Below are 72,089 nucleotides of genomic sequence, written 5' to 3'. Positions count from 1 at the left end.
TCTTAACACTAACACCTTGACGCTTACTGCATCTAATCATTATGCATGCAAAAGTAAAGAATCTTGATATGCTGTTGACGGTAGCTTCACAGCTAATATTTTGACATTAGACAGATGTTGATGCTGCAGGATGTATTCGGCGCTGATTTCCCAGAAAGAACAACATGAAAGTTGTGTTGATGCCTTTTATTTTCCACATGTGTACCGGCAACCTAAATCATTTGCGAAATTGCTTCCTCTTATTTCCAAATCTTATTGAAAGAAATTACCACCTATAATGATATAACATTGTGAAAATGTTAAACCTAATCCTGGTTATTTTGGTATTTTTCAAAGCTGGATATTTACTGTTTGGTCAAATTGACCAGATGGCTATCATCTTCTTATAGTACAGCTCCTTTCCTCTGCTCTCTTACTACGGAGAGCGAGTATCAGGCCAAAGGTGTCTTCTATCAGCCATCATGTCAGCGTGCAGACCTTTTTGAGACCGGAGCAGGACATACACTGGCTCTAAAATACATCACACACACTTTAATGGGCGGAGGCGGAGGCCAGCCGTTGAAATATAGCTCTGATACCAGTTCTGTAAATGGCTGCCCTCTACGGCGTATTTCATTCTGGAGAATTAGCCCTGTTTAGCAGCTGGTGTTATATAGCAGCTGTCCTCCACTGGTCTGAGTCCGGCAAAATATGGCTGTTTGATTGACGATTCCAAGGATTTGTTATTCATTTACATCAGTTAAATCTCTAGAAGATGAAGCTGAAAATTCCAGTTGCAGAATTCAGTATTTTGTTTCTCAATGAGGTTAAATTGCGCTGCAGAGAAGTGAGGTTTAATTCAAACCACAGCGATTCACCACAAATCAGGAAGGATGGAAAGGGTTTACCTTTGTCTGTCTCTTTAATCTAGTGATTCAAGACTTTATAGTCTGATTTTCAGGACTGGTCCCGTGGGTTTGAATATGGAGAAGTGCCACAGATAAGCGATGGCATCATATTTATTTTCCATGCCACATAGTGCACTATTAGTGTGAGAGATAAACCGGGCCAAAAGAATGCTACTAATTGACCCCTTCTGCTCATATCGTGATCAATTACAGATAACAAAAGACATTTAGTGAATTTATAAATTATATATTCCAGTTTAGGCCTTTTGTTTTTGTGCTGCAACTGTGAAACTTCTCTTGTTCTGAGGAAAAGTTCAAGTGAAAACTAGGCTACTTCAGAAGAATTTTCTATGTGCCTGACAAACGGTGATAACAATTTTGAGAAACAACTTGATATTGACTCTAAGCCATGCTCTTTTAAGCTCATATTTGCTCATTTGATAAAAGTGACAGTGACTCTCACTGTCACTTGTTTAATTTGTCAACTGAGAGCTTTCCTGAGGGCGAGATCCTACTTAATTACACTTAGTGACGTTTACTCTCACTAAAAGCCCCAGTTCCCTTCATATGGTGCAGTGTTCTGTTGTGGGATGTGAAAAAAAAAAACTAGAAACTATCACACAGTGTCAGTTGTTATGCACATCATGTAGTGTCTGCTCAGATGACTGGGGTTAGATGGATATTTTGGCTATCAGCAATGGAACTGTCCTTTCATTAACAGATATCACGGTTACCTCTGATATGATTGCGCTTCCTCCATGACCACAGCTATATGATGTCTTTTAGATTTTATAGTATTTTTGTTTTTGTAATTGTCTAACAATGTGTTTTGTAAATTAGTTTCCCAGCATTAATCACTGCATTAGTGATGTGGGTCAGTCGGCTCTAAAGAGTTGTTCCCACTTAAAGGATTTAAGTAGTCTGGAGTTCAAAGGGAAATAAAAAAGTTAATGTTTAGAGGTTTGGTGATGTTGTTGCAGGGAATAAACATGGAAGTCTTCAGTAAACACCATAAACTGGCATGGAAATATCCAAATCAAAGATAGTGATTATTGCCATTGGCTATCACTGACTTCAGTGTATCGGCAGAGGTCTTTAAAAACTTGTATCAGTTGAACTCTGCAGACGATATCTGCAGTGTTTTATTACTGTTATTGCTAAGGATGATGTCTGTCTCTCCTGCAGCTACGCCAGTGAACAGATACAGGACTTAAAAACTGATCATGACAGAGAGCAATCCTGCCAGAAGTTAACACCAGTAGCAGGGATATTTGTACTTAATCCCTGTCATGAGAAAAAGAAAATAAGACCTTACATTTCCCTGCAGATCTGCTACGGCTTTATTGTTCTTCAGAGTATTAATCAGCTGGTATCTCGTCTTTTGCTTTTATTAAACGCTGTTTCTGGCCCACATCCATTCATTGGATCTTAAATATCCTCCCTCATGGGTGTGAGCTTGATTGTGCATAGGAAATGAAGTTGGAAACTTTGGAGCTCTATTTAAAGTGCAGGTCCCTGGAGCGACCCCTCTGTCTTAATAACTTGAGATCAGGATCCCCGGGCACTTCCATTTTATTTCGCCGCACTGGGGTTCCCGACTAAACTCATTCTAATGAAACGTTCTGCTGAATTGTTTGATTTTCCATCCATAAAAAGTGTTTACAGCCCTAGTGAGAACTCAAACACAATACCGGTGGTTTAACTTGATAATGCATTAATTAAAAAAAAGGTATGAGCCATCTCATTTAGGAGCTTTGAGTTACTATTAAGCTATAGGTAGGGCCAGTTTGAGGTGTTTCCCTGCAACACTGAGAATCAATGTTACTTGAATTTGCTCTGCAGATTTTCTATATAATTATAAACCACCATGTTCTTTGTGCATTTTTATTCTTCTGAACTATTTGAAGCGACCTACAGCTTGACTCAACAATTAAATTCCTGCGTGGAAAACAGGCAGTGATAAGATCCAGAAAACAAGTTATGAACATATCCATGTAGCTAGAAAAACCTAATGGGATTTACTTTGGAATAATTAAATATTCACATAAGTTTCCCCTGAAGAAAGTCATGACGACTTAAGCGACGTCACTCCACACCTTCCATGTACATGTAGTGTTGCTCAGATTTTCTTTCCTCTCAATTCTCACAAGGTTCGATTGAACTAGCAAATCAATACAGGTATTGATGGGCCTCAGATAAAAACCATTATGGCAACCAGCTCTAAATCTTCAGCTGAATTGATTTCATTTTAAATGATCCATGTACATCCAGTGAAGCACACCACCACTGTGAGTGTGTTTTACCTTGACTTCATGCGAGAGAGACGTTATTCATCACCAAGAGAATGTCCCTTCTTCACACCCCAATAAAAAGCAGAGTAATGAAGCTTCGGTGGGTGCTGTCACCCCAACACTGCTTTATAAAGGATGACACAATTATATTTTACCAGCTCACCAAAAATGCTGACAAGCCCTGGTTCAATAAAATTCAATCTGTACCGAGAGAATCATGCTGGTTTCTCTGCTCTGGAGTCGTAGCTCATGAACTACAGGGTGTCGTTGCCTTGGGATGCTACTCAGAGAACAGTTTCTTCTCGCAATCAAGCCAGAAAAAAAGTGTCTGTGTTGATATTAGGAGTAAAGAATGATGCATCAGTTTTGTTTTAGGGAGGTTCAGTCTTGTCATGCTCTCTTGTATCATGTGCAACATTCTTTCATGCAGGCGAAATAGCTTCACAGGTCTTTTCACCGGCTAATTTGAACTCCACATTTTCCCCGCTCCGAAATGCATAAACAGGCATGACATTTGCCTCTGAGCAAACAGACGCTAATGCTGCATTACCGTCAATCAGTCAACTTGGTAAATGTTTGTCTAAGTATGATGGAGGATGTGTTGACAACATTAAAAGGCGACCGCTTCCTAAACCTTAAATCGTGCATATTCAGAGACAGCCAGCGTGATGCTCCAGACAGCCGACGCCCTGCTGCTAGATGCTTACCAGCTGCAGGATATGGCTGCTTCTTAGAGGACGGCACGTTTTTTTTATTCCTTGGAGAGAGACACATCTGGCCTTGGATAATCTCTCCTTAGTCTTCCACTATGTAATACATGCAAAGCTCTGCTCCATGTAATTCCCCAACTACTCTTTTTCCCCCCCTGACAAGGGTAAAAGGAACGGTATGTAGTATATTGCATGTTTTCAAACCTTATCCTTGCAAGTGACTTAAACATAAATGTAAAAGAGAACAAGAACTACAAAAGACAATTCCTACTTAATAACGTTTTTTTTAGAGATTTTTTTTAAACATTTCCCCATGCTTGAAAAGCTAAAGAAAAACAAATGGGCCCTCAAATGCAACCATCAATGACAGCTCAACATGTGTTCTTACAGTATAGTTATTAATTTGCATTGTTGATAGCATGCGAGCAATCCATAAAAATATAATTATGCTTAGTGAAAAGAAATCAGGACAAAATTGAGATTGAGCATCATGCAATGTTAATGGTAATGAAATGTGCAACACATAGCTGGACACCTTAAGCCTTAGGAATGTAATATGTACTAGCAATGTCTCACTTGTTTATTTATTAACTGAGAAATTGTCTGCTTCACTTGCTATCACTGAGGCTTGACAGCTGCAGAGTCCAGGTGATGCATGAGCCAATATGTGGACTGGAGAGGGCTCAACGTCGCACATCAATATGAAAATCAGTTTCTGGCAGAAATAGCCCAAGGCAGTACATCCAGCTCCAAAAAGTGACTAATCTTAGGGTCATAAACCCTGCACAAGACGCCTACGGTCTTTTTAGAGAGACAGAATTCAGAAATGCCATCATTTTCCATTCCACAGGCCAAGGACCTCGCTCCTTGCATTAGCAGATTTCTTTTAATAGTGTGTGAAATAGCGGGGTTGCCAGAACTAAGCTAGAGCAAATAAAAGAGAGAGAGAGGCGGATAGTGAAAGGTGACCTTAGTCTCTGGAGCGCCAGATTAAAAACTTCAAATGCTCAGCCAGAGGCTCTCCTAAAGAAACAAAAAGACCACAAGCACAATGTGACTATAGATGGAGGTGGCTGCCAAATATCATCTTCTTACAGAGAGGGATTATGAATTTCACAAGGCAATGGTGGTCCCATTGGTGAGAATATTAGTTCACGTATTGTTCTCTAGATCTGCATACATTTCTGTTTATTTTGTTCCTTTCCTGACTTTCAGCACGTCTTAGCAGTGGTTGGATTTTGAAACAGACCACATTGTGCAGACATTTTTAATCCCTATACAATACAAGACCTTTATGTTTTATAACTTGTTTAATAAGAGTTACATAAGGAACCTACTAGGTTACTGGGAGAAAAAACGATGGCTATGTTTTCATGGTGGCAGAATGAACAAAACTATCACAATGCAGCTACGGAACATGGTATATGTTTATGGCTATGCCTTCTTCTCTTTAACAACACCAATATAGCTACAAGTCACAAAATGCTTACTTGTAAAGAATCATCCTTGTGAGCAGCTTTATTTTGAGAGACAATATAATCCCTGCGGAATGAAACAATTTAACAGGCTTTATTTTGGACACGTGGAAGAATATAAGGACAGCCACACTGTCTTCAGCATACTGCCGCTCATTTGAATGAGTGGACATTGCACAATATAGGTGAACAGGCAGCACTTCTCCATTCCCTCCAGTGGTTTGATAATAACTCAGCTTTCTTAATTACAGAGTTGGCTTCCCAGAAAAAGAAGGGGAAAAAAAGCAAGAAAATGATTGTACTCATGAGGAAAGTGAAACAATGGCTCTCCAAATCCTTGAATGGATTTCTATCTCAAAGCTCGTGGTGGGGATAGTTTGAACTGTATAGAATCGGCGGGTGCTTTAATTACTGTTCAATGACTTTACTCTGAGTCCTTGACCTAGTTTAGATTCCTTATCAGAATGCAGCCGTGCTCAGAGAAAAGATTACTTTTTAAACTTTGGGAAGAGGGGAGGGCAGACAGAAAACAGGCTAATGATATTGCACAAATACATGGAAGGGGACACAGCCCAGAGCCATTTGGAAAGCAATAGCCCATTCCAAGATGTGGCATCGAGCTGGCATCCACACAGCTCTTAAATTCCTTTACTCCGGCCAGATGGCTATGGAATTACACATTTTTTAATCTAAAGCACGAACCTCTCTCGGCTTGGGGAAATCTTCTTGGGATAGCCATTTTGGATTTATTTGCAGAGAAGACAGCCTCTTGCCCTGGGGGTAACATTTGATGGTAAATATGAAGTTGACAATGATTGTCCTCAGTCTCCTTGGATACACTCTGAGAGATAAGACAAACTTACAAACTTCCACATCACACTATAAATGGGGTCTGGCGATTTGAACAAATAAACACAATATATTTATTTAGTTTCAGATAAACTGAATAGCGTATACATTTTGGATCTATAAATATGAATAGGTTGTTGAACACTTAAAAGATTAGCTTGATATTTTAGGCAATACACTTATTCACTTTCTGCCAGAATAGATGAGACATTTGATAACACTCTCAGCTATAAGAGAGGCATCAATCTTCTCATGTCTCCACCAGAAAGAGAATACGTGAATTTCCTAAAATGTTGAACTACTCCTTTCAGCTTTGTTTGAAAAGCAACATATTTTAATCCCTGTTGGTTTTACATCTGGCAGATTTTATCACCACACATTAATAATTCCTTTGTTAATAACTTGTTGTTGAGTGGAGAGTTATTTTCCCTCTTAGTGTTTTGAAGCTGCTGTTCAAATGATGAAGTGTCTGCTCCGTGAAGTGAATGTGTGAACGACTCTGATGGGTGTGGACATTTAGACGCATTGGCCGGGTTTTTATTGTCACACTCTCAATTAAATAACACCGACAATCTAGATTTGTGATATTGTTGTCCCTGAAAATATACTGGAACAATACTCCATTGTTTCTGTTCGTGGGGGCGAAACCAAGAGGACATGTTGCAGTGGGCACATAGAGTAGCCTTTGTTCATCGAGGCCCACACAGGCCTGACCTACAGTGGCCAAGACATACAGTTCAAGATCTAGTCTTCGAAGACATTTCCAATTTCCTAAACACGCAGGACTAAAAGAAAAGTCCAGCAGGTGCTCTGTGTTTTCCACACTGTGAATGCAACATCAAGCAATGCATTTAAAGGTTAATTAGAAAAATTATCTGTTAAGCTGAAAACAAATGGTACAACGGAGTCCCCCTGCTGGCAGACGAGTTAATCTATGGCAGTTCTCCTCGCTGGTCCACCTGCGATCCGTCTCCGTCACTCTGCTGACAGTCCCTGCGGGCCGCTGAGAGGATACGCTCCATCGCACCGCTGTGACTAGCCTGCTAATGAATACAGAGGAGCCCAGGACGTCCAGACGCCCACAAAACGGCTGGGAAGACTCCTCTGGCTGCTCAGATCATTCTCTGGCCGGATGTCGGCTCAAATGAAGCGGAACATGGCTGCTAGACTGAGAGAGCAGAGAGAAATGCCACTCAGCATGGGCAGTGATTGCTTTGATGTTTGAGATTCATTCAATGAACCCCAATAGATCCCTAAGGGTGAGAGAATAGATTGCAGTTTATGGTGGATCTGATAGACAGGGTTTAATATGTATGAAGATCGTGCAGTAAGAAAGGTAATGGCCTACGAAATAAACGGTGAAAAAACAACTTTCAATAGTGACATGGCCGGCATGTCAATACAAATGATAAAATGTTGCCTGGTACATTAAAAGTTCATATGGTTTAGAAACTGAAAAGGCTATTAAGATGAATAGAAAGGCATTTCCAGTTCTGCCGGATTTCACAGGTAGCATTTCAGCACTGTCTTGGGCTATTGCATCAGCCTGTGTACAGACACATACGCTGCTCATAATGGACTATCTTGTCAAACAGCTCCATGAAAGGTGTGCGTTTCTCAAGAATAGCTTCATGGCAAGGCCCGGCAATAATGCTGAGAACGGAATATTCCAAGCATCAATGAGTTAATGTGTACAAATTACAACAATACTGTTAAATGATTCCCGTTGTATTGGAACGCATGCCTGCCTGGGTCAGAATGCTAAGTCCCAGCTTAATTCATTGTCCCTGCTGACATTCACAACAAGCCATTAGAGAACTTGCTGCGCTCATCCTTTCATTAGCAAGCTAAGTAACACCAGCGTTCAAATGTGAACTTTACCGCAGACACAGGAAGAGGAGGGAAGGTGAAGTGGAGGAAGGTTGTAAGTCAACGCAACATCATTTAGATGTGTGCAGTTAAACTTGGTTATTTAAAAACATGCAGTTCAGTTGTTGATTTCCCTCGCACTGGTGTATGTCTTATTCTAGGAGTACAATATGATCATATCACAACTGCTTTAGTAATGGTTTTGAAGCCATTTAGTCCTTGGAGAGGTACGTCATCTTGCTGGTGCAGTATTTACCTTTTTTTTATTATGTTAGGCTGTCTTCAATCAACCCAATATACTCCAGATCAAACTGTTGGACTCTTCCAGTTCAGCATTTAACTAATACCGATTCTCACCAACATTGGCAATGACTTACTCAAAATGTAAACTGCTGCAGTTATATTCAAGATTCATTAGCAGATCTCCTTACCAATCCAAGTGAGACTTGAATCCCGGGGGATGAGGCCATATGTTGGCAGAGACAGCCAGTGAAGTGACCAGGGGGGCCTCTACCTGCAGGCGCTAAGGCACTCTGCTGTCACACCACAGACACACTCATGGCTAATATTTGCTTTTTGTTAAATATAAGGAAATGTCATCGTCTGCCTCTTATATGATGAACGTGACACAAATTTGCTGGCAAACATTGTAAAATTGGTAAATACTGCAGCGGTTGTTTATGGTAAGCCCTTCACCTGGTTTAATGGATTCTGATTATCTGTATGTATACAGTGTCTGTTGCTTATTGTTTTACTTGTCAGCATTATTATGAATTAAAATGCTTTGTTTCTACTCAACTCTGGCAGAAACATTGAAAACTAATACAAAGAAATATTTAAATTGTTCTAATATTATGGTAGTGAAGTTTAGATGTGTTACTTATTTGTTAATGGTCTGTAACAGCACATGCTGGCTTTATGCTGCTTATTAGCATTATATTTCATTTGAGTCGAGGGAGCTATGCAAATCAGGATTTAATAAACTAGAATTATCCAACATCATAGTTAAAGCTAAAACTGCTTAAATAAACTACAACACAAAGAAGGAGTGACATTGTATTGAATCACTGTTTACATGTAGGTAGAAGCAAACAGCACTTTGATACGTGAGTTTTTAAAGCAACATCAGTAAAATAACTGGAAAATGTTCAAATGCCATTTACAGACAAACTTTAAAGACAAAGGTTAAAAGCAGTTACAAGTTGAAACTAAGGAAAATGGAAATGACCAATAAATCTTCAGAATTAGTCATAGAACAGAAGAATGCTTAATGTCCTATGATCAATATTGTTTATGGTTTTGTCTTTAAAATCAATAATACAATACTTCAAATAATTGATGTCACAAGTCCTTAGATGCAGTTAAGTTGAGTTATTTACATATAACTCAGTATGCAGTGCAGTGGGGTGATGGTATTTATTATTAGGTTGATTTCTACAACCTGTACCAAAAAAAGGTATGTAATTATGATTTTAAAAAAAAAGTCTGATTTTCTGAAATCACTGATTTATTAGTGAATCAGCTTAAAGCTGTTTTAGTCACCTCATCCCTTCTGGGCTCTGAGCTACAATTTATAAAAAAGCACAACCTGCAAACTTTGACCAATGTTAAGTGCATGTGTAATACCAGCAAGGTCTGAGTCGCAAACTGCCTGTGGAAGACCCTGATCATTGTCCTTTGAGTGATAACAGCCACTTCGTTTAGTTCTACATGGACTATGATAGGCCTCATTCACTGTGCTCCTCAAAAGACATTATATTATGAGGAACACGGGCATGTCTTCAGTGTGACAGCATAGGGGTGTAAAATCATGTCCCCTTTCATCAAAAGAGTTATGATCAGTCAAGTTGGGCCCATAACAAATAGCCGGCTTTGCGCTTTTATCAGCAATGCCGTGACCCTCAACGCTGTGACCTCATCATTAATATGGGAAGGCCGGATGATAGATCAAAGCATGGTTCAGTGGAGCATCCCTGGGCCAGAGCTGGCCTTGAATCGTTCATCACACCATCCCTGTGGGGACTTTACGAGGGTCCAGGGAGAAAGTACGCTCTCGAGGCTGTCACATTTGTTTTACCGCTTTTGATAATGGCTCCCTTTTTAAAAGATGATATGCACGGAAATTTCTCATTAACACACGGCTGTGATTTTAGCAGTGATGACATCCTCTAATGTTAAGAAAAAACCAGACTGTCACAGAGTGGTTTTGACAATCTGTTTCATTCTTTTGTTAGTTCATTTTTGTTCAGGCTTGAGCCTTTATCAGATATATACAATAGACTCATAAGTCATATGAAAAAATACTCAATGAGCCAATAATGAGTAGGTTCAGCTAACTTGAGACCATAGTTATAGTGGCAGAGCTGGTAGTGCTGAGACAACGTGAAGGAGTTTCTTAGTTGTTTTGTTCAATGTTACAGTGACATCAAAATAATTCGGAATAGCCACAGAAACAGGGGGAATGCTGCCCATTGGGGCCAAAATATATCTCTATTTAAAGTAATAAGTGTGACTTTGCATACCAAGCATATGTGTGTGTGTGTGTGTGTGTGTGTGTGTGTGTGCGTGTGTGTGTGTGTGTGTGTTCAGTCACACAATTGTATTCAAACACTCCTGAATACTGTTTTCCTTATCTATTAATTGTAGATTCCAGTGTGTGTGTGTGTCCGTGTGTGTGTGCGTGTGCGCGTGCACGTGTGTGCAATTATGCCTCTTGGAAGTAAAACAGTGTGAGAAGGCTGATAAGGTTAAAATGCACCTATGTGTATTAAGATGACTTGACAACAGATCTCCAGAAAATGGGGCCTCTTTCATTGTAGGAATTGAATAAATGGGAAACAGTGGTGCATCCTGGGGTCAAGTCACATGGTTTGGTGATGTGCTGATGTAGGAAAATCACCAGGGAAACTATCCTGTCTCAATTTGCATGCTTGTGTGGCTAGTTTTTCAGAATGATTTAGGCACTATGAGTGGATTAACAAAGCTTCCAAAATAAATAATATTATCATATGGTATAATGATACAATGTATTTCAGTATTTTATATTACACATTGTCTACTGCAGTGGTTCTCGACCTTTTTTCAGTGATCATCTGATCATCATTTTTGATTGACAAAAAGTTGTAATACACAGCGCTATGCCATTAGTGTCTGATTTAATATAAAATATATCAAATGCAGTTCATTATTATTTTTAGCTTATATTTTATTGAATATTTATTAAATAACATTTTTGAAAGGTTTTTGAATGGATGCTAATTTTAAATGGGTTTAAAAATATCTCACGTACCCCCAGGGTAAAATATCTCACATACCCTCATTTGAGAACTGGTCTACTGTATATATGGTGTATGCACACCCCTTGTAAACATGGAGGGGATTTCCATTATTTTGGTTTTATCAGACCACTTCTCAGGATTGTGTGGGTGTGTACCGACTCTGCTTGATTGACACTTCCTTGACTGACTGAGTTGTTGGCTTTGTTGAACCTCTTAGGGAGGGAAAGTTGCACCTTTAGCGTTCTCCCATGAAGTCCAGTGACCTCATGTATTCCTGAACACAGCTCCACCCACCGTCTAACTGAGCAGAGGTCTAATCAGCCACAACTGAGAGCACATGTGTGGGTGTGCAGGTAAAAAAAAAATCTGGCAAAGCAAAAACTCATACTGTTTTTAAACAATCTGTTTGAACATTAAAGTACATTGAAGATGATTATTATCTAAAATTGTATATACAATACTTGGGTTTAAGTTATATTTTAAACTAATAAAATATGTGTTTGTGTTAAGTGATATAATGCACAATAATCCGATGAACAAATAAATAGTCCTGTGAGCCAATTCATTGTTGTACATAATACTATAAAGCCTAATACACTCGGCTCGATGGTGTACTATTTATGCACTTTGAGAAGTTATATGTCGTCACATGTAAGAGCTGCTGTATAAAGCAGAGCAGATAAGGCAAAAGCTGAATTCACATACTTTATATGTCTTTATAATACAATGTTTTTAACTATTTTGTCACTGCAGCACTTCGATCTGTCAAAAACAGGACAAAGGCTCTAACGGTCATGACATGTCCTGAGTATTTGATGGATAAAACGTTACAGAATTAGGGGAATTATTGGGAAAAACAGTGTATGAGTTTTTGCCCTGGAAAATGTTGTACCAAAAAGAAATAATGCAAGGTAAAGAGTTGTAGAGAGATCAGAGTGTACGTCTAATTTGACAGTGTCATAAATGGGGCGCTGTCAAACTTACTCAAAGGATATATCACATTGTGTTTCTTGTTTCCCGAGCTGTTGCCGGAGATGTCACATCTCCCTTTTAGCCTTGAGGGGTTGCGAGTTCCACAGTATGACTATGGCAGATCAACAACAGACAATCAACTTATTTGAATAGACACATTAGCACTGTTAAACCTGCATCCATCTGCCTTTTTCGATTAATAAGTGAAAGGAGTCAGTGATACCAGAATGATGGAGAATTCAACACTGCAGCTCTGGAGCATTTTAGCCTCGTTGAGCTAATTGTTTTAGGGCATGCACACTTTCTGTATGTTTGAGTCTTAAAAGCTCTCATTGGCAACAACTGTTTTTAGTATAAGGACTTCAGTAATCCTGTAAAATGACTTACTTATCTCTTAAACACCCCTTTCCCCTTAAATCCCTTCCTTTAGTAAAGTTTAAATTAAACTTTCTCAAACTTGTGGTTGCTTATTTTTTTAGGCCTATTTACCGATCTGGTTCTTCACTGAACCTGTGTGATGCTTAAAATGACATTACAACATTACAATCCAAGATGTGATCATCTTCAAACCTGCATAATTACATGGAATGTAAATACTGTAAGTCTCTTTTGAATCATTTCATGTAAACTGATGACTTTGTATGCTAAGAGAGAAAGCTCAATCCCCAGTATTCTCCACACTGAATCTTCTCTTAAAGAAATCTCTGTATAATACGGTGTGTGATAAAGTGGGCTGTACACTTCCTTGTAATGAGGGACAGTGGAGTTGAAGAAGATAAACTACAGCAGATTTGTGTTTACCGATTTGTCTACATTATACTGTAAGATGTGGAATGAACATCGCGTTGCCTTTTGTGGCTGTGAGTTGTTTTGGGATTTAAAATTATACCTCAGCAACAGCAGGAAGTCAGTTTTGCAAATATGGTGAATTTACTCTGAGAACGGTCTCAATTTATTTTTGCTAAATGTGTTCCAAGAGGATATATAATAAATAATTGTGAAAATAAATTTAGTAAAGATTCCCCGTACAAGCATACATGACACAAACACATTCCCTAAAACAAGTTTTGAAATCAGTTCTAAAAGTCACCCAACATTTCTTCTCATTGGCTTACACGACTTTATGTTTTGTTAAAGTCCAGCCAGCCAAATCCCTCAGGCTGCTTTTCACCTACAATAAGAGGGACAGTTTCTTTCAGCACAGACAGACATAGCTCAACTCCTACAGGTAACAGCTGACATGACTATTAGTCTTTCTTCTGGTACTTGCAGGTGTCAGACTTGCCGGTGCTCACTTGTCAGAGCTGCTCTGTGTGCTGTCTGAGGTGATTCATCTTCTTGCCAGCATCATTAACTTCCTTGTGAAGGGACTGGTGGAAGGAGACTACAAGCAGGGCTCCAAAGAGTTTATGTGCATGTCAGGAGCTACTTTCCCTCCTCTGTAATCAGATCAAAACTTCTCCTTCTGCAAGTTACTTTTACTGCATTTAATTGCTGTTTTCAATCTTTTCTGTGTTAGTCAGTGTCCTGAAAGCCATTTTCTGAAATCGAGGAAATGCAATATTTTGTTCATGATTTAAAATGTTAAATTAATGAATTAATTTCATCCAGGCAGCATTCAATAACATAACCAATGTTGCAATTGTGATTACAGAGTTAAAAACAATGTTATAAATACAAAGAAGAAATGTGGTCACATTATTAATGCAGCCAAATTTATCATCAGTAAAAACAAACAAATGGACAATGGTATAAAAACACCCTAGGCACTACTCTATTTCGTAATTTCCCCATTAAACTAATGTGTTTCTGTCTTTCACCATTAATTGCTTCATTTCAGTTCTGCTGCAGATGTTTTATTTCTGCAATAGCATGGCATATATTGCTATATATAGGCTTCTAAATGAAACCACTTAATTAGTGATTGAAATGTAAAGACCTGTCAAATTAACCCCTTTTTCCAGTACATTACATTTCTGCATTAAACCAAAATGAATACTTACATTGACACAAGATATCTGTATATAGGTCACACTTGAAACAAATGATAAATCTAAAGCTTGATGAAGCTCTCAAAGAGAATATAATGTGCAAAGATGTCATCACGTGTGCCTGTGCACAATGATATATACATTGCATATCTCTCTCAGCAGTTTATGTGAATTACGGAGACTATTCTATTTTACGCTTGTATTATTGTTGCAAACAGTTGAGTGTTGTTGTTTTTTTGTCGAGGTTCTATGTATCTTAAAACCTCTACTAAACGTCTTTTGAATTAACAGCAAAATGAGATTTCTGAGACTGTTTTCTTCAGGGAGAAAATAAAAGGGAGCTCACCCCCCTGACCTTTTTCTCAGAAACCTACCTCTTTTTCAGCTGCTTGATAACAAGTTATTATCCAATATGGCAGTCTTTTGAGAGCTAGAGAAAAGTGGCAAAGGGTCTGTGCCAGAGTGTTATTAAGCTAGAGTATGGACTCTTAAGGACTGCAATAGACTGTCCTTCAACCCCAAAGTGTTTTATTATGAAACCACACAGCTTCAAATTCACTTTGGGTCTTGTCTCTTTACAGTAGGTTATTTTACCGGAGAAATCTTTCCCCATGTTACTTGTCTGCGAGGAGGTATACATCCGAATTCTATGAATATATTACTGTCAGACACGTTCATTTCATTTTGTCCATTATTGCCGATGGCTTTATTTGTGTTATTACTATTTAATAATACTAGAAAGTACATCCTTTTGATCTGATGCAACTGCAGATGTAACTACTAGTTGTTACAGAACTAAATACATCCTGTTTTAATGGAGCTGTCACCAATAAAAGCTAAAAGCACATTAAATGGAATAGAATACGGATGCTACACAGTATTATGAGTCTAGTGCGAGAGGATGATGGTGAAATTGTTGTTCCCAGTCGTTAAGCACTGCAGATGCAAAAAAATCCCAAGACGATTCTCGCTCCTTGTTCAATAATGCAGCTCATGGCGAATACACGCCCATTTGTTTAGGATCATTGTTTGCTCTATATATGTTGCAGACAATTGAGCCAGCGAACCTCCTTCTTGAATTTACAGTGTTTGTTAATAGGGTTATAGGAGGGGAGCAAGAGAGGAGAGAGAGAGAGAGAGAGAGAGAGAAGGAGAGCGCTAATAGGAAAAACACTGAATACGGGGGGAGTTTCATCTCTTGTGTCTCCACTTGATTAGTTTAACAACTCCTTTGATCTTTTGCTGTGATTGAAGTGTTTAAGTGGAACATGAGGGGCAATGGCACAGCCAGAGAGCAGGGGCCTAGTAATGTGCCACCAAATGCCTAAGAGGCACAACACCTTAATGTCAGGGGGAAATTAAAACACTTTTCCATTACAGAGGCCCTTGAATCTTAATTCATTTGTCCACACACAATACAAAGTAGGTGACAAGGTCAGTAAATACTCATTGAATAAGACGTAAATGTTGACCTTTGAGAGCAGGTAGAAATGAGAATAATTTCAAAATACAGTGTTCGAGAGGGAGTTCACATATTTCAGTTTTGGAAGAGAATGAAGCATTTGCAGTGAGGGGCCGTTTCCTTTGAATGAAGCTACACTCTGCAACGTTGTGTACTTTCACATCTACAAATGGCAGTGAGGCGGAACTTTCCAAATCGTTTAAGCTTAGATTTCAGAAATCCTGGTGACAGCACGCTCATGTAATAATCTGTCTGCTCTATGCTAAAGGAGTGATGTCTTCTTGCAACCCACATGTCAATGGGTTATCATCAGATTTTTTGTTATTATTATTATTAATTTGACTAGTTTTTAGATGCCTAAATACATCAAATCATGCAGTTGTATATTTTGAAACAGTACAACATATATGCTTTTTTCTTGCTGTTGTACTGTGAACAAATGTATATCATTTGTATAAACTATTTTAAGTAATGTCAGTCTGAGATGTATTTGTTTTTCTTCATATAACTCTTTCAAAAGTTACTTTTAAGCTATTGCCAAAATATTGACACCTTAAAGGCACACAAAAACATTACATACACATAAAACACACACACACACATAGGCATACAGTACATACATACAGTTGTATTCACACATATATACTAAAATAGAAACAAACATTGTCTGCACATGTGCACGGTCAAATCCAGTTCTGCCAAAACATATTTGTCTGCCAGTCAAACATCAGCCATCAACTCTTGGAAATCCTGACACTTTCAGAGTCATAAGCTTGAGGTATCTTTGAGACACACTTCACAACACAAACAATTTTGTACCTGTAATGTTATGTCAATACCGCTGAACACAAGACAGATGTTGTTATTATTTTGTCATTTCAAAATTCCGCAGCAGTTGGAGAACCTCAGAGATCCTGTTGCCCTGCACCAGAATGTCAACTAATGACCGGACAGTCGGAAAAGAGCAGCAAATTTGTTACCACTGACAGAGAGTAGTGATAGATTCCAGAGCTGGTGAACATCCACAAAGCAGCAGGCTGCAGACAGTCCTAAAGGTCTGGTGGCACAGTCCATGCACGAGCTGTTACTGCACATGTGAAAATAACAATCATTGAAATAAATCATGAATAAATTCAGACATTGTGAAGAAGAAAACATTTTGGATTATTGCAAAACTGTTATACTCTCTTTGAAATTTGGAATTAATATTATCCAGTTTTACAACAAACTTGCATTTTCACTTGTACTGTAATAATGGTCCTTAATAATATTAAATCCAGTAATTCTTCAAAAGTTGACAATTTACAGACACCTTCACATGGAGTCAGTCTTTAACGTTTAAATTGAATTACAAATGAAGAAATACATTGAAAAAAAATATTGAACTAAACAATTTGGCATTTGTCTTACAAGGGTAGTTTGTTTATTTTTACAATCAACACTTGACATTATGTTTCTCTTGTGACTCTTTCATTCTGAGAGGCAGACAACATGTTTTTTAATTATTCGTTTATTCACCTGTGTTCAAATAGATACAGGTTTATAACAAATATGTAGCAGCATGATTTACATTGGTGGACTTTATTTTAAAGATTTTAAAGCGATGTATTATTTGTTTGAAATAGTTTGATTTCTGTCCTGATAAAGCATGTCACCTTTACCTTTAGAGTGCCATACAATGTACACTCTCCTTGTCCTCTTGACCCCAGACAGTATGAAGCAGGGGGTGTCAGACTTTTGTGAATATCTACAATAGCCGATGCTGTGCTGCGGCTTGTTGAGCTTGTTGTCTGCATTAGCAAAAGCTTAAAGCAGGAGATATCATCCACTGACTCCTGTTAGAACTCCAATCACTCCAATTACATTTACTCCAAAGTGACTTTTCCCAGTCATCCAGCCAGGGATTTCTTTAGCCATCAATTAGAAACGTCGCTTCTAATCTGAGTCGGCTTCCCAGACACTGGTCATTTCCCATTAGAGTCATTTTCCCCAGGATCCCGTGGAGCGATAGACATCTCCGCGGCTCAATAGAGGAGACGTGGAGGAGACCATAATTAAAGAGGTGGCATTTACTCTCAGTCAGGCTCTCTCAGAGATCTGAATCTGCAATTACCTTCCAGAAAATAGCATTGTCAGGACAGGAGCCACGTTAATAATGGCCCCCCATCTCTGGGGCAGGGTACAGAATGCAATCATTTCCACTGAAGCCGCACTTTGATTGTTTATCGCTTTACCCAGGGTTATCAGCCACTCTACTGTAGCGAATGTACACAGAAGGAAATAATCCTGTGGGCCACTAGCTGGGCCATTCAAGTATTTTGCTGAGTGGTGAATCATAAACGGTAACGTTAACACCATACTCATAAAGGTTGTAATATCATGGATAGGATTCACCAACCAGCCACTAAGTCTCACTATCTAATTACCAGAATCGCTCTCTCTTTCTCTCTCTCTCTCTCCCTATATCTCACACTCATTTTCTTTCGCGCTCACATTTACTGCAAGTGCACAGACTCCCCTAAGACTCTACCAACCCGTGCCTGACTTTCCAGATACTTTATCAAGTGCATAAGGACCATTTGCACAGAAGGCAATTAAAAGCTTTACTGGTTCCTGCAGGCAGAGGGGTAGTTTGGGGGCCCCAGTCGACACATGAGCCAGCACCTTATTGGAGAGGGCTGGCTTTGTGCAGAAAAATGGCTTTGGTAATTTACACCAAATAGACTGCAGGTATGGTATGAGAGCCAAGAGGAACGCATCTGCATTAATCAATATGAAATTATCCTGGACGTAATTTGTGGAGGGCAGCCATGCACCTGCCGAGTAATGTGATTGGGGGAAGACTGCAGATAAATAAGTGACTGCACACTGTTGAAAATCTGGAAGCTAGAAAAAGGAAAGAGATCCTAAACCAGATCCAATTGTCTGCTAAATCACAAGAAAATGAGCTGACAGAGGACTGAATGTAAAATTATTTTGAAAATAACGACCCGCTGGGTGCTTCTGACAAAAGGTTGTCAAGCTTTACAGGAGCTCTGCAAACAAGTGTATTTCAGTAAATGTGACTTTTAAGCGTGCATCCCCAAACAAATGCAAATGTGAGGCACCCGATTGTCAAGGGATGTAAGGAAATAAATCTATTCGTATGGTAAATTCTGGCGGCAGAGATAAGCAAGTGCTTAAAATGACCATATGCAAAGGTAGCGATAGTGAGGATGTCCAGCGGATTATCGTGTTTGCATATCTTCTAATCAATCCACTTGCAGTGTCCATGTGTAAAGGCCAAGATCACCTTGTTGTGTTTTTGAATCAGTCCTGAGTTTATGTAGAGTTGTTGTTTTTTGCGGTTAATTTGTGTCAGTCTGCAGTTCTCTTTGTCCTAAACATACTTTCTCCTTTGTCCTATGCTCCAGCACCGCAGGTTCCCAATGTTGTAAGTGTCAGTAAATAGAGGAGAAGCCGAGGGCATTCTGGAGATTGTCTGGCCCTTCTTTGGCAGCTGGTGACCTTCCTGGTCTATATGCTCCATGGCTCTCTCCAGTCTCTTTTTTCAGGTTCCAGACAGCCCGGCTCTCTTTATCACTCCCCAAGATCAGCAATTGCTCACCGACAGTCTCTCAGTAATGCATCCATGCTGGGTATCTCTTAGAGCACGCCTATGTGCTTTGCAAATGCAATATACAAGAAGTGAATACAAGAGAGTAGAAGTGGAGGGAGATCAGAGCATTCCAAGTACCATCCCGAAGAGGAATACTTCTTTAAAATGTTAGTTAAAGCAAATGGCATTTCAGATTCATTTGATTGTTATTAGACGAGAGATACAGGATAATACAATGTAAGTGAGATGGTTGAAATCAAGGACATCAGGGCTACATGCATCCTTTAGAAGGCTGATCCACCGTGATATGCCTGATTTGTTATGTAATGATTCATCTGTCAGCCTCATTAACAAAGTCAGGCAAGAGACAAATATGTCCTTGTACGAAAGATTACGCCTGTTGAAAAATATATATATACTGGTGTTAACATTTTAGGAGCAATTTATAGAAAATAAATAAATAATCTACCGTGCAGTAATAAGTGAGCTCTTCTATTATATTAGACAATAATAATAAAACAGACTATAATCATACTATCACGAATCAAGATAAACATTTACATACAAACAACTGGTTGTGTTAAATTTTACCATTTGAGTCTTCGGTGAGTCAAAAGAGGTTTGCCAATTATGCAGAGTGAAATTGTGAAAAACGTTCCTGTGGTGCGTGTTTCATAAGCATAGTAACACAGGCTTAATTGGTTGAATTTGTCTCCTGGCAGACAAGGAACGGTACCCCGAAGGCAAAGATAAAAAAGACTTCTAAACTCTCTTTTGTGGAGCGGGTAGATGAAAGGGCAGAGAAGACAGGAGCTTGTCAGGAAGAAGCCGGTCCCAGCAGCCAGTGAGTGTGCAAGTGTAGCAGACCAGAAGAACGACAGGTTATCATCAGCTCCCTGCTTGAGGAATGAGACGCCTCGTCATCGAGTCGTAATGTTTTATTCCTCCCTCAACTCTCGTACCCAATCCTCCTCACTTCATACGTGACAGACGGCATCGTTGTTTACAAATATGAGACGCCGACTGTTACAGCTCAGATTTAACGTCCACATCTTGCCACGCTTACTGTCGATGCAAATATTTTAAAAAGCAGTCTAGATTTTTTTAAACCCCTTTTGCAAATAATTTGACTACAATTTTGTGACCCTTTTAATATCCAGCTTTTCTTCAAAAAATAATTAATTGTAATTAAATGTAACGTTAAATATAATTGTTAAATTGAACATATTAAATAGGTACATACACATTAGATAGCTCAGCAAGTCAGTACTTGAAGTAGCAGGAGGCATGCAAAAAATAAATTAAAATGTTTATTTATATTGAAATATAATATGTAGTTAATGTTAAATAAGTAGGTGTGTTGCTTACTGTACATACATAAGTTAAAGCTGCTAAATTAAATATTCAGAGCATTATTATAGCAACAACAATTTTCTATGTAAAGATATAGTGGACTAATGTCTTCTTGAATAAAGTTGCTCTCCCTCTGTGTTTGTTGTTCACCACACTTCTTCCTGCTTTGTTATGTCTACATTTAAACTGCTCTCATACATCGTATTTTTGCACTCTCTTTATTGTTTAATTTCCTAAATGAATGCGCTCTGCTGTTTTGTTGTATATATTGAATATTTTTCGTTCCTGATATTTTTGTGTCTTCTATGTAACTTTGCTTGCTACTGTTACAAACAAATTTCCTCTTGGGGATGAATAAAGTATCTATCTATCTATCTATCTATCTATCTATCTATCTATCTATCTATCTATCTATCTATCTATCTATACGGCAGTTTAAACTTTTAAACTTCAATCACTAATAATTAGGGGTTAAAAGAAGGTATGCAGCTACTATACTGTTCATCTGAGGTGCTTGTTTATAGCCTCATATTGAATCTGTGATTTGACAATTTGTTATCATTGTTTGATTTAAAGCCAGCGAGCAAACAGAGCCAATCCAACATGTGTCACCAAGGAGGCCTCTTGTGTGAACTGCTGTGTAAAAGCATAATATGAAAAGAATAATACATCTTTTTGTATGATATTTACTGTTCTGGACTCAAGGTTGTGAGCTCAGACTGCTCTAACTTTCCATCCACGTGGATTAAACTTTGAGTTTAGAACATTTTGATTTCAAGCTTTAACATCTAGTTCAATTTACATCTCTACTTTTATATTCAATTGAATTATCTTTTATGAGAAAAGCATGCACAAAAGTTAGTTTAATGGGCAAATGGGCGTTTTAAATGTTAAAGTGTTAAACAGAGCTATTCATTTAAACTAATTCAATCCCCAGTCACCAGATGTCCTTATATTCTGCTGTTGGAGCCTTACTGACTCACAAACAAGCATCCAACTGGTTCAAGATCAGCTTGTCGAATGCACAAAGAATCATGGACAATTGATCGCATTCTATTCATTCTCTTTAATCAAGTGAAATATGCAAAAATGTGTTCATCTCAAAACTAATAACTATAATAACATTTTTCAAGAATGTCATAGTTCATTTGATAATCACAGCGGAATAAAAATGGCACATTTTGATTAAATTAGTGTCTCATTTCCATACAAACCACTACTATTAATAAACATGGAGCCAGTGTGCAATTCCTCTCACTGCTAAGTGGGAAATGAGCAATGAAGAATAGCAACAGTTGATAACGGACGTCTCGGCAGCAAAGCATCTGCTCCATGCCACGTAATCAGCCCTGTCAAAATCTTGAAGAGACTCAGATTGTTGGGAAGGAAAACATGGAATGAACGAAAGCTGAAAAAGAAAAACCTTTGATTTTATTTAATTATTCCTCCTGAACTCCTTTCACATCTTATTTCCTGTCAACTGTGGTGTTGAACCCCAGTGTTATAACCCTCGACATATTTGTCACAAAACGTGTAAGTTTTGAATTGTCACATTTTTAAACAGGTATAGAAACACTCATCTAAATCTAAACAACTCACCGAATGAGGAAACATCTCTTTTGGTCACAAGAGGGGGAAAAAAGAGGAAAAAAGAGTTTCAAAGCTTTTTCAGTGATTACATCTGAGGAGTCCTGGTCCAGTGCCCAGGCTCAATGGAGCTGCACATTTCAAATATGGGCATTTAGAGTGGCGTTGTGGATTTCACTTTTTCAATGATCCGAATAAAATTGTCAATGACATGCAACAAGAATTAATTAATTTATTATATTTACTGGATAGAAGTGACCTTCTGTCAGACTACATTTATTTAGAAACTTAACATTTGGGCTTTTTAGGGCTAGATTATTAACATACTTCATAAAGCTTGATGTATAACCATTGTATCAACATTGTTTGTTGTTACTATCATCAAAAGAGCTTGGTGTGTGTGTGCGTGTGTGTGTGTGTGTGTGTGTGTGTGTGTGTGTGTGTGTGTGTGTGTGTGTGTTGAGGGGGTCGGCGGGATTACACAGGATCAAACTCATTATGTGTGAAGTTATTCAGAAATATCTCTTTGGACTATGAGCACTCTTGACTGGCAGCCCATGTGTGAAATCGACAGTACTGCAAGACATAGAAGTGCTGCTTCATGGCTGCTTTGTGCATCAAAAGACCCCAATTTCATGAAGATGATCGTAAAGCCTGGGCGTACCTGAGGCAGTTTGCTGTTTGACATTTTTTTCAATTTTTCCCTGTAACACAAGCAATATGTAGAAGGAAAACTGAGTAATGAAAAAGCAATAAACAGCAAAGCAGAACAGACAAACACTGACTGGAAGTCGCAGCTAGTGCATAAACACCACGGCAATGAGTGTTGAGCACTAAAGAGCTACAATCACGACAGAAGTGGCATCTCTCAAATTACCACGCTAAACCTGGCAGCAACGCCAAGCTCTTTAGGACACCACATGATAAAGATGAATATGTCACATATATATTTCAGACTGTGTCAACACACAATTCTGATGCGCACTAAAATGTGGTAAAGGACACACTGGATGTCACAGAGATGAAAAAATAGATCCTCTCTTTGAAAGGAAAGACTGATTTCCACTTTGCATATTTTTCATGAAATATCTCATACATTCTCCGCACACCAGTGATATTAGTTTGGCAAGGGGATTCAAGGTGATACAGGAGACAATGTTAATGACCGCCTACAGAACTATTGGCATCTCATGTAGTTGGGATTAGATTATTCATGTTTCAGGGCCATATTCAAATGAAAACTCTCACTACTACATGTCAACGCGACTTGCAGTACACGCTGTTATTCAGGGATTATTTTGTTCTTTGATGGTGTCCTTATTTCCGTAGATGAAACACACACAATATTACGATTCATTGTTATCTCAAAAATCAACAGTCGATCAATCACAGAGGGATAGATTTCCCTACTGAGAGTAGAAAATAGGCCAAAATGCAAATCCTTCCAGTTGTGTTTTACCTAAAATGTTAAATGGATTAATTTACAGACAGGTATCTCTTTATAAGTGAGTGAAGTCTTTCGTATGAATGTAGATACGGCAACAAAAACTGTCTCCATCACAAAATACTCATTCACTAACTCCAAAGAAAAAGATGTATTTGTCATTCGTATGGGATTTTCATTGGAAATTATAGTGAATAATGAACTTTCTTCAGGGCATATGATCAACTAAAAGCTATGTTTCCACATCCATCTACTCAATAGTTGGGTATTACCATATATCTTATTGCTTAGATTTAATCAAATTAGATGAAATTTGAATAGTTGGGGCTTTTCAACGATCTCCTTTGTTCAGTTTTATGACTTTGTTTCCAAGACACTGGAAAAAAAGGGCGTGATAACGTCAGACTCAATTTTTCTCTCAACATCTGTTTTACCGTGTTCTGATAAGGTCAACGGGGCTCGCCTTGTCACTGCAGCCTTTTTCTTCCTGCTCACCAGTTCTGTCTGTGTCAGTCTTCATCACTGAATGCACTGAATACTTGTCAGGAATAATATCCATAGTATTTTGAGGGCCTCCTAATTAGAACAGTATTGTAAGTTGGAGGTAGAAGAATGTCACAGTCATTATTTAAGGAGATATTGCTGGGGGCTATTCTTGATGAACATATCAAATAGGACAAAGACACAAAACAGGCATTCAGTGCTATTCATGCTGAAGCCAAACATGCAACAAGAATACAATTGTGGCAATCAAAATGAGATGAAACTAAACAAAAAAGCTTAGTATTACAGGGCTCATACTTAATAATACCGACGTTTTTTATAGAATAGCAGATAAATTAAATGAAATGATTATCCCGGAGGCTACCTATCTTTGATTTGTTGGATGATGTTGTCTGTAGACACATTCAGCACAGCCTGTTTCCCTGCCCTTAAATTAAACAGATTTAAATTCCCGATAAGCTTACCTGTATCTCTTTAACTGTGATCTTATCATCCATCCCTTCTACTTCAAGATGGGTCATAGTGGCATCACTATGATATCAAAGACATTTGATGTGGGCTTCAGTATCGGAATGTGACATTTTGCAGCTGTGTTTACAATATATTTGAGCAAACCCAAACTGACTTACACAGGTGTTTTGGGGTTTGTCGTCGCTAAAGAACACAAATATTCACAGACTGTACTGTACTTGCACAATAATTGGTGCAGAGGACCCATTTATCGTTCATTCTGCAGAACAGTGTCCATCCATCTGAAAGGGAATTAGTTATCACAGGCCTACAGGGAGCCATTATAGACTATTGTTTCAGAGAGTGGCTTACTCCAAGCTGCTTTGTGTTTTCTAGACGAGAAACATCAGAAGCAGGAGAGACAGTATGAAGGAAGGCTGAGGACGAGATGCAGTTTGGGGTTTCATCTGTCGTAAAAGCTACATTATAACAAGTCTCCTTTCTATATTTACCTTTTATCTGTGTCTCTAGTCTATGACGATGAGCTATTATACACATATAATAGGCAGACACAAACACATTGTTTGCATTTCTCTCCATGTGAGGACCCCATGTGACATGTGAATGACTAAATTCATTCAGACTCAGACCATGTCTATCTCAATCTTTCCCAACAAGCAATATAATCCGGATTCTTAACCCCAAAAGCAATCAATATTCCCAAAATATAATTATAAGCAACAACCACTTCATAAAACATCTTCATTTTGAGGCTCAAAAACTAACATACAAAAAAAAGTATAAACTCAATCTCATAATCATCATCATCATCATCATCATCATCATCATCATCATCATCATTTATTTACAGAATATATACTATACATAATATAATATAATATGTGGAATACAGCCTACAGTTGTAAAATTACATGTTCAACTAATGTACTCCGTTGATTTTCTTGTACTATTATTATTATCATTATTTTTTTATTATTAGTATTGTTATTTTGTTGATTTAATTGTCTGGATCAGGCATCAATGATAACATGAGATGAAGCAGGATGTTATCCAAATTTCGCGCATGCGCAATACATATATTTTCTAGCCTGTTAAGCTACCAGGCAGCTAGACAGATGTAAGCTAGCACAGATATAAATTAGACAAAGAAACCTTGTGAAGAGACTGAGTGAAAAAGAGTTTAAAGTAACGGAGGGTGAAAGGAGCGACTGTGACACAAAGCTATATGTGTTATTCGATATATATGGAAGTATGAAATTGAAAGGTACGCCGTCACTATGTCTTTTTAAACTTTTTGTGAGCAGTCAGTGCAGAGATTAGCTTTGGCTAGCTGCTAGTTAGCCGCTGTTGTTTTCCCACCAGCAGATTGTACCAAAACGTGAAGGTCCGAGTGTTAGCTCGGTTAGTTAGCATCCTGTCACAGGGATCAGGAGAGGCCCTTTGTTTTACACCGGGTAATGCGGGGTCTAAACAGTACATTGCCAATTTAACTTGAGGGGTCCTCAGCTAGTTCGTGTCGTAACAATGAATAACGTAGCTACTGTAAGTCAGCTTGGTAATATGCCGACAGATTTCATGGTGACATGTTTTGTGCTAAGATAGCTGATCGGTGCTAGCTGCATTTGCGGTGCAACGTTATAGTGAAGTTAACATTAATCTAGCTAGTGGGGATGTTCATGTTAGCTTGGGTTAGCCAAATGCGTATTGCACAATAACTGGCAGATTGGCAGGATATAATTGTTTTCCTTTTTCAAATGAACGCCACTCTTCTTGGGCAACGTTAGCTAAGCTAGCTAACGTTGTATTGGACGAGTGAAGTGATAGCGTTCAGCGATAATAATAATAATGATTGTTTGGAAATAAGTGTTGACAATGTAGCTGATGTTTACGCTAACATTGAGCTGTTGCTTTCCACTGATATCGATGGTTTTTGTAGTCATATCCGCGCACATCTCAAATAGCATACAGGCTAAAGTAAGCCGAGACGTTCATTTAAGATATGATCGTTTTAACTTTGAACTAAGTTGATGCAAACTAGCCAGATGCTTCCTCGGAAAGCGTCATGTCTGTTGTGTTAAAGGCGAGGTTGCACGGCTCTAGCTAACTAGTCTGTTAGCCAAACAAAGTTGCAGGTGATTCTTGAGTTGGCTAATTTAACAGACAGGCCGACAATCATCTATTACGTCCTGGACCAAAGCATACACCATGTACCATCCATAAAGAGTACACTACCAATGCTAGTTATTAATCAACTATCTGTATGTTAACTGTTGCCCTCATTTGTACATTAACGTGGCATTGACGTTTTTTGTCAATTGTCTAGGGATGTCACTTTGTTGTCACATGGATAATTTATGTCCCTAGATAGATATGACATTGTGAGAACTGTTGCTTTATTGCCAGATGCTCCAGTGAGGTTGGTTGATAACTTGAATTGCTTTTAGAAAGGTTGAGCGAGTACCTTTTCTATGTCTAATATATGTTGTTGTTTTTGTTCTTCCCAGAGTGGAACATGAAGATGGGGCCATGAAGGATCCTGTGATAACTTAGAAAAGCTGCATCTCTGTACATTTCAACCATTCGAGAGGTGATTAGAAGGTTTCATTTCCTTGCTGAGGCTGCATGATTTAGCTGTGATAGTTATGCTTATTGCTAAAGGTGATTCAGTTGCTGCAGTGTGCTGCAAAACAAGTTGTTCAACTTGTTATTGCAAGCACATATTTCTATGCGCTTGCAATAATAATCTAGGTCTGTTCATTCCATCAATGATACGTCATGTGATTTATAATCAAATACACTAAATGTCCTTAATATAATCCCTGATTACATGTTTATAATTGCACATCTCACAATTTAAAATATGTATAGCCTCAAGCAGGAGCAAATGAGATATTTTACTTGAACAAATTCAAAAGTTGTAAAACAGATAAAAACAAACAGTAATTACATGATAGTTGATTGTCACTCTGAGAACCAGGGATTCTGCAATGTATATTGTAAATCACATGGTGGGACACTCGCACAGACACAAAGTGAACTCTGGGGAAGCGAGATGGTGGAAGAGCAGTAGTTTCATAACTTCTCTGCCTTCATATCCTCTTGCCATGGAGACACATTTTTGTGTGATTCTTGCATCATGCAAGTCATTTGTGTCTGTGTGCAGTATGTTAAAACTGTGTAACGTATAATATATTTATCAGAAGTAAAGATACAATTGTTTGACACTTGTAGTTTTTTGCCATTATCCTCATTTACCAGTTGTCAAAACATTTCTCGACCAAGTTTATACCTTTTTTTTTTTTCTTTTTTTTTTTTTTTTAAGTACAAATTGAAATACCTGACTGAGATGGATGACAGGGGTTTATAGGCTTTGATACAAACTTCACTTTTTTGAGAAAAGTGAATTGAAATTTGCTCACAAAAGGGGGTGTGTCCCCTTCGTATCAAGGGATGAGGGATCATGAAATACTTGCAAATGTGATTCTGATATTTCAGCACACATGTCTGAACATAGCAGATGTTGTGTGTTTGCTTTGGCATGCTGCTGGCTTAGGAGTTGGGGCTGCTTAAATAAAAAATGGCTGCTATGACAAAATCGAGATGTTTTATTTCCTTAAATAATCGCAGGCTTATTAGCCGTAGCCTAGCCTGTAACTGACTACTCACCTATCTAGAGGTTGCTGAACATCACGGTCTAGTAACTATCAAATTCACTTCAATATGTCAGTGTTGTGACATGAGATGTTGTTTTTCAACAGTATGTTTCCAGTTAAACTACCAAGACACTAGTCCCTGTGTATCTTTCTTCCTCTGCTCATTAACAAAATCAATCGGTGGAAAATCCGTGTGTTGTTATCAAAGCTTTCTATTGCTTTGTTGACATACCCTGGGCCGGCCAAGCGTGCTTTTACTGCATGTGTGTGCATGTGAGCGTGCCACACTATTTGGGTCACAGCCACGGCTCTGCACTGCGCTCATACGGCGGTTACAGCTGATAACTTTAGAAGTGTAGCGCCCACCCGTAGGTTCGCTCTCAGGTAAACCCAGTTCGCTCTGTTGGCACTATCGTCGTAGTTTGCACTGTTCGCATCGTTAGCATTGTTGGCTATGGGCCTAAGTTAAAGTCTTGTTAGTACAAAATTATCTTTTTATTATTATTGTTTTGCGTCTGTCCTTTTTTTCTGAATATAGCAAGAAATAACTCTTTCAATGTCTTTATGGGCACCTGACTATTATTTTAAGACTTTCCTTTTAACACACATTTTGTTATCGAGGACATGAAAGTTGGCTACAGCTGTCGGATGTTAGTTTCTTGTCAGGGTTTTTTCCGACGACCCTGACTGCCCAAACACATCCTTGTATGCAATATGTCATTGCTGTCTTCTGATTGATTGATTGATTGATTGATTGATTGATTGATTGATTGATTGATTGATTGATTGATTGATTGATTGATTGATTGATTTGGTTGGTTGAGAATAGCTTTGCTTCAGATGTGAGGATGATGGCCGTTTATATGGCCACATAGCCACATAGTCTGGCAATGTGAAATGACTGAAGCCATCTTGTTTATTCATTCAACATTTAAGTAAGCACTGGTTTTTACATCATCACAGAGCATCTCATTTCCCATGTAGCATGGATACATTTCCAATACTAATCACTAAACATACTAAAACCTGCTGTTGAAGGAATTTACATTACATTTACATGTTTCCTCCTATCCCATAGTCAAACATATTTCCAAACGTTGGTCTCAGGTTTCACCAAAGTACAATATTTCAGGATACAGTGAGAATGCAGACTTTTTTTTTCTCCATCACAATTAATAGTAGTAAGAATGCCAGCAGATTCAAATCATGTGAAGGTTATAAATAATATTTTTTTCTGTCGGGCTTTTTCTGACCATGTAATTTATTTGGGGAATGAATTCCCTATGTGTATTTTATGCTACTAATTTCTGCAGAATAAATGTAACATTTTGTTTCCTATGAATGATTAGTGCTTAAAGGACGAACGTGAGTGGTACTCAGAAGCCAGTGATGTCACGGGTTCCCACCCCTCCTCCTCCTGGGGAGATGTCAAGTGGACCTGTGGCAGAGAGCTGGTGTTACACACAGGTATGGACATATGAACTAAACTCATCGAATCATGTTCTATACACAAAAGTGATAGAGTTGATCATGGTTTACATGGCTTATTAAATAGTTTCAAGTCATATCACGCTACTGATATTTCATTACCAGCTTTTTATGTTTCCCTCTTTTATGTTTATGAGTATTTTTTTGCAGCAGGTAATTAGACCTGTTTGACTTGATCAGGCACAGGTGTGAATAATAACTTTAACAAGGGCTCAGTTCCAACATGAACAATACTAGGACCCTTAAACAAAAGCAGACAAATGGAATTCCGCCATCATTAATAATGTGTGAAGATGCTATTTAATTCAAATTACTGTAATTTAGAGTGGCCAGCCCCCTCTAAGTTGTTGACTGTATTTCAAAAATGGATAAAAAGCCTAACGTTCTGCATATTCTTTCCTTCCTAGGTCAAAGTTGTGAAGTTTTCATACATGTGGACCATAAACAACTTTAGTTTTTGCAGAGAAGAAATGGGGGAGGTTTTGAAGAGCTCAACCTTCTCCTCTGGCCCTAATGACAAGATGAAATGGTTAGTACATTCATGCTTACAAATGTCTTGAGCTTTTTGCATTAATCTATCTATCCCATTTTATCTCCTCCAGTTTCATCTCCTTTTATTAGTGCGACTGTTATTGAAAAGTCTGCATGTTTGTATTGTACTGTGGGAACTCTGTACACAAGTGATAATTACAGTCTCTCAAAGGAAGAGAGAATCACCCCTAAAGGCTCATCAAAGTCTTGTGTTATCACAAAAGTGATAAAAGCAGTTATGCCTGTCTTCATTCTAGTTTGTGCTGTTGCTGATCTGCGGTGTTCTCTTTTCTTTTTCTTGCCAGGTGTCTGCGAGTCAATCCAAAGGGACTTGATGATGAAAGCAAAGATTATCTTTCATTGTATTTACTTCTTGTTAGTTGTCCAAAAAGTGAAGTCAGAGCAAAGTTCAAGTTTTCTTTGTTGAACGCTAAAAGAGAAGAAACAAAAGCGATGGGTGAGTAAAAGGGGTCAGAACCTCGCCACCTCTGTTTTACTGAATATTTACTATTCCTTTTACCCCAACACTTATATTTATTTCTAAAAATGTTCAAGCAAAAGAAAGACATTATCAAGACTGCATCATTCTATTTTTCTCTTGTCACAGAAAGCCAAAGAGCATATAGATTTGTCCAAGGCAAAGACTGGGGCTTCAAAAAATTCATAAGGAGAGATTTCCTCCTTGATGAAGCCAATGGACTCTTACCAGATGACAAGCTCACTCTGTTCTGTGAGGTAATTCTATTTTTGCTTTCTTTTTATTCTTCAATTAATAAAGGGTGTAGCCTTTCTGTCTATGTATGCTGCAATTTGACCAAAATAGCAAATGATGTCGCCACACTTTCCCCATTTCTACTTGCAATGATGGTGTATAATGGCGTATTCAGCAACACTTTTATTTGATGGGAGAAGATATATTTTACTGTCTTGGTGAATCCTTCTGAAAGAGTATCGATTGGGCTGGCACACATTCCCCTTCTCATCCATAATCCAAATCTGTCCTCGGAACATAGCCACCTCTCAATTCTGAATTATATTTCAGGTTTTCCTGATTTTCCATCATTGCATACCGGAGCCATGTTAAAGGGGTTCTGTTGTGTTTGATGTGGCATTCAAAATGACTGAATAATTGCATTGTTTCTTCAACGAAAGCATCCAAATCACATCACTGTTTGATTGAAACAGTATACCCCTAGTGTAACCTTATTTAAATTAAGGCTTAAGTCTCTTCATTCAGTCATTGTTATGACCAGTTCACCCCTGAGTGTAAGCTGTTGTGCCATTTATCTACAAACATACTGTTGGCATTTGCTTCAAATGACATTACGCTCTGAGGAAGTGAAATGCTTCCTCCACCTTACTTGTTTTTCAAAATAATTGAATTCAGTTTGTCAAGAAGAATGAACGTCTCCTAATATGTTCTTTCAATGGACAAGTTAAATGAAGTGTCAATGGATTTTGATGTAAATGCATTTGGCCAAATACTGCCAGGACCAGACAGTGTGCCAAACAGCACTTGCAGAGATTCAACAATATCAGGGAGATTGCCACTTTGATAAACAAATTGCTTACAAATTAAAGACAAAATGCCTTTCCTCAGCAATTAGGTGTTTCAGCAAAGTTAATTAATTTGAGTTTCAAGTGTTCAGAGTCCCTCCCATTGTAGCATCCTCAATCTTGAAAATGTGCTCAAAATGGAGCAAATTAAATATAAATTAGGCAGTTCTCCAATGCAATAAAACACATTTGCTGTTGGATTTGTCGGAATGTTTAGCTTTGTTGAGACTGCTTCAGCCTGTAGTCCTCTCAGTGATGTTTCTCGTGTTCAGGTGAGCGTTGTCCAGGACTCGGTTAACATTTCGGGCCAGTCCAACATGAACATGCTGAAGGTACCAGAGTGTCAGCTGTCTGATGACCTGGGGAACCTGTGGGAGTGTTCACGCTTCACAGACTGCAGTCTCTACGTGGGAGGGCAGGAGTTCAAAGCCCACAAATCCATCCTTGCAGGTAAGACCGTCCCCAGCCACTCAACACTTTAGCAAGTAGCAACCAGTAGAGAAGCCCTCAAAATGGCCATAGCAAGACAAGCCCATGTCCCTTCTCAATGGCCTCTTGTGGAGAGCTGGAAGTGCCTCAAAAGGCTACTGTGGGCCTGTATTCCTGACTTGATTTGTATCGGCCCAAGTATGCAGTGGTGCAGTGGCAGTGGGCTCTAATCCCCACTACCTCTGCGTGACCCTTCTTGACCCAGATGACTGTAGAATCCAAGAGAAGGAGACGCTGACTCTTTCTCCAGCTTGTCTCCATTGGACATAGTGACAGCTGCACTGGTCAGAGAGAAATGCTGACAAAGTGGAGCTGTGTGGATTTAGCAAGATGTTAAGACTGTCAGAGTTCAAAACTGTTGATTTGGTGTGCTAACATGCTTAATACGATGTTGACTCCTCGCTATATTTATAACTGTTCTATTTATTTCTTTGACAGCGAGGTCACCAGTCTTTAATGCCATGTTTGAACATGAAATGGAGGAGAGTAAAAAGGTAAGAATAACTAGTTAGAACTGTGTGTTGTTATGAGTTGTGTTACTCTTTCCTTAAACTAGAACTACCGCGACACAATGCTACACAAGTTGAAATGAGTCGTACAGAAACCTCTTGTCTTGTCTTCTCTTCTCTTGCAGAACCGTGTTGACATCAGTGATGTAGACCCAGATGTCTTTAAGGAAATGATGGGCTTCATTTATACAGGAAAAGCCCCGAACCTGGAGAAGATGGCAGACAATTTGCTGGCAGCTGCAGATAAAGTAAGTAGTAATTAAAACTTTTGCTAATATTTTTACAAGCATCTGCCTTCCACTTCTTTTCGATGGCGGAGGAAAAGCTTCCTTTTATTTTTGCTTGGTTTGGCCAATCATTTTTCTTCAATTTTACGCATTGCTTCAGTTTGTGTGGTCAAAGCAAAGCAAATATTGTTACCTGATAAATCCTGTGTTGAGCTCCAGCCAACCAGCCTATCCTGAAATTGTCTTTGCACACAACTCTGATTTTAACAAATAAACAGCGAGCTTTTTCTTTTCTCACTGTTTAGCATCATGTGTTTGTATTTTACACAAACATTGCACTCTTATATTTAATTTTTTTGGCAGTTTTAAGACTTGCGTATCACCACAAGGTATTATGTTCATCAGGTAACTAAAACACAGAAACAGTGATGCTGACAATCAGATGTGATGTGGTCATACCAATGGTTCTCATTGGCATGTTTGGAGCCTCCAATGAGTTGAGAGGCCAGCATTGTATGCAAGTCAATGAGGCTAAAAGGGTGATGTGGTCAGTTGTGTAATTACACCGCTGTTTAGGCTCCATCTTATCTGACATAATTTCAGTATTGATAACCTATTATAAAATATAGTCTGCTTCAGTCCGCAGCCAGCTTAGAGCATGATGGTACAGGGTGTGAAAAATGTAGAATCCAATACAGCACAGTCGCTCTTCAACACTGTTTGTGAGGCTTGTAATTCAGCATCTGTGGAGACTGTCAAGTAAGTGCTGATTCAAGTTAACAGAAATGATTGAGGACGTAATAAGTGATGTGGTTTCTGTCGGCCTGCATCAATAATGGAAATTTCCATCGTCCATTGGTAACATCATGTTACTGAAAGCGATGACATTCTTGGCAGTATGGAAACCTACTTTATGACAGGAGAAAACCCTTCACTCAATGCAGTGTTTTGTTATAACGTTGCAACAGAAGATGGCACAGTACGACGTCGCTTATGAAACCACGCCGTGAATTGCTGTTCAGTCCCTGTTTGGATTTTCATGTTGCCACTAGATGTACACATTTTGCATTTCAAATATTGCTTATGCAAAGCAATATTTCTTGGGACTGTAACATGAAGCTCCCTATGATCTCCCAAATCCTTTCCAGACAATATCATTTTCTCTCATCGGTTCACAGATGAGTTCCCCTATTTTAGGCAAGGCAAGGCAAGTTTATTTGTATAGCACATTTCAACAACAAGGCGATTCAAAGTGCTTCACATAAAACCATTAAAAGCATCAAAAACATAATGCAGATTTAAAAACAGTTAAGAAAACAGTCAAAAATAAAAGTAGAAAAAGCAACATAAAAAATAAAAGTTGCAGGGTTAGTTATCAATATAGTGCTTTGAATTTGATGTATTGGCGTTTACTGAATTGTAAACCATATATATATATATAAATATATATATATATATGAGAGACCATGTGGTGAAATTGGGCCATTCCTGTTTTTTTTTTAAGATTGCAGTTTATATTTTCTTCCGAGTAGAGTTGTAACATTGACTTGATAATTGAACTGATTGCAGCTGTAGCTTTAATGTGTGTTCAGAATAGTTGAGACGGAACCTCAAATCATGGGCATCCACTTTGCATCCAGGGTATAACGAAAGCTTTTTGTCTGCCCCTCCATCCCTCCCCCCATCCCAGTACGCTCTGGAGCGTTTAAAGGTCATGTGTGAAGAGGCCTTGTGCAACAGCCTTTCAGTGGAGAATGTGGCCGACACCCTCATCCTAGCAGACTTGCACAGTGCCGAGCAGCTCAAAGCACAAGCCATAGATTTTATCAACAGGCAAGTATTGCAAAAAAACCTCCAGTGATAAATTCCTGCTGCCATTTCTGTTTACCAGCCCTGAATGCTTACCTTTTTATCTCCTTGCCATAGGTGCAGTGTCCTGAGACAGCTGGGCTGTAAAGATGGAAAGAACTGGAATAGCAAGTATGTAATTAGCTGATATATGTGACACAAGATTAATAACACCCTCTTATCTCGTCCCCCAACCAGATGCATTGGAATTCATTGTTTTAGCCCAGGCAGATAGAGTGCTATTTGCCTTTTCAGTTTGAAGCTCCATATCTTTGTATCCAAGTTATTAATAGACTCATACCTGGATAAACCCTGGAAATGGAATATTTGTAGAATTTATTAAAAAAAGAAGGAAGGTGGTCGCTATAGGATTTATTTCAGATGATATAGTGTGTTTTTAGAGGACACCTTGAAATGTTGAACTTTGTTGTATTCAACACGTTCTAATTCTACATTAATTCAAACGTATGCACAGAAAGCACTAATGGCCCTTTTTTTAAGTTTGCCATGCAACTCCCAAATCAAGTGCCCCTTATTTGCTGTGTCATTACGATCTCATTTATGTTTATTGATTTTTAATGTGCACATTTTCACGTTGTCTTAGTGTTAACTTCATTTTGCCTGTGCTTACAGTCATGCTACAGACATAATGGAGACTGCAGGCTGGAAGTCAATGATCCAATCCCATCCTCACTTGGTAGCCGAGGCCTTTCGTGCCCTGGCTTCAGCACAGTGCCCACCCTTTGGTCTTCCCAGGAAGCGTCTAAAACAGTCCTGACTGCCTGACTGTGTGCCCCAGGACTTTACTGGAGGTGTGAAGCATGGGTTTACAAAGGAAGGACTAGTGAGGATACCACTCTTTATTTCCACCAAAACTGAACACACTTGAATAAAGAAGAGTGGAGCTTTCTGGCCACGGATTTGGGGAGGCTGGCACGTGGACATCAAAGGATTTGGAAAGAAAAATGGTAAAATTGGTGTCGCTTGCTTGCTTTGCTGCCCCAACTGGATTCTGTTCAGCCCGGGTAGCAAGTCAAGCTGTCTGCTACTGTTTTTTTTCCTGTAATTTTAAAAATGGCCTTAATATATATCTGCCATTGCTCCGGAGCTGCTCCAGAGTACTTTGTCTATTTTACTCTGTGCCTGCCTTGTCACAAAGACCAGGCCTCCTCCAGGTTGCACTAGTTCCCATGAATAGTCATTTTGATATGGAGTTCTATAGGAACGTAACAAAGGTTTAACTAAATGGGAAATATTATATATTTGTAATGTTTAGCCCGTTTTGTGACTAGACATTAAAAAGCATGAACACTTTCAGTGCAAGGTCAGTTCTTTACACTTTTTAAAATATGTGTATGCCCCATATTGATGGCACCATTTCTATGTAAATGACAGTTGAACCATCTTCAGAAGACCAGTGTACAAGAAAGTCTGTTCTATTGCATATTTGTGGGGGGGAAATTGTAATCTGCCATTTTTGAAGACCCAGTGTCAATCCTTATAACACACTTAAGACGGAAAAATGTCTATACTTTGGCCCTACTATATTAAAACATTGGAAGTATTTACTCAGTCTCCCATTTGAATGGCATATTCCAGATCATACGTCTGTGAACTGTTCTAGATTAAATTGAGAATTTCTGTCTTTAGTATTGCCAACTTGCAAATATTATATATTCTCAATATACTGTGGTAACTAAAAGTGGAGAGACTAATGCATGGTCATGTTATTGTCAAAAGAAAGTGTCCAAGTATCAATTTTGTTTTTAACAATTTATTTTCTGCAATTATCTGACATTTGTGCAGGATGACATGAATTGAGTCTGTGCAAAACAAATCCTCTAACATGCTTGGACATTTGTAGGATGCTGAGCATCACTTCTACTGGCAATGTTATTCTGTGTTTGAATGGGGGGGTTGTCATGTTTATTCAGTCCGTCTCGTATGTAGTGTGGTGTGACCGACACTTCAGAGGATTTTGTAAATTAAAAGAGTAGCATCGTTTTTACATGATATTACTCATCATTCAGAGTCATGTTGAGATGTTGAAACTTCTTTTGTTTGGAAGCAGAAAAGACAAAGTTGTGGTCTGCAAGAATGCCTGCATTAACCCATTAAACCATTTTCCAGCAGTCTGAAGAAGCCCAGGTTTTTTTGTTGTTTAAATCAATGTGACAAGACCTGTCAGTTGAAGGGAGGGTGATTATAATCCATACGGTTTCTTTTTAATGGTCATGTTTATGGATGAGTGTCAAGCGGAGGTGATCGCTTTTTTTCCTTTTTTTTTCTGTCTCCACTGCTTTTCTTTTAATTATAAGATTAGAAAATAACACTGTGATAATCAAAAGAAAATGTTCTTCAACTGGTGCATAGTAACATGTTTAATGTCGAACCTTTTACGCCACATGAAAGCATTTCTTCCTCTTGTTTTATGTGTGAATGCTCGGCACACGCTCTAATTAAAGTGAACACGAGGCTGCTCCTTCCCGCTGGAACAGAGACTTCTTCATCAGCAGCTCGCTGTTCCTCGCCCGCCCCTCTCAGCACAGATCCTAGAAAAAGACCCGATACCATCGATGCTTTAGGACGCCTTTCCAACCTTTTATCGTCCTCTCTCGCTTTCCTCCACTAGCTGTTCCACTTGAAAGACAAGCTGCCCGCAGTGGCATTGTCACAATTGAAAATGTGTCATTTGCATCGTAGGAAATGAGATTGTTAAAAAAGGCAGTAGACAATGACAATGTCCATTTTTATGTGTGTCGTGAGTCCAAATAATGTGAAGCTGCAGCAGACAGCCCATGGACACAACCACTGCCGCCATAAACAAGTCAGAGTAATCTATGAAATCTCAATGCATCCCAGGAGGTGTTTTGCAATTAACTCTTAAGATACTTCTAACGAATGTCTTTCCCCAGACTCGTCCTCATAAGTACGTTTCCGTTGTTTCCCAGAATGCATTTTGACAAACCCAGCAAAGAGTCAGAAACTTGTCAAAGTTCCTGTGAACATGTGATCTTTAGCTGGAGGAATCATTCATGGACTGTGAGCTTTAGCAGAATGAGTCATTGACATCTTCAAATGCAACATGTCTTGTTTGTGTGTTCCAGTCTGTTGAAACATAATAAGCATTATTGCCATTCCAATAAATGTTCTCTTCTTGATGACTGTCAGTCCGGAGACGCAGCAAAACCTGATATTTACCGCTGATGAATTTTAAATAGTAAATTGTAACCCTGCAGCACTAAAATATGTATGTGACTTGACACAGTATTATTGGTTACAATGGATATTTTTCAAGAGGTAAATGCAGATTTTCCTCTTCGTAAATTATGAGAATATCTTTTCATTTTTTATTATAGGGGTGAATTGTCAACATGGGCAGCTAACACATTTAAAGTATTTTTTTTTATTTGCGTGTTAAACTGAACCCCGTGAAATATATACGTTAACATTCCTTAGTTTTAGGATCTGGATGCGTGCAGCAGGAAAAGCTGCTGTGACTCGATGCCTAAGGAGTCGGTGCCTTTCACCCTGATCAGATAAGAGTAATGGAAGTGATGAAAAGACCCCTGTCACTGATGGCCACAGCAAAATGGATGTGCTCCCTGAGGTGTACCTCTGGTATCATCCACGCCCGTGGACACAGATTTATTGCCCATTAAAAAGCTACACTGAAATGTACCTCTTAGAATGGTGTGTTTATCCTGTTGAGAAGTCCTTGTAGGAATGAAACGAGACAACCGTGAGCGCCGACAGACTGGAGCTGACTCGGTGTGACAACGTGCTGTGAGCCAAGTTCAAATGAGGTTTAATGCCATACAAACCTAAATTGATCTTTACAATTTCATTTCAACAAAATAAACCTCCCCCTATGAAATCAATTATTCCCAAATGAACATTTGTACTTACACTATGCACACAGCAATGCTCTTTTTTGTTCTTCTTATTTTACAGGGGAAACTGCTAAAACAAGATTTAAGCAAGCAGGAAATCAAAATAGACACAATCTGCAAGGATTACAAAAATGGAAATCAAAGCAATCTATAACTACAAGCAATTAATATGACATAAATCTACATGATATTGCTTAACACACACCAAAAGTAAGGAACAATATACTTATTGATATATTTCTCTGGAAAACTTAGAATAAATTGACATTGTTTACTCTGAAGCCATAAATAAACAGGTTTAGTTTTAGAGTTAATACACGTTAATACACATCATTTTCACAAAGGAGTAGAACCAAAACATCGACATAGATCAACTCTGATTTAGTTACATCCTTATCATACACCTCTCCTCATGTGTAGAATGTGACAGGATCATTTACAGCTGACGGGGAAAGACGTGAGATACAGCAAATAAAGGAACATTGACAGAAATAACCGCCGTGTGATTAGTCAGTGGCACATGCCCTAGTCTAAAAACCCTGGATATACACCATTAAAGAAATGTTCCTGTGTTGATGGTTTTCAACAGAAACTGTTTGAACCATTTGCTAAGTCAAAGCACATTTCATCATTTACAAGACTGGATGGTACCCACTTGTACACAAAAGTCAATCAACTTAAGCCCGCTGTACAATTGGGAAATGTATGACATTTTTAAATGTAGCTCCCACTTCTCATTAAAACTCCAGACGGATTTTGTGTTTTCACCTTCTTTTTTTTTTGCTTTTGGTTTTCTCCACTCTTGGTCTTGGGTAAATGAAATTTCCCAGGCTAATTAAAGCCTATTAAAGACAGGTAATGTCAGGGCTGGTGGCAGGACCATGACAAAGTGCTGATAATTGTCTGCCAGACTCGCTAAATCCACCTGTCCTGCAATTATCGCTCCCCCCCTCCTGACACATTAATCCACTCGGCAGACTGATGCCTTAAAGTGCATCCTGCAAACACAGATGTTGGATTTCAGACCAGTTTAGCATACACATGCCTTTTGATGATCGCAGCAGAAAACCAACACATCTTAAGGAGTACACAAGGCAGCAGCCAGGTTATACATGGATGGAGACATATATATATATATATATATATATATATATATTAATGTATGTATGTGTAAGGATTTATGATTATGCCCTCTGTGCGGGATCAATTCATTTTATCATGGGTATTGGGCACATAATCAATCAATTCACTAATCCAGTCCTTATGAAGATAAAGAGATAAAGATATAGATATAGGTTGTAAATCCATATGAATTATTCAGAACTACTTGAAGAAATACCAATTGATCAAGCTGGAACAATAGACTCTGTCCTCTCTGTGTTCTGTTAACACGTACAAATGGATATTAGGTCTACATTAAAGGCAATGAACCGATCAGTCAAAATGGAGCAATGTTTCAAATGTGAAATATCTAATTTAATTTTCTATTTCTATTTCATCCCATTAAATGAGGTGAGGATATTGTTTGACAATGTTGGCGTTGATGTAGCACTGGCACAGAAGCCAGCTCTGCACTCCAACGGGGAGGCTCCTTGCCTAGCCTTGAACAAAACATCTGGACAACATGCTAATTACACCAGTGGTTTACGGAGAACATGTGCCGCTGTGAAGGGGAGGAGTCACACAGGGTTGGTAGCTAGCTCTGAATCCCAAGTCAACCCCTAAAACCAAGTCCCTGGACACCTAACTATCTCAAGTGTTAGATCTGTACGATATATACATTTATTTTTGTTTCTTTTGTTTTATCAATGCATCAAATCCTTCCAGAGTGTGTCCCATAATAAATGACACTTCCTGCAACATGTTTCAGGTACTTAGGTGCTGCGGGACAAGGAGCTTAGAGGTTGACATTTACATTATTTGAAGATTAGACAGAAGGTAGATGCACACTAAAAGCTAGATCATCCTGTAGAGGAGTATGGTGTGTCACTATGATAGTTATAGTCAGGGCATACCTTCTGCACCAGTTTATAGTCTACACTGTAAAAGGCTATATAGATGCATATGACTTTGAAAGGTTTCGAGCACAGCCAGGACACATGGCTCTGCGTCTGCTCCTGATAGCACACCTTGGCCGGCTCAAAGCTGCACATGGCAGTCTTCTTGTTGCGGTCCGTCTTCTCGTACTCAATGCGACAGTTGAATGATTTGGTGTCTTTGGTCTCCAGCGTCGACTGCTGGGCGATCTCAAACTCCACCACCCTGGAGGGAGGCACCAGGCTGACGGACACGTTCCCCATGCCCGTGGAGTTGTGGCGGAAGTAAACGCTAAAAGTGCCGTTCCCATGGTCCACGATCTTCCCCGTGATCAGCAGGTTGAGTTTAACGGTCTTGATGTTGGAATGGAAGTCCCCCCAACCAAACATCTTTTTGAACTTGCCAGTCTTGACGATGGGCCTGCGTTTAGTTCTGGCCTGTGCACCCTGAGCATCTGTCTGGTTAGATAACCAGTCCCAGAAGTCCTCCATGTTCTGTAAATATGTAATTTCCCTCATGTTGCTCTTGAACCCGGGGGACCCCTTGGCAAACAAACGCAGGGGGTTGAGGATGCGTGGACTGGCCCCCGTGGGAGAAATCTTCTGTTCGTTATCAGTGTCGCCCCACTCGATGAGCTCTGTGGCTCCTCCATGCTCTTTCCTGCATGTGACCTTCAGAAAAGCAAAGCAAAGGTAGAGAGGAAAACAACGTTAAGGGACATAATACAACGCTGATAACCAGACAAATATGTATTTAATGTTCCTCGAGTACAATGACGTTCACATGGGCAGTGATACGTTTCACAGGAGAGACATATAACAGAAAATCAGAGTGTATTCACCACTGATTGACAACTTATCTGTGTTGATTGAGCTGTAAAAATGAAACAGCGGCAGTTCAGCACTGAGGATAAAGAAAACAGCACTTTAGCACTAAAGAGGGGAAAGCCAAAGAATCTCAGAATGAGCATGGAGCCAACCATTTGTCACACAAGTTAAGATTTATTTTAGGAAATGCTGAACTACAAAAAAAGGTACCCTTGGGAAACATTTTGTTTGGAAAAACTAACTGTTTACAACAGCTTCAAACAGATGCTGGCACTTCAATAAGACAGGAGCAGTGCTCACTCCTTGAAGAAAAATGGCATTTTGTTGAAAAAAAAGAAAGATTTCTTGGCACAATAAAATATATTGCCTTGCTGAACTTCTTGTACTTAAACTTAAGCAAAATAGCATTATTCCATCATTGTATTTCACTCATTGTCAACCGTGTTTATATGCCGTGTCAATCCTTTAGACTCCTGTAAATGGCAATACATGTGATTACTCACTTAACTCAGTAATGATAACAAGATAATTCATATGTATATATTACCAATATGTATAACTGCTTTCAACACAAATACAATTTTGTTTTGTTTTACTAATACATATACAGAATATTATGAACAAAGCAATCTTTGAAAAAGGAAAACAAATGTAAGCGGTTAAATTAATTGTTTGACATTTTGGGAAAAACGCTTATTCACTTTCTTGCAGTGAGTTCAATGATCGAGATTGATAATAGTGTCCACGTGGTAAATTTGAAGCTTGAGATCTTCGCAATGTACGGCACATTAAACAATGTTTAAACGACAAATTATACACAATGAGCCTCACTTTTCAGTTTTGTAACATCTGACATTAATCAAATACACAACTTTAACAATTTTCCATTTAAGAAAGTGGATTAGCTACACTAATCAGACCAAAAGGCTTGTTGTCTTCGATGTCAGGAGGCAATTGCCTTGATTATACGATGTTAAGGATGCTTTAGACAGAGAGGTATTCATTAAACCGCATTGTTTTGCAAGTATGACCCCAAACTATCACAGTTCCAGTTACTAAGCAGACTAAAATGGTATTAAGAATTCACACTAGTAGCACCAATAATTGTGTAAAAAAATGTAAGAAATGCACAACAGTGTGAGGGAATCATGTTGGATGCAGCGATAAACTTCAGCTTGGCTCATATTTGCATAAAGCTTCTAACATTTTAGGACGACTTGTCGGGATTACATGACAATGCAAATCCCCTGGACTGTGAGCAGGTCTCACGTCAGCGGTGCTATTCTTAGACGCCCCGTGCCTCTGAACTTTGTCTTGTAATGGTTCCCAACAATAACACAGGCTATGGTAAAGTACGTGCTAAGTGCTAATCCAGACGCAGCAATGAACTGTGATCCCTCCTCTTGCCCAGAAGCCTTTTAGCTTCAGGAGCAATTCCTGGTCCACTTCAGATAAAGCTTAAATAATTCACGGCAATAAGCTTAGCTAGTTTTATTAGTAATTAGTAGTGCCGGCTTTCCCCAGGCCCCGTTGTAGGGATCACTGAGAGAAGCAGATGTTGAAAGCACTGAGCAGCGGCTGTTTGAATTCTCACTGTGCTGCTGCACACTACTTCCAGACTAATTATAATTTTGCTGCAAGCCTAACTGAGGCACATGTGTACAATACTAACAAACTAGGTCTGTCTCCGACAATCAGTTTTTGTCACACTCACATTCCTGTGCAACTTCCTGTTCGACATGTAAAGACACTATATGCTTCTCATGGTGTGCAACTGTGAATCTTATAATGAGAGCTCTTCTTTACGTCCCAGACCGGAGTAACACCTTAATGTACTAGCAAGCAGGGCCTAATGGCTCAACCATCTGGATATGTAATGTGAAATCAATGCGTCTCCCACGGACAGTGAGCCTGACCCATCTATCAGCCCTCACAAAGCTTAATTAAGACACTTGCTCCCTGTAAACATGGATGAATGAGGCAACGCTGTAAGAATGTCCCTCTGTGTAGCTCATCACCTGCACAGTCATTTAATCAACCAATTCCAGTGGCAATATTTCCTCACTGATACTGCCACTTAGTAATACCTCATGTGAGCTCAGCTTTTAATTTGATTTGACTCTTCCCGCATCACAACAACAGGCGACGCAGTACATAAAATCTGTGGGACTGTGGGTTCCCGACAGGAACATGTCTTCACTGCTGTGATCAAGGAGGACGTAGCGCTCGTCTCCCCACCAGCCCAAACTACATATTGGGTGTCATGCTGTGCAGCTTATTAAGAGGTGAAACCACGTTTTTTCTTTCAGTGTAAATCTCAGGTGAGCTTTGTATAGGATGATTATAATGGAAATGAGAGAGGAGTTTAAGTATGATGAGCAACTGGGGAAATTGCTGTGACAACAAGGGGATCAACAGAGGGATATCTAATACTTATATGCCCCGGCAGAGATGAAGCACTGGGAACTTGAAAGCTCACACTGACACATAGCCTTTGGTTTCTTTCTCCCTGCACACACACACACACGCAGTATCGCCACACACACACACACACACACACACACACACACACACACACACACACACACACACACACACACACCTCGTTCATTTAGGCAGAAGTGGAGTCTCTTAAAAACAGACTAAAGGAATCCGAGTTTTTGTACGTTCACCAAGACGCTGTGGGAAAAAGGAAAAAAGAGGCAAGGTCTGATGAAGGAGAATCTACAAAAGCTTAATTAAGATTTCTTAATCGGTGCTGCTGTGCTGGAGGCGTTTCGGGGCGACTTGAAACAAGACATTATTATGATAATAACTGCAGACTTATGGAGCTGAAAACACCAGACCTCATTTCAACAGCACTCGGCAAAGTGACTCGTGGCAAACGTTGCGGATATCTGTCTGTGTGGTTTAGCGTCTTCCTTTTCCTGTACATTCGCAGCAAAAAACGCAAAGAGGTGCACAAACTTTACACCCCCCCAGGCACAGATATTATATATTACATCTATATACCACAGCAGTCAAAGGTTATATGTGGCTTGTAAAGTAGTAATACAGCATCAAACATAAAGGTGGGTGAAATATAAATTAGGTGAGTAATTTTAATCCACCTTTATATAATCCACCTTTTATGACCAAACATATTTAAGTCGGGCTGACACAAGTTGTTATTATACTGAAGATGAGAATGGCAGATGTTTGATGTTATTTATTTCTTACATTCCTTTAGCATCACCACTGACAGGGAGAGGGTTGTTGTGCTGCAATTTACACTCTGTAATCTCAGGAGCACAGATTTATTTTAGTCCAATTTATGCATTTTACACCTTCAGTTAAATTTAGAGGCTGGAGGTGAATATTGTGGACTAATGAGCAAAAAAGGAGATCTTTGACACAAAATCCTCAACGTTTAAGTTGTCTTAGTTCTTTTTTGATTATCAGATGGCAGACTGACTCACCAAACCTAAAACATATAAAAAAGAAACTTCAAGAAACACTTAGGCTAGAGTTTTGATCCGTGTCTGTGCTGTGAATATTAGATCAGGCCATATATAATGATCTGTAATATATATATATATATATATATATATATATATATATATATATATATATATATATATATATATATATATATATTACAGAAGGGCTGATAGCATCTGTCAGTGTCAACTCATCACAGATTTATTGGTCTGATAAGTAACACTAACTTGTAGTTGGGCAATACCAAGCATATGTTTGAGGTAAATTAAGAACAGTTTAAACAATACATTATTTACCTGTTTCAACTGTAAAATGACTTTGTTTTATAACCAAATTGAAATAATATATATTAGAAATGATTGTTTTGTTATGCATTCATAGTAAAAAATTATTACGGCGACTACAAAGTGAAGTAAACCAATAGTGCATAAACTTCAGCCTTCAAGTATTTTAAAGCTATTAAATAGTATGGGCTCTATGATTCTCATTTAAAATATGATTGTCTTCTTGCTTTCATGAGCATGTTGTATTTCTACATTTGTATCCATGTAAAACTGACTGGCTTTTATTTTCTCAACATTCTTCATCTTTTTTTTATGCTATTTTTGTGCACAAATGCCCCAAGTATAGTTCAATGATCATTTGTAAAGGTCCGTTTTGACGCCACATGTACTGTATATTTCATTCAATGTTGTGTCGATCAATACTATTCAGAGGCATTAGTGGAACTTAAAAAACTGACAGTGGTCTGGGCGGCAGCGGGCCACACACAGAGTCAAGATGAATCAGCCTCCACATTCATCTGTAATGAGCATTATGGTGCTGGCTGTCTGCTTGTCCCGTGGGTAGACATATCTTTTAGAGACCTGACATAAAGGTAATTGCCACAGTGACCAGAACTAGCCTCTAGAAAGTTATTAAGAAGCAGTGACATCTGGCTTCTGGATCATCTGAAGAGACGTCATTAAAATGCATTTGCAGCGAGCAGTCGGCGACATTGTGCTCGGCTGTGAAGGGGTTGTGATGGTATCTCTCTATACCTGGCATCGTTGACAATGTGGCCCCCATTCATGCTCTGGGATCTGCTTTCTTCACGAGAGCCTCTGTGGCATCCTCATTACCAAGTTCCTTGTATCAGTCAGCTAAAATAATCTTTTTTTTGAGTTTTCCATAGTTGATCTTTTTCCAGCTCATAAGATTGGGATATGCGTCTGGGGGAAATGGGTTTCAGGCATCTTCCTCACAATAAACAAAATGGGCAATTAACCTGCTCATCAGTGCAAGCAGAGCTGTTCCAATGATTCACTCCACTGTTCTTCATGGATTTATCTGTGCAAATTGACCTCACTTTGGTGGTGCAATTCATTTATTTGCTAATTTTCTGTGTCTGAAGCTTCATTAACTTGATGCGCTTCCGCGTAGTAAAAATCTGGACCGCCTGTGGAAATTACACCGGCTTCACCGGCGCCTTCTGTAATACTTTCCCAACACAACACCTGCCCCACTCGATCTGCCCCGCCGCTACTGCTATAAGACCCCGGATTGACTGCAGCCTCTTGCTTTCTAGCATCCAACATGACAAGCGGCTCCACTCACATTAAACCCGTTCTCAACCTGCAATCCCCTGCCCCGCGTCCTTCCCCAGCCATCTTCCTACTGATGTTACAGGGCATATCATTTGTAATGATTCACACCCAGAGCCGGTTCCAGGAGAGAAGGCCCTGGAGGCGCTTAGGCAGTCCAGAGCCCAAAGTCTACACGCTGCTGAAGAATAGATTGGTGCTCTGATCGCTGGAACAGCCTCACGCTCCAGAGCCATCACTTTTAATCAGAGGCCGTCCAGGGAAACACATGACAGGTGCTTCTGCACTGTGGTGGATCGCAACAGCGAATCCACACCGGGGGCACCTTACCAATCACAGCAGGCTACGGTTAGTGTGCGTGTGTGTGTGTGTGTGTGTGTGTGTGTGTGTGTGTGTGTGTGTGTGACATATCTACCCCCCTACAGTATAATCCTTCAGGCCATCACCACCTGGCCTTTGTGAGAATGAGACAGACCACAGCCTTAATATCCTAACACTCTTGCTTAAGATGTTATAGATCCAATATTGAATCGGTGGCTGAATTCATCATCCACATACTTGGAATAATTTGTGGTGAATATTAAGAGCGGCCAGTATCTAATGTATAATTACATTTGGAGCCCATTAAGGGTGAGATGTAATTCTTTTTTCATTCCATTTTTAGACAGAATACATTATATATAAAATACTGATCATGTATGAGTTCATTTAAAGGTCGTGGACCTTCGAAGGCCTTAGAACTCCTCCTGTCAACACCTAATATTTAAGTGTTGAAGGTGAGAGGAGAGGGAGCGCCGAGCCCAAAGGAAAGTGACGCTGATGTTTTCATTACTGTAATAACATCAGTATCATCATTGATGTATCACCATAGTACATTAATTCCATCTCTTACCGTTGACAGAAAAGAGCGTGCATCACATTGTTGGTCAAATATCGGAGTGAGTGAAATGATCAAACTTTGATCTATTGCCACACACTGAATAATTGTGCAACTGTGGTTTCTTGCTTCACATTAAATGTATGATGAAAACTGTCACCAAAACGGCAAATGCAAAGAAACAGAGAATAGCCGGAGACATGGTACAATTAAAGAACAACAAACTTGTTCATACCGCTGGCCCAGCATGAACACAAACAGACAAACATTAAAAGGAAACACAAAGGGAAAAACACGAGGGGGAAGAATTTGAACAGAAACATGCAAAAATGCGTACTGAGCTAATTAAGCTCAATCTACTCCAATGCATTTTATTGCTGCTCAAGAAATGTTCAAGAAATATTCAGACCACTTGAGTTCTCAATGAAGATTCACTGTCCATAGTCCACAGTCCTTTTTAATTCTGACACAAATAAAGCTCAACAAATGGAGCTCATAAAGTTATGATGCCCGGGGACCTCACATATTAAACGGAAATGAACTATGTTTTGGAGCCTGTTGTGGCAACATATTATCTGACTGCTCATGTCACTCTGAGCCGCTCCCTCCTATGATTAGCATAAATTACCGCACATATCATAACCTTCCTGTGGCTATCATTAATTTCTACGTTGTGAGTTATTAGTCATGTTTATAGTGTCAGTGTGTTTCTATATTCTTGTTCAGTCTCACAGTCCTCCTCGTGAAAGATTTGGTATCATTAATGTGCATTTTGTTACAGGAAGCACAACACTAAATTGCACAAATCAGACACCTCTCCTGCAGTGTGGAAGCTGCCAAGACAGAATTGTATAACCGTGCTTTAGTGTGCTAATAAACGGGACAAATTGCAGGAAATTATACCGCATATAGCTCAGACCTCGCTGACATTTGTAGGAGCATCTCCTGTTACAGCTTTCATACCGAGAGCGCTCAAAGTATTACATCAACTTGGTGGTCTGTCCTTTTATGCATGCAACATAGCAACTACTCTTTTGGTCAAAACTATTTGCAACAGAAATCTGTGACATGCAAAAATTCCGTAAAGTGCTGTAATGCAGAGAAGCAAACCAGTGTCAATATCGCACTGGCCTTGTCTTATTGCTTCAGTGTTAATGCCAAAATCCTCCTCACTTTCAGGTGGCAGGAAGTGAACGCTGATTGGAGTGGTTCAATATAGTGCAATTGCTGTATATTTGCTGCCATATTTGTGTTTAACATAAAACGTTGCCGCCTTCTTTTGTTCAGGGACAAATATTTCCGAAGGCTGATACTAATCTTAGAGTTCTTATATTGACCCTGTCGATTGCTGCTTTGCTATACTGTGAATATTCATGAGGCTACATCCACACTAATCCACTGATCTCCGTCCATACGGGCGTTTCAGCATCGTTATCGAACTCGGCAAATGAAGACGGCTGGTCGGTGGCCCCCCCGGCGTCTGATACCGATGCACCTGGCTTTCAACTAACTCCAATGCAAACGCACTTGTGTCCTTCTCAGTGCGTCAGAGCAACTAACGTAGTATACAGAGCAAGATAGTCGACACGGGACTTAAATCCAAGAGACTTCTGTTCGTGTACTGTTCAAAACGAAATGTAGGGAGTCGTTAGATACGTGACTCACTATCACGTGACTCAACCATGATCGTTTGCTAAACCTAACAAAGTGGTTTTCAAGCTTAAACCTAACTGTCCCTGCCACGTCCAAAACTAACACCATGGAATACCTAGAGCGTCATAGTTTGAAGCTTTGGCAAGTTATCTTTCTGCATTCAAAATCAGACCGTTAATTAAAGGTTTTACGTATTACCAGCAAAATGTACTAAAGTAAACAGTAAAGTAAAGCAAAACTTTATTTCATTTTGTGAATATTTACTATGTATCCAACGCTTTTCCTTTCATTGAAGTCAATTAAAAGTCGCAATTTGCAATAACGCGCCTCCTTTGTGAATAAACGGCAGGACATCATCGTCATTTTATTTTTTATTTTTTTTAAACCTGCATTAGGGGCACGGCTGTTGGTGAGAGTGTCTAGGTGTGGGAAATCTAAATGCAGCAATGATGACAGGTGTTCAGAAAGCGTTAGCGAAGATCCCACTAGGAGAGAAGAAGGGGGTGGGGCTCTGGGACGAGAGCCGTCAGGTAATCTGGATACTTGTGTTATCTCTGCACCTGCCACATGTGACAGCAGCAAAGCCCTGAACACTTCACTTTTGGGCAGACGTTACCTTTCAACGCATCATCAGTTTCATAATCCCCTTACATGGTCAAAGCTCCAACTGCTGTTCTGGCTCCTGACACCTGCAGCACACCTCCGTATGTCTGATAGCAGGGATTCAGGAGGATAATACCACAAAGCATGTTGGACTCAGTGTAATTATCATTCTCTTGACCAGTTTTTAACACCTTCTACTTTGTACAACAATGCTAGCATGCTTGTAAAAGTCCTCAGCTAATACTTGAGGCATGGAATGCTCCTCTGACGGGAACACTTGTGTGTTCCAGTTTCAGTCTTTTCTCTTTCATCTCAGGGGGACGTAATCTAAATGTTTCTCTCACTGAGCTTTTTTCTACGCATGTGACAACTTCAATTTAGTATTTTCCTCCCTTCAAATCCATGCTGCAAATGATACAAATGTTTTATTCAGAAATGTTTTCGCTTGATTGGCTCAAACGTGCGTCCACCAAATTTGACATAGCGAATGTTTCTGTTTTCAAAGCAGATTGCGCCTCGGCTGATTTCACAGAAACAGCTCCCTTTGAAGAAGAAACAGGAGCGGGGAAGACGTTACTTCCTTTCTCTCAGAGTAGCTCTGAAGACAGGTACTTCACAAGAAATATACAAAGACAGAGGGGAGCTGACAGTGCTTTGTTAGGGCTGGAAATAACAAGCTGAAAAGAAAGGCCTCAAAGCCTGGAGGCAGAGGAGGAAATGTAAAAGTGAGAATAATCAAAAAGGAGATTTATTGTACTTATTCTAAAGCTGTCACACCTTGCCTTTTACAGGAAAGCAACACAGTTTTAATTAAATAGGTCAATCATTTTCCAGGACTCTGACATGCAGTATGATTGCCTTCTCCAAAGTACCAAACAAGGTAGTAATTAAGAACTTTACATGTCAAAGTGTTTGGGAAGTGACAGAAACTTTGCTTCTGTGCCTATATAGACGTGGTTTGATGTGATGACGCAGCCGATTCTGAGTCTGGTATTTCAAACATGAATGCAGAACTCACGGCTGTAAAGCAACAACACAACTCTTGCAATATTTGATATATTAAAAGAAAAAGTGACACCCCCCGATTCCTCAAACGATAATCCATCATCCACACACGATTCAGACAAAACACCTGCTGTATCTGAACTGCTCACCACCTTTTGTTGCAGCACAGCATGCAGTGGAAAGCGATGCAGACAGTAAAAGAGCAGCTTAACAGCGAGGTTGTGCTTTAGAGAGCGCTGGATGTTTCCGACCCTGCAGAGCGGTAATGACAACGCTATAAGGTAGCGGAGCCTCCAGATCTAACACCGCCTCGGGCTGCACATTGCCCATAAAAATTCATAGCTGTGGACCAAGATCGGAAAACTCAAAACCATATTAAACCTAGCGTTTCCTGCACCAGAGCCGACACAGTGGGTGCGACTGCTCGGAACTTCACTTCATCCAAACAGTTCACATCATAAGAGAAGCTGAGGGGGGAGTAATCAAGCTGCTCATAATTGTGTGCGTTAAGTCTTTAATGGTCCATCCAGAAGCCAGATTATGGTTATTGTCAATGCAAAGGGCAATTGCTTCACATCTATCAATCATTTGGAGCTTCTTTCTTTCCATTTCAGGACCTTTATCATGGATTTTTTTGCCAGTGCACACACAATTATGATTGATGATTGGAAAAGAAATAGGTTGCAAGGCTCGACCTAGTCAATACAACCTGTAGTGTCTGCAAGATACATTTGAGGGATTTAACGCGCGGCAATGGCAACCTTTCCTTTAGAGGTCTGAGACAACATACAGGCTGAGGACTGCAAATGCCACCGACAGTATTGTTTATGAGGGATTATCTAGTCAAGCCTGCTGGCTAGGAAGATTGTGACCCCAATATGAGCACAGATACACATCAGCACCATGTAAGGCCTAAAATGATTCCTGGAAGGCACCACATGCATGCAAGGCCCTTTCACTCCGTCAATCCATGTTTAATCACTTCTACAGAAATTTCTACTGGCCTGCCTGACATTTTCTCTCATATTTTTCTCCCTCACCACCCAATTTCTTCTGGTGGGTTTTTGAAGACTTAAGTTCCACTCTTTTTTTCTCTCACTTTCTTACAAGGCAAATCCTGGGAGAGGTTGATGTGAGGACCAGGCAGAGCAGGGATGTGAAGAATATAAACACATTTTTTTTATTGTCCAGAGGGAAGGGAAGGGGTTGGGCGGTGGGGTCTGTAAAAGAGACGAGGACCTTATCACAGCCCAGCAGCTCTGTAATTCGCCGCCATGATAAAGTGGCAGCACGGAAAACCTTACAAGGCTGGCACAATCCAAAGACGGATTAGGTTTTTCTGACATAAGCTTCCTGAAAAACTAATCAATCAGCCCATGCAGTATTATCAGAAGCGTGAGATTAAAGAGCTGCTCCTAATCCCCCCACTGTACATTTTATTACTCTTCCCAGTGTTAGTTGCCTTTAAATATACAATAAATAAATAATAAAACCAAACCTAATTGAGCATGAGGAAGGGGAAAGGGTTAAAGAGCCCTTAGAGAGGGAATTTATGTAGAATTTGTGTTTTGTTATGAAGACAGGGATAAAACTGTTGTCCTTGTCAGAGCCTCTTCTGACTTTGAATAGAGCCTCGATGTTTTGCTTAAGCACTGCAGAGAAAAAACACAACCGGGGGAAAAAAAGAGTCCGCTGGCAGATTTTTACAATAATATTAGCGGCTAAAACTGACCTAAATCGACTTCACATTCTGACTTTCTTGTTCTAATGATTTTACACTTGCATGGAGGGATGAACAGATAAATAACCGAGCGATTAATAAATGAATAAATAACAGTTGAAATGAATGCTAAATCCTGTGGGAAATGACTTGTAATCCCTTAAATCAGTCCACATCAAAGTTGCAGGGATGAACTCCAAGCATGTGGCGGATCCAGAGGACAAGACATGTTCAGCTTACGAGGAACCAGCTAAGCTTTGTCTCTTTAATGCGTCACACTCTTCCATCAGGATGCTCGCTCCAGCCCCGCTCAGTCCAACCCTGGGCACCGTTTACGGGAACAGAGGAGGTAGATATACATTTAACACCGCCGCTGATCCTCTTGGCACGAGCCCCATAGATGCTTTGTCATGACATAACATTACCGAAGAGCTCTCACCCCGGCAATAAGATACAAAGGCATAATAGACTTTGTCAACGTCTTCTCACACTTAATCCCGAATAGCGTCGAAAACCCTACTTTCCCTGCATGCAATCTGCAGGGCAGGACAGAGGGAGATGGCAGAGAGCAGCTCTCAAGTATGTTTTTATCTCCATCTACATTGTTCTGCTGTCAGTGCACACAGGATAACTGCGCCAGATGTCATGGGGAAGAATGGATTCTCCCAGGATGGCTTTGACCCTCTTATTTGTCCCTAGGGTATGGCACAGATGCTCAGGCCGGGGTTACATTTTCCCTATTTGACTGATGTTCTGGGTGTTTTCTGTGCGAGTGTGTATGAGAAATGAGAAAGAAAATGAGAAAAATGTGTGTGTGTGTGTGTGTTGGTTTCTTGTTTTGGACAATGCGGCCACATATGTGAGGCTAAAGGCTGCTTCAGACACTAAAATCTACTTCAGGGAAAGCGTGTAACTGAGTGTCCTGGTGGTTCAGTTGTTTGAGATGCGTCCTGTAGTGCCATGGGTTAAAAGCAAGCATTGCAACTTTGTCACATGTCACCCGCATCACATCCTTACAGTCCTTATAGTAAACTATATCCTATAATCCTACGAAGCAGACATACAAAGAAAAAAAGTTGTTTGCCGCTCAAGAAGTTTGGTGCATATTCCATTCATTCAGTGAGCGTCAGCCTGGTATTTAAACGTGTTCTATCTCTCGGAAGGTGGGGGAATATTGATAAGGGCCAGTATGTCCCCAGTCAGACAGTGGTGGGTCTACTGGGAGGGAAGCCACCGAAGCATATGAAGAGAGCCTCTCCAGGGATGCGGCCATGCTCTCTCTCTCTCTCTCTCTCTCTCTCTCTCTCTCTGGAGGCAGAGCTCCCAATAGGCACAAGGCTGATTACAACAGCAGCCGGAGCAGACAGCACTTTGCCGCTGCATCTGCACAGTTCAAGGCTATCTTTAAAGAAGCCCTCTTTGAGGATAGCGCAGATGTGAGGAACTTCTTCAATCACATGGCATTTTCTGTCCAGGTCTGATCACGGCAAGAGTCCGTAAAGCAAGGATGACCACGATAATACCCACATTTTATTCAACTGCCATCAACAGCCATTGAACAACAAAAGAAGAAGAGGGAAAAGACCTTTATATTTCCCTACGCCTTATGATCTTCCTTTGGATAGCTTATTCCTGCAACAATAAGAGAATTAGACTACAGAAAGATTCCAATCTCTGGTAAATACTATTCATTTCACAGAAGGATGTGGGATTTCATCACATTGTTTAAGTGATGAAGTAGGAACAGTGCAGGATTTGAAAACATGTGGGTTGTGCAATTTACACCTATTGTTCTTAATTGTCTTTTTTCTTAAAAATATTAGAATACGGCAAAGACACCGTACGGGTGTCGAGGGTTCAGCACAGAGGTCAAACCTTGTTCAAGCCTGGAAGCAAAATAAATGAAAATGATTGCTAATCACAAATATCCCCGCGATGTAGCTGAATAATGAATAGGCAGTTTTTTTTTGTCATTTTGTTAAGCCATAAATGACAGAGACAGGATACTAAGGTGATAATTCAATAAATAAAAACTGACCACAATGATGAAACAATAAAAACTATACACTCTCCAAACAGACACATCAGTAAATGCTACTTTATATTCAGTTAACTACATAAACTCCCCAATTAATACTACATCTAATATAATACTGCAGAATTGTTCATTATAATATAATAAGCAATATGGTCACTTTAAATAATGTAATGTACATTTTCTGTATTATTGTACAAATAGACTGCCACAAAAAATGTGTTAAATATCTGAATGTTTCCTAATAAAATTCACAATTACAAATATGAACAATAAGTTAATTCAGATGCTATTATGAAAATTAATTGAATATTATAATATAAATTATGGCTATTGATAAAGTCGCAGTCTGCTCTGCCAAATTCAATCCAATCAACTTGACTAGCAATGTTTTTGAAATATGTATTTAGCACAGGCTGCAGAAATTATATGTCACCATATTTGTAAAGGTGACGTGATATCCTCGGACTTAATACATGATTATAACAAACGTTATCATTGAAATATGATTTTTTATATTTGATTGAATATGGCTAAATAACACCATTGAAGTGCATCCCTTGTAAGACTTTGTGTGTTCACGCCGACCAACACATTTGCTGCTGATGACTGTTATACTAAATCTGATCTGAATTTATGGAAAAATAAATCTTACATTGATTGAGCTATATGATGCAGATCTACAATAAATGGAGAAAAAAACAACAAAATACATAAATATAAACAATATGATATGAATATATACAACGTTGAGTGAAACAAATACATGTTTTGTAGGGGGCCTACAATAATAATACATAAAAAAATAATAATAATATATTAACATTTAGAAACACAGATAGCACATAAGTGACTTACTGTCTCTAACTTTCTTTTTAAAACCTTCCTGGTCACAAATATATTTCTACATATTCTATTCTCATTCAAACACGTCACACCTCACCTGGTGCAGGAGGAAAAGAAACAGGAACGTTTGCAGAGCTCTCATCTTCGATGACTTCTCGACTTATTCAAAATGAGCGGCGCTTAAATCCTCTCTGGAAGATTTGGAGAGGGACAGACGCGCATGCTGTTGAAGCATTGCTGTGATCACCTGCGAGAAAAGTGGCAACATTCACCATGTGAAATCACTTTAAAACCCTTTGGACTACAAAGGTTGTCCATTTGAATCGTATATTTGGAAGAAGACATAAACTTGTCCTTACCTTTTTGTTATGTAATACCTCACTTAGTTGCAATCACCCTTGTTCAATCCACTCCCGGGAAAGAGTCCTAAAATCCTCACAAACGTCTCCTCTTCAGGATGTTGAGTGAATGTCCCCTGAGCAGCTGGGACACTTGTAGTTCTCTACAAACAAGATGGAACGGCTACATTCAGTGGCTCAGCTGAAACAACACTCCTCTAAATTGCGAATCAAGCCAAACCGAAATAATCTGAAGACTATATAGACCCCTACTTCCCGGGCTATGGTGTTTCAGAAATGACGATGTGCGCGGTCAACTACAGCAAAGTGAGCCCGGATCCGAGTGACAGGACTGCAGTGAGTCGACAGCAGTCCGCGCGCTGTGCGCTCTCTTCAGCTCGACTTGAAGTCAGTGCGCAAAATCCTCCACTGTGCGTCTGGAGACTCCAACAAGGTCGGCGCGCATTCGTGCAGCGAGTCAGACCAAAGATGTACCTCTGAAGTCTCACTCTCTCCGTCCAGGAGTCAAGTAAGAGGCTTGGTGTCACTGTTATCGGGTTTTGTTCGGCAACACGTTCACGTGTTTAACCCTTTAAACGTTTGGACATGTCGTCTCGCTTCACTGCTAGTTTCTCACTGTGTTTTGTTGTTGTTGGTGGACAGTCACAGTGGAGTAAAGAGCGGAGCCATGTACGTCTGGAGATGTTCTTGACTGTCTGCAGAATCCATACAAAACTTTTTGTTTTTGTTTATTGCAATTCCAAAGAATTCCAAACTTGCAAAACAATAATTTGAATGGTGCCAGTGAAAAACACACTGGAATTAAGATCACTATCTCAATTCGTTTGAGAACTGATGCTGATGCAGCATTCCTGACCACACAGTGCACACAGCAAAAGGTCGAACGTTATGCTCATGGCCATTTTCTACTGTGGACAAGACATTTAAGGATCCATGGGACTTTGGCACCACCACGTGGTTACAACCAAACGCCTCACTTTCAGTATGCATTGTGCAGACGAAATGTTAAATCAGTTATTAAACCTCTCGGTTACATTCTGCAGTATAAATGATCAGATTTGTATATTCTGTTTTGATCGTTCGCAAGACAAATGTATCGTACACGTTCTCAACATGGAAGCTTTAATGGCTGTGGGGCAAAAGTACAGGGATTGTAGATGTGTGTTCGAGGCAATATAGGCCAAATATATAGGGGAGGCAATGAAACACAAGAAGAACAAAATGTTGCTGATCACAGCACAGTATCAATTCAGTGTTGTTGTTTTTTTCCTACCAGATCCCCACAATAGAGTTTTGATTAATTGCAGTGCCTTACACCCTTTCTGTGGGAACAGTTGCCGGGTACAATCAAAGCATCACCGACAAATGTAAAATCTTTATTTTGAATTGCAGACTAATTGAGAGGTTTGAGTGCCTTTACTCATACACAATACATACAGAGGAGTTGTTGTGTTTTTTCGCCATGTAGAGTAGGGGAAGGTTTGCAAGAGTGTGAGATTAAATATTGCTTGTAATAAGACAAAAACATGCAATGTGTCATTTTAAAGCCTGGATACTTCGTACTAAATATAATTTTAAATGACCGACTCATACCACACTGTTTACTTTCATTTGCCATTTATTGAAGGTAGAATTACATACAGGCAAACCGAAGCTGATCATTTTAGTAGAAAGACTATTGTGCTAAAATGAGCCGTCTGTTTCAAACTGGAATCCCAACAAAATCTCATCTGAGCCTTGCTCTCATTTTATCTGATTTAATTGAGTAAAAGCAAGAAAAGAAGGAACGAGAGGAAGTGCACACAAGACCACACCATCTGCAAACTACCAACACAGCACTCAGTTGGCATGAATATGATATTTGGACACTTCTTGTTAAAGGTTTAGGTGCAAATAGTCTCATAAATGACACCATGGAAGAATCCCAACTGTCCTGAACTTTGACCACTGATATCAGACTCCAAATTAATGTTATAAACTGGATCACACCGCCATAAAGATGAATATCATGCAATGACTGAATATGCTTAAAACCAATGGCCCTCTGGAGACATAAGTTAAGTTAAAGTTTGGTTGTCAACTGGAAAGCTTTCCAAATGTGTCAGCATTTTGTAGGATTGGTCAATTATGCTTTAAGTGATGAGAACACATGTAGCTGGCTAGTTATTAGCGAAATAGTTATTAGCTAACTAGTTGGTGCAGAGTTTGGTGATTTAATGTTTTGTGGAATTACGACACAGGAAGTTCACCCATGGATTGAAGATGAATGATGCAGTAAACCAACAGAAAACATCCAGTCGGAGGTGCTTTGATGGCTTTGGCACCACCATCTGGTTAAATACAAGCACAAGAGTTTCTCATGAAAGGCTATTTTTTTGTTTATGTCTTCAAAGCAGTCAGATGTTTATGTTGTTTGAACATATTAATTAAAATTGTAGCGTAAATGAAAACGCGTCTGCCATAAAATGCTCAACATATGAACGCAACCCATACAAATTGTGCAAGTAAATAGACAAAATCCCTAAAAGAAGTTTGTATTGCTCTGAAATTAATTATGTTTGTTATTTAGTTGTGCAGCCAGATATAATTGACAGGCAGCAGCTTGGCTGCTAACTGATAAATAATGTATTTTTATTTCCCAAATTGGCACATTTAATCAGGTTGTCAACATGTTCTTGCTCATTTTAGAACTGGATTCTCAGGTTGTTTGAGCATGTTGGAATTCAATTTGTATGAAGCTTTGTTCCACTTTTATGGCATCCTGTCCATGAGCTCCACGTGATAATATGTTGTTTGAAGCTGAAAATGTGAATTACATGAGAACTGTCATACAGTGATGACATGAAAAGTTGAAATAGTGCATCTTGGGTCTCAAGAAGGTTTTTAAAGTATTCCTCAGTCCAAAGTAACACACAGCCTATCTCAACACACTGGGTAGCAATACAATGGCCTTCTAACTAAAGCAGACCACTCTGCCATATGTAACTACCATTGATGGAGGACTCTAGCTGCCGCAGTCGAACTACTAACTACGCTATTACCTTCACTACATGTACGTCCTAGGCTTAGGAGTGATGCCCAATGGTGGCATCCCCTGCCATGACAACAATGCAACATGACAATGGACATGAACCCAGACATGTATTATAAAAAAGCCTTCCTCCAAAACTAGCAAACTGACCCCACCAGAGCCAAAGCATCAACAACTTTCCCCTGCAGCGCATCAGCTGCATCTGTAGAGTTGGTCATAATGATCGGGTCGTTCCTGTTTAAGACTCCCGAACACGACAGGGACTGGAACACCTCATCCACCGTTGCAGGTGGCAGGAGAGTTGTCAAATTGCATTAAGCTGTATTACAACATGTGTTTTGAGGTTCCTGCCACTGGACGTCATGCAATGCAACGTGACACTAGTATCTTTCATGTTGTATAGCAAACTATATCAACCCAAATGCAGCCCTTTTTCATGGCAGAACTGTTACTCCTGGAGTTCCTTTGTGGAGACGGATCTGAGCCAAAAGGGGGGAACACAAAATAAACTGGAGTCTTGCTACAATCACGAGGTGAATAGAAAGTGTGGAGCTCAAACCAGAAAAGAAATGTATGGATTGCTCTGCTGTCAAACTGCCCCAGTCTGGCCGAAAGACACGGAGACCATAATGCTGCTGAGTGAGAAATGGATCCTTAATGCACTTTTCCTTGGCAGACATGATCAGAAATTACGGGATTCTGCAATAATGTTGATACCAAATTTGTTTTGCTGTAACTTGCTTTTAAAAACCAACAAAGAAGACGAGCTGTATCTGATTAACGTTTTGCAGCCCAGACAGCCACAAAAAGGCCAGTCACTTGCAAAACCAACATATTTCTGGTGGTATTTTTTTTCCTAAACCTTACTACAGATTTTTGTTTGACAACTATAACCACATGTTTACTGTCACCGTCCCAGTGCGGTAAAAAGTGACGCCAAAGGGTTAAAGTCAGTATGTGATGGGTTGGGAGCGTCAGTATGTGATCTAATAATCATTCGACTAACTCAGCCAAAAGTTGTGAACTTCCATTCAAGTCAATTCCTCCTCATTGTATGAATATAGAGCCGGGAATTTACAGGTTGAGAATAGAATCAAAGCCAGTCTCCCATCAGCTCTCATGTTGGTCTTTAATTAAACCACAGAGATGAAAATCGAAATGTCACAGAATTCACGTCTGTACAGAAAAAAAGGAGATGTCAGTACCTGAGAGATGGAAGAGAATAAAGGTCAAGTACAGTGCACGTTCATTGCACGTTCAGTGTGTTTCAAGAGGTTGTGAAACTTCAGCTGCCACGAACTCATTCACTTCTCTCACACTATTTTAATTGTGCAAGAGCTCTGTCTTTTTAATAAATAAAAAACTCAGCACTTGGTCCAACCGCAACCAGGTTCAGGCTTGTGATTAATGGCCGTGCAAGTTCATGCACGTTTCACAAACAACCCTTTAAAAGTACGTTGACACGCAATATGCTTAAAATTGATAGTTTATAGTGATTTGCACTGTCAAACTACTTCAGGTAAAAGTATTGTAGTTATGTTATTTTTCTGAAAAGCCATCAGGTGAAATAGTCAAGATGTAGTAATTTAACAATGCAGATGTTTTAATAACCTCTCTATAAAGACATGCATGCTTCACTTGTTTGTTACAAGCTCAAACCTTTGAATTAAATCCACACTAAACAAGTGTGACAGACACAGGCTGGCTACTCGTTCTATTTCTCTACTGCCCTCGTCTGGCCAAGCTTATATCATCATTTTCCAAAAGGTTAGACTTGCACTTCCAGATTCAACCATTTTGGAGAGTGTTTTAAAAAAAGCTACATTTTTAAGTATGAGGGTCAAAACTGTGACCCGGATTTCTTTTAAATCTGTTAAAGTATGTGTGTTTCCCCGACAGGATTCAACAGTTAGTTGTTTACATTGTGGAGGAATGTGAAGCAAGCACAGGCAGAACATTCTTGGATAAGATCATTTGATGGTGTGGTTTTACTTTAGCCCTGATATTTGACAATGATTATTTGTCTCATTTACTTTGAATGAGCAAATTACTTATTTAATTTTACAACCTGTGCAATAGTTACTCTCAGGGTTTCCGGCAAAGCAAATTGTAACCGATCGTAACCCAAGAATAACGTTGTTGTTTTTATGTCACCACCCCACCTCCCTTCCTCCTCCAAAGAGGAGGGTGTTGGTTTCCTATTACGACTGGCTTCGCACGCCATGTCTTTTAACTGTAGTTGAAGCTATAAATGTGCGTGAGACTGGAGAGGGTGAAAAAAGAGTCATATATAATGAGCCATTACAAGCACGTTTCTCTGTGTTCTCGAGGGGGAGGAAAGAGGCAGATTAAGTAAACAGAGGACTTTGCACCCATCAACAGGTAATATATGATGCAAACTTGCACAGCCACCATGACTTGCAAGTCGTATGAAAAGTTAAAGTCCACTGCTGGAGAAATTCAATAAGAATGCAAACAGAAACTCTATTTAAGGTAAATAGAGTGAAAGTAATCCATTTTGCAACTGATATCCCAAAAGATGTATTAACTTATTTCTCTTGACAAATTTCATTTTTTTGGATAAACATACTGTTTCTACAATGCTTAGACTGCTTCACATGCTATAACAACAAAATTGAATCACAACTTACAAAGTAAAAATAAAGAGCTGCACTATGTTGCATGTAAACAAAAAGAAAAAGAAAAGAAAATAAGCAAAGTCATACAAGAGAATGATTATCTGGAGTCAAACTGTGAAGACAAATCCCACTGGGAGTCTTCCCTCACTCTGTCTTCCTCGGGTTACATAAAAGCCTGTCTGCAAACGCAACTTCCTGCAGGACTTAAACCCACACACACTCAGTCACACACACACACACACACACACACACACACACACACACACACACACACACATACTGCTACCTCCGAACAACAGCTATCACTAGCTCTTACAACAAGCAAGCTTGCACTACAGAACGGAGGCAATGGGCAGCGGGGTGTGTTTTCCTGCACTGGGACTGGTGGCCTGGCTGTGCTGCCTCAGTCTGGGACCCGTTCAAGGGGGAAAGGTGCTGGTTGTGCCTGTGGATGGGAGTCACTGGCTCAGCATGAAGATACTGGTGAAGGAGCTAACCCGCAGGGGCCATGAGGCTGTGGTGCTGGTGCCTGAATGCAGCATGTTGATCCATGACTCAGAGAGCTACAAGACTGAGATCTACCCAGTGCCCTTCGCCAAAACTGAACTGGATGGAGTAATGAGCCAGCTGAAGGATGGAGTTTTCCTCAAGCCACCAGGAATCACAGATCTGTTTGTCAATGTGCAGCGTTTGATTAACTTTACATCGCTTCAGGTGAAAGCCTGCGAGAGTTTACTGAACAACCAGCCTCTAATGAGTCAACTGAAGGGAGGGGGCTTCGATCTTGTGCTTACAGACCCCTTCCTTCCCTGCGGCTCCATCCTGGCTCACGTCTTTTCCATTCCAGCTGTTTATTTCCTGCGTGGACTTCCATGTCAGCTGGATACAAGGGCTAACCAGTGTCCCTCTCCTCCTTCCTACGTCCCTGTGTCCTTCACTGGTAATACAGACATCATGAACTTCCCACAGAGAGTCAAAAATGTGTTTATGTCCATGTTGGAGTCCTACATGTGCAAAGTAATGTATTACAACTTTGAGGATCTGGTCAACAGATACCTAGGAGACAACATGACCTACACAGAACTTCTTAGTCAAGGCGCGATATGGCTTCTCAGATATGACTTTACTTTTGAATGGCCCAAACCAATCTTGCCAAACATGGCTCTTATTGGAGGGATCAATTGTGGAGAGAACGCTCCTCTGCCAGCGGTGAGTATTCAAAGAATTTATGCCAGAGTAAACATGCATGCATCACATCTGGATTCACGTTCGGCAAATTGCATACTTGCTCTTTAAGTCAGGTGAAAGCAAACCCCTTAGATGAAAACACCAGTGAAAGAAAACAGCAAACATTAGTTAGTACGACCAGGTGCTTAAAATATTGTAACGATTGTTTGGGTTGTTTATCATGATTGACCAACACTTGGCTCACTACATTGTGAAAGAACAGGTTTTTCTGCTCTTATGGAAGATACAGTGTGTGGAATGTGAGCAAGGGAAAGCAAATGTATGGGCTATGGCCAGCTAAGAAAACAAGTGAGGGGCCCTGTTATATTTACAGGAATGAAACACTCACGCAAAAGGAAAGGGCCGGTTGACAGAAACACAATCAAGATTATGCTTCTAATATTGTTTAATTGGTGCTGTATACAATGTTGATCGAGATAATTCCTTCGCAGCAGCGTTTGGTCATTGCCCGCTAGATCTTGCGTGTCTTTTCCAACCCCCCTGCAGGACTTGGAGGAGTTTGTGGATGGCTCAGGAGACGACGGCTTTATCGTCTTTACCCTGGGCTCCATGGTGTCCAACATGCCAGAGAAGAAGGCGAAACAGTTCTTTGATGCCTTTCAGCAAATTCCTCAAAGGGTAACATAACCATTAAGATCAAATCACTTTACTGAGATTCAAGCCAATAACGTACATCAGTTTATGTATATACAAAATAAAAGCCTCACAGCAAGAAGGTGCCGGGTCTCCACCACCAAAACATTCATAATTTCTGTTTCAGGTTGTTTGGAGATACACTGGAGTCTTACCTGAAGATGTACCCAAGAACGTGAGAATCATGAAGTGGTTACCTCAGAATGATCTCCTAGGTGGGTTTAGTTTTACCCAGACAGTGTTATGTATTAAAACATGACATCGCGCCAAACTAATCAAAGCATTATCAAACTGCATTTTGGACTGGACCTAAGATTGTCTCTGTGCTCCGCAGCCCATCCCAAAGCTAAAGTCTTCATCACTCACGGAGGTACCCATGGTGTCTATGAGAGTATCTGCCATGCTGTACCCATGCTGATGTTTCCACTGTTTGGGGACCAGGGGGACAACGTACTTCGCATGGTGTCCCGAGGCGTTGCAGAGACACTCACAATTTATGATATGACAACTGAAACCCTATTGGTTGCAATTAATAAGATCATCAATGACAAAAGGTAAGACAAGTGCACGTCTATTACATGAAGTTTTCTATTCCTATGTGTGTTTCTCGCGAGAACACGTTGTCTATATTCTGTAGATTCAACAAATGTGTTCCTTCCTCGTGAATCATTTGCAAAGCCTATTTTTCAAAAATGTTTTTAAGAAGTCCATTCGTTTACACCCATGTTTGCTTACTATGTTTGTTGATGACTTGCATGAAACCGTGCTCGTATTCATGCGACCAATAAAACAAACACACCGCATGTGTACCACTGTGACCTCATGTGTGCAAACAGTGTATAAGATAAGTAAGACAAATGAAATGGGGGCCCACCCATTGATACAAGTTGCTCCATAGTGCTTCTTGTAGTCAATGACATAAATGTTTAACTTATTTTACACATTTTAAGTGGAAACTGTGTTTTAGGAAATAGTTGTAACTATAGTCTGTAGACCTGGAGATCATTCCATTAACTTTTATATTTTCTAAATATTACTTCTCCCCAGTTACAAAGAGAAGATAGTGGCTCTGTCTCAGAAACACTTGGACCGCCCTGTTGAGCCGTTGGACCTGGCGGTCTTCTGGACGGAGTTCGTCATGAAACACAAAGGAGCTGCACATTTAAGGGTCGCTGCACACGACTTGAACTGGATTCAGTACCACAGCCTGGATGTCATCGGCTTGTTTGCCATCATTCTCATCACCGTTCTGTGGTTGACAGTCAAATGCTGCTTGCTCTGCACTCGCATGTGTTTCAGGAAGGGGACTCCTAAAAGAAAGCAAGAGTAGTGTTTCTAATGCAACGTCATTTGTTCTATAAGCTCTGTCATGAAATGAATAGAGGAGTTTGAAGAAGAAAAAAACATGGTGCAGGTTCTCTGTGTGTGCGTGCATATGTGGTGTACATGGTGTGTGTATGTGTATGTGTGTGCGTGTGTGTGGTGTAAATGTTGTCATGATTTAATATGTAATCATTTTTTATAAAAAAAAAGAAAATCTATTTTGGAAAAAGTACACTTTAGACTGTTGTGATATTTGGCAATATAAATAAAGTTAAATTAAAGAGACACTGCTTTACTTTGAGGTTTCTTGGTTTTACAGACTGCAGGAGTTAACGTTGGTTCTTGAGTGGGTGGAATCATTTGCTGACATGTAGCTAACAACATTAGCTAATAGCTTTATTCGAACATTGTTTTAATGAATTAGCCTGCAAGCCTAATTTTTAGGAAATGTCATAATTTACTCTATTTAAATTTGCTACTCCACTCATTTAACCAAACAGTGGACAAATTCTTCCTTTCAACATCTTGTGGGATTATTCCCTGGAGAATACCTATTGACTAACGAGAAACACAATCACTGCAAAGGTCTGAGCTGTAGTTTACAGGAATGTACCGGAGGGCACACAGAGGCTGTTGATACATAAAGAGATGGCTGACTGTTATTTACAAAGAGCTACATTTGAGACCGTCAGGCTGCTTTTAGTTTTATGTCAACCAAAGCTCTGTAGATACACCATCTAAAGGCTAATTATCTTATTGGAGAAACAAATTATTTCCACACTTACAAATTATCTCCACATTTACTCAACCTTTTTGACGCAGGTGTGGATATATTGTAGCTTCTGCCGAGAGAAGCCAAACGACACTTTCAAAGTGAGTAGAATCTGCAGCTCAGTCTGTGAGCCAGAGCTCTGAACTGGGTCGTGTTGGGTTTTATTTAATTCACCTGCTCTCCATCGGACTGAGTGGTGTTTGTTTGACAAAACTAGAAGAATATCCCCATTAAACATCCTTTAGAATGCATGCAGATACAAAAAAAAGTATAATAAATGAAGTCAGCTTTGATATATGTGGCTTTATTGGGGCAAAATATGTGAGTTAGTAAAGATAGATACATAAATTGTCAAATTTGGCATGCGGGTGGAAGCAGAACACAGGACAACATGGTGTCATTTTAGGTGAATCTCCTTTTGCTGGAAAATACAATAAAATCTGTGACTTCTAATTGTTAATTGTTAAAGGTAGAGTATCAGACATTTCACTATTGCCACTTTCAGTTCTTTTTATGTTATTTTGTATTATTTTGGAAAAAGAGCTACTAAAAATAGGCAAGCCAAATGGCTGCTGAAGTCTCAGTTTGGATATTGCTCCCTTCTTTCTGAATACAGAAGTCATCCCCACCAGAATACTGTATTCATTTACAGTCCGTGTTTTAAGCTACGCTACAGTGGCTGCAGCATTCACTGCTTATCCTCTCCGTCTTCCTTGCAGAGGTTGCAGTCTTGCTTGTGGAAACCACATAGATTTAGTAGTATTGGAATTTCTTCCTGTTAAGAAAGAAATTCAAAAGTGTAAACTTGTGTTTTTTGAATTTGTATTGTACAAACTGCACAAGTGGCCACTGAAAAGACTATAGTCTAAAAGTTGCTGTACAATAGGTTACATTTCTCACCTGTTTCAGAATACATTTATTTATATACTAAATGTGCCACTTTTACCATTTCACTGAGGTTAAAAGCTGAGTTTGAAGCTATTGAAATGAAGACCGACGACCTGATGTCATCCATGGTTCAATTGCAAATCCTCAACCTTTCATGTTTATGGAAAATGTTGTGACCAACATCCTCAAATCACATGAGGGTCATTTGATAAGGCCTTGCGCCTTATCAAATGACCCTCAAATATGTATTCTGTGGCAGCTTAGAATGAGTAATACTTCATACGTTAATACTGGAATCATCCAAGCCTGTTTTAGTTACACCTATGGACATGCGGGAGTATCCTGTCTGCACTTTTGTGGGGTAAACAAAAAGGTAAAGATTGCCATCGACCCTGTTCAACTAGACAACCATCTGTTCCAGTATCACTTTAGCATTGGTCCATTCAGACCAGATCTTAGATAACCTAAAAGAAAAAAAATACACAATTCATCAATAGCTGCTAATCTGTTCATAACCCCAAATAGGCACAATGTCCTCAATTGCAACCTGTGTCATGCTGCTGTGTCATTAATCATGTATTGTTAATGTCGCTTCCATCTTTACGGTATTGTGTATTCCTCAGCTTGACTGCATGTAAGGGTGAGGGTCAAACAAACTACCCTGACAGTGCAAAAACATTAGAAATACCTTCATCAAATTACTATTCCCGAAAAAACAATGGAGCACACCACAATGGAAACTTTGAATAAACGTTCTATGTGCTGCTGACTATAATTCAAAAGATGTTTTTTTTAAAGTCAGTTGAGATGCTGGTAGATTGTAAGACTGCCATTCCTCATCAACAATAGCACGTTACAGTGCCAGAAGGAAGGTGCGTGTGTTATATGAGAACTGGGCCGCTCATTTTCTTTCATGAGTGTATTTTGGACAGATTAAATGCCTACAGCTCCACCTAGTGGGCAGTAAACACTAATGCACACCAGACACCTTGAACAGCCATTGCAGCTCTCTTTGGTTTCATGCATTTAATAATACTCAAGTCATGAATCAAAAAGGCATGTGTGAAGGTTTAATCAGACAGCATTCTTCCACATTCCCAGACCAAGGGTGTGACTAAGTATATCATACAATCGCCTCTGGTATTTGCTGCATAAAAACAAAATAAATTACTAATATGAACTGCTTACATGGACTTCTACTCTACCCACAGATATCAACATCAGCCTGGTGGAGGTTTCCTGCAACACAAAATAAACAGACAATAGTACCGTATTTATTAGGAGAGACATGAAAGAAACCGTTACTTTGATGTTCCCGGTGTATTTAGGGGAAGGCGTGGTTCACGTGGGCACATGAAACAGGATAGAGATGGTTCCCATAACAAACACCTGATTTTTTGAGTTTGAAGTTTGAAATGTGTACAACTTTATATATAGGGCTGCAAACAGGTGTTCACACAAGTGTCTGTGTGTGTGTGTGTGTGTGTGTGTGTGTGTGTGTGTGTGTGTGTGTGTGTGTGTGTGTGTGTGTGTGTGTGTGTGTGTGTGTGTGTGTGTGTGTGTGTGTGTGTGTGTGTGTGTGTGTGTGTGTGTGCGTGCGTGCGTGTGTGTGCGTGAGAGGGAGAGTGGGGAATGTGATCAGCAATTGTATATGTTTAAATGCCTAGTGTGGAGGATATCATAAGGTCTTGAGGCAATCAGATGTAAAACACAATATTTATGATTGATTAAAGTTGTAAATCGGTCAGATTAGACCCGAACACGACAGGAGGGTTAAGATAGCAACAATGGATCCAACTTTATACCAGATGTTGCAGTCTCCCCTGCCATGTAGCGTTAGCTCAGAAAACACACGCCATGTTGTGCTATGTTTTATTGTTTACAGCTTCTCTTAACACGGAATTTATGACCCCTGCAGCTGAGCCACACTTAATTAAATGCTGCGAGAAAGCGAGCGAGAGAGCGAGAGAGAGAAAAAGTGGCTCCCAATCAGGAGCCGGCTCTCAGAGCCGTTCCGTTTGCGACAGACACATCACTACTCTGTTCATCTTCTACTTCTGCACAACGACCATGATCCACACATACTGCAGTATCATTTTCTTGCAGCTGTTCTCCCTCACTGGTAAGACGAGATCAAATGTATTTTTGCCAGGAGAGACATGACTACATAATAATAGCAGTTTGTAGGGATCATGGATGATCTTTAAGCTTTGAGCCTTATTAATAGTTGGAAAGTTCGAAACAAGTCTTTAATTTAGCTTCGCAGCAGCGCTAGCTAGTGCTGCTCCTAGCTTGCTACAGCGGGGACACTGACCGGAGGTAGGAGCGGCTTGTTACCCGACTTTTACGGTATATTTAATCAACATGTCTGTGAATGTTGCATGAGCAACTTTTCTGAGGCCAAAAGTATTGTCCTTTCCTTACTTTAAGTCCAGATTGAAGACTTTTCTGTTTACTGTTGCCTTTAATTGATCCAGATTCAACTGCTGCATCTCACTACTGCATTTTTTTTCTTCTTAAACTGCACTGCAACTTTTATTCAATTTTTTATTTAGCTTTTTGACTGTTTTAATGTTTTCTTAAATGTTTTAAATCCTGTTTTCTCTGCATTATGTTTTGATGCTTTTAATGGTTTTATGTGAAGCACTTTGAATCGCCTTGTTGAAATGTGCTATACAAATAAACTTGCCTTGCCTTGGCTTACTTGCTTATTAAACAACATGGCAAACATCTTTGTTTTGAAAAAAAATGAATAAAGTTGGTGCAAAATTCTCACTGTATAACTAGCATTTACATCGTACCATCATCTTACTATAAAGCATGTTTCTTTGTTGTTGTGCTTAGCTCCTTTTTACGTGTCAGTTTCATGTTTACATAAGCCTCTTCAAATCTTTCTGTAAAAAAAGAAACCGGTAATCTATAAAAACTAATTTATTGGAGGATCTACAAGGTTGCTTAGAGCAGTGAGAATCAGGGACAAGTCTCCCTCACCGCGCTTGTAACGATCATTAATTAAGCAACAGAACAGAAGCAACAGTCATCCATCAATGATGCAGCCTGTGAGAATACTGGAAACAGTCTTCTTCTTTGAGGTAAATCATTGACTCCTCAGCTCTACTATCCAGCAGTGTTGTCACTGTGGTGAGAACGAAAAGGAGCTGTGTGCTCTCTTTTGTGTATCAGGTGCCAAAACACCACTGAAGCGTTGCAGCTTAATTCAAAATGGTTTTGACATCGTGGAACAATGTTTTTGTGGAACATTTCTGGAACATAGACCTACGTTTGAATGTCAAAACGATGATATTTCAACACTGAAATGAGGCCAGTAACATCACAGATTCAATTTAAAATGGGTTTAAGATCAGAGCTTATATGAATGACAAAGTTGACCGCAGAGTTTGGTGATTTCATGTTTGTGTAGTTAACGGATACAGGAAGATCACCCCTGGATTGAAGATGAATGATGCAGTAAACCAACAGAAAACATCCAGTCGGAGGTGCTTTGATGGCTTTGGCACCACCATCTGGTTACATAGTACAAGCACAAGAGTTTCTCATGAAAGGCTATTTTCTTTGTTTCATATGTCTTCAAAGCACTTTAGAAGTCAGATGTTTATGTTGTTTGAACATATTAATTAAAACTGTAGCGTAAATGAAAACGCGTCTGCCATAAAATGCTCAACATATGAACGCAACCCATACAAATTGTGCAAGTAAATAGACAAAATCCCTAAAAGAAGTTTGTATTGCTCTGAAATTAATTATGTTTGTTATTTAGTTGTGCAGCCAGATATAATTGACAGGCAGCAGCTTGGCTGCTAACTGATAAATAATGTATTTTTATTTCCCAAATTGGCACATTTAATCAGGTTGTCAACATGTTCTTGCTCATTTTAGAACTGGATTCTCAGGTTGTTTGAGCATGTTGGAATTCAATTTGTATGAAGCTTTGTTCCACTTTTATGGCATCCTGTCCATGAGCTCCACGTGATAATATGTTGTTTGAAGCTGAAAATGTGAATTACATGAGAACTGTCATACAGTGATGACATGAAAAGTTGAAATAGTGCATCTTGGGTCTCAAGAAGGTTTTTAAAGTATTCCTCAGTCCAAAGTAACACACAGCCTATCTCAACACACTGGGTAGCAATACAATGGCCTTCTAACTAAAGCAGACCACTCTGCCATATGTAACTACCATTGATGGAGGACTCTAGCTGCCGCAGTCGAACTACTAACTACGCTATTACCTTCACTACATGTACGTCCTAGGCTTAGGAGTGATGCCCAATGGTGGCATCCCCTGCCATGACAACAATGCAACATGACAATGGACATGAACCCAGACATGTATTATAAAAAAGCCTTCCTCCAAAACTAGCAAACTGACCCCACCAGAGCCAAAGCATCAACAACTTTCCCCTGCAGCGCATCAGCTGCATCTGTAGAGTTGGTCATAATGATCGGGTCGTTCCTGTTTAAGACTCCCGAACACGACAGGGACTGGAACACCTCATCCACCGTTGCAGGTGGCAGGAGAGTTGTCAAATTGCATTAAGCTGTATTACAACATGTGTTTTGAGGTTCCTGCCACTGGACGTCATGCAATGCAACGTGACACTAGTATCTTTCATGTTGTATAGCAAACTATATCAACCCAAATGCAGCCCTTTTTCATGGCAGAACTGTTACTCCTGGAGTTCCTTTGTGGAGACGGATCTGAGCCAAAAGGGGGGAACACAAAATAAACTGGAGTCTTGCTACAATCACGAGGTGAATAGAAAGTGTGGAGCTCAAACCAGAAAAGAAATGTATGGATTGCTCTGCTGTCAAACTGCCCCAGTCTGGCCGAAAGACACGGAGACCATAATGCTGCTGAGTGAGAAATGGATCCTTAATGCACTTTTCCTTGGCAGACATGATCAGAAATTACGGGATTCTGCAATAATGTTGATACCAAATTTGTTTTGCTGTAACTTGCTTTTAAAAACCAACAAAGAAGACGAGCTGTATCTGATTAACGTTTTGCAGCCCAGACAGCCACAAAAAGGCCAGTCACTTGCAAAACCAACATATTTCTGGTGGTATTTTTTTTCCTAAACCTTACTACAGATTTTTGTTTGACAACTATAACCACATGTTTACTGTCACCGTCCCAGTGCGGTAAAAAGTGACGCCAAAGGGTTAAAGTCAGTATGTGATGGGTTGGGAGCGTCAGTATGTGATCTAATAATCATTCGACTAACTCAGCCAAAAGTTGTGAACTTCCATTCAAGTCAATTCCTCCTCATTGTATGAATATAGAGCCGGGAATTTACAGGTTGAGAATAGAATCAAAGCCAGTCTCCCATCAGCTCTCATGTTGGTCTTTAATTAAACCACAGAGATGAAAATCGAAATGTCACAGAATTCACGTCTGTACAGAAAAAAAGGAGATGTCAGTACCTGAGAGATGGAAGAGAATAAAGGTCAAGTACAGTGCACGTTCATTGCACGTTCAGTGTGTTTCAAGAGGTTGTGAAACTTCAGCTGCCACGAACTCATTCACTTCTCTCACACTATTTTAATTGTGCAAGAGCTCTGTCTTTTTAATA

The 72,089-nt window shown here is 39.6% G+C and overlaps 3 protein-coding genes across 3 annotated transcripts; 2 read left to right on the top strand and 1 right to left on the bottom strand.

Moving 5' to 3' along the window:
- Nucleotides 1-29,783: 29,783 nt before the first annotated feature.
- On the top strand, nt 29,784-37,168 carry spopla (speckle type BTB/POZ protein like a; the record flags this gene model as incomplete). Its single annotated transcript, XM_079230645.1, is given in 10 exon segments — nt 29,784-29,861; nt 30,290-30,411; nt 30,719-30,870; nt 31,021-31,148; nt 32,243-32,420; nt 32,898-32,953; nt 33,094-33,220; nt 34,793-34,823; nt 34,825-35,028; nt 35,677-37,168. Coding segments are annotated over 10 exon segments (1,221 nt in total). The 3' UTR covers nt 35,822-37,168.
- A 3,729-nt stretch (nt 37,169-40,897) lies between these two features.
- On the bottom strand, nt 40,898-55,744 carry nxph2a (neurexophilin 2a; the record flags this gene model as incomplete). The annotated part of the gene is made up of 2 exons (XM_079231040.1): nt 40,898-41,644; nt 55,700-55,744. The coding sequence occupies 2 exons, from the start codon at nt 55,742-55,744 to the stop codon at nt 40,898-40,900; spliced, it is 792 nt and encodes a 263-aa protein (XP_079087166.1).
- A 6,214-nt stretch (nt 55,745-61,958) lies between these two features.
- LOC306747742 (UDP-glucuronosyltransferase-like) lies at nt 61,959-65,087 on the top strand. Its single transcript, XM_079230832.1, has 5 exons — nt 61,959-62,840; nt 63,366-63,497; nt 63,640-63,727; nt 63,847-64,066; nt 64,560-65,087. Exons 1-5 carry the CDS (start codon nt 61,980-61,982, stop codon nt 64,840-64,842), a joined length of 1,584 nt encoding a protein of 527 aa, XP_079086958.1. The 5' UTR covers nt 61,959-61,979; the 3' UTR covers nt 64,843-65,087.
- The last annotated feature ends 7,002 nt before the right edge of the window (nt 65,088-72,089 follow it).

The sequence above is a fragment of the Taurulus bubalis genome (genome assembly GCF_910589615.1).
Source record: "Taurulus bubalis genome assembly, chromosome: 15".
Classification (NCBI taxonomy): Eukaryota; Metazoa; Chordata; class Actinopteri; order Perciformes; family Cottidae; genus Taurulus; species Taurulus bubalis.
The sequence above is the reverse complement of the archived record's forward strand: the minus strand, read 5'-3'. Positions and strand labels throughout refer to the sequence as shown.

Excerpts from the sequence above, each read along its gene's own strand:
- LOC306747742 (XM_079230832.1), top strand. The coding sequence starts at position 61,980 with ATGGGCAGCGGGGTGTGTTTTCCTGCACTGGGACTGGTGGCCTGGCTG. Across the intron at positions 63,498-63,639 it reads TTCAGCAAATTCCTCAAAGG|GTTGTTTGGAGATACACTGG; the intron begins GTAACATAACCA and ends TTTCTGTTTCAG. Across the intron at positions 63,728-63,846 it reads ACCTCAGAATGATCTCCTAG|CCCATCCCAAAGCTAAAGTC; the intron begins GTGGGTTTAGTT and ends TGTGCTCCGCAG.